Here is a 72089-nt window from a genome sequence, read left to right on the forward strand (position 1 = left end):
GAATTTATCACTGAATTTAATTTAATTATATTGATGTGGTGACAATACTTTTTGTTTTCTGAATGAATGATTGAACAGTGCATATGTCTTTTGATGTTGTTGTTTATGAGTGTTAAAATTGTTGGCTCTTGAAAGAATGATGAACAAAGAGAAATGTTATTGATGATCTGAAAAATCATGAAATTGATTCTTGAAGCAAGAAAAAGCAGTGAAAAAGCAAAAGCTTATTCGAAAAAAAAAAGAAGGAGCAGTAGAAAAAGCCAATAGCCCTTAAAACCAAAAGGCAAGGGTAAAAAGGATCAAGGCTTTGAGCATCAATGGATAGGAGGGCCCAAGGAAATTAAAATCCAGGCCTAAGCGGCTAAATCAAAGCTATCCCTAACCATGTGCTTGTGTCATGAAGGTCCAAGTCAAAAGCTTGAGACTGAGTGGTTAAAGTCGTGATCCAAAGCAAAAGAGTGTGCTTAAGAGCTCTGGACACCACTAACTGGGGACTCTAGCAAAGCTAAGTCACAATCTGAAAAGGTTCACCCAGTTATGTGTCTGTGGCATTTATGTATCCGGTGGTAATACTGGAAAACAAAATGCTTAGGGCCACAGCCAAGACTCAAAAAGTAGCTGTGTTCAAGAATCAACATGCTTAACTAGGAAAGTCAATAACACTATCTAAAATTCTGAGTTCCCAGAGACACCAATCACTCTGAACTACAAAGGAAAAAGTGAGATGCCAAAACTATTCAGAAGCAAAAAGCTACAAGTCCCGCTCATCTAATTAGAATTAATATTCATTGATATTTTAAAATTTATAGTATATTCTCTTCTTTTTATCCTAATTGATTTTCAGTTGCTTGGGAACAAGCAACAATTTAAATTTGGTGTTGTGATGAGCGGATAATTTATACGCTTTTTGGCATTATTTTTAAGTAGTTTTTAGTAAGTTTGAGCTACTTTTAGGGATGTTTTCACTAGTTTTTATGTTAAATTCACATTTCTGGACTTTACTATGAGTTTGTGTATTTTTCTGTGATTTCAGGTAATTTCTGGCTGAAATTGAGGGACTTGAGCAAAACTCTGAAAAAGGCTGACAAAAGGACTGCTGATGCTGTTGGAATCTGACCTCCCTGCACTCGAAATGGATTTTCTGGAGCTACAGTAATATATAATAGTCCATACTTCATTTGGAAATTGACGACGTAACTTGGCGTTGAACGCCAAGTACATGCTGCTGTCTGGAGTTAAACGCCAGAAAAACGTCATGATCCGGAGTTGAACGCCCAAAACACGTCATAACTCGGAGTTCAACTCCAGGAGGAGCCTCAGCTCGTGGATTGATCAAGCTCAGCCCAAACATACACCAAGTGGGCCCCGGAAGTGGATTTATGCATCAATTACCTACTCATGTAAACCCTAGGAGCTAGTTTATTATAAATAGAACATTTAACTATTGTATTAGATGTCTTTTGACCACGTTTGATCATTGGTCTCAGTTTTGTCTTATTCTTCATCTTAGGAGGCCATTGAGCACGTTTAGGGGGGGCTGGCCATTCGGCTATGCCTGAACCTTTTACTTATGTATTTTCAACGGTGGAGTTTCTGCACACCATAGATTAAGGGTGTGGAGCTCTACTGTACCTCAAGTATTAATGCAATTCTATTTTCTTTTATTCAAATCTCTCTTATTCTTATTCCAAGATATTCATTCGTACCCAAGAACATGATGAATGTGATGATTATGTGACGCTCATTATCATTCTCACTTATGAACGCACGTGATTGACAACCACTTCCGTTCTACATGCAACAGAGCTTGAATGTGTATCTCTTAGATTCCCCAACAGAATCTTCGTGGTATAAGCTAGATAGATAGCGGCATTTATGAGGATCCGGAAAGTCTCACCTTGTCTGTGGTATTCCGAGTAGGATCCTGGGAATCCGGAAAGTCTAACCTTGTCTGTGGTATTCCGAGTAGGATTCCGGTAATGAATGACTGTGACGTGCTTCAGACTCGCAAGTGCTGGGCGTTAGTGACAGACGCAAAAGAATCAAGGGATTCTATTCCAGTAGGAGCGGGAACCAACCAGTGATTAGCCGTGCTGTGACAGAGCGCGTGAGCGTAGTTTTCACTGCGAGGATGGGATGTAGCTTTCGGCCAGGTGATGCCTCCAGACGATTAGCCATGCGAGTGACAGCCGCAGAGGACCATTTTCCCGAGAGGATTCAAAGTAGCCATCGTCGAATAGTGAACCCCTATACACAGCTTGCCATGGAAAGGAGTAAGAAGGATTGAGTTGAAGCAGTAGGAAAGCAGGCGTCTGTGAGCCATGTAGTATCTCCATATGCTTATCTGAAATTCCCACCAATGAATCTGCATAAGTATCCCTTTTATTATTCACTTTTATTATGAGATTTTCTAAACTCCATAATTTCATCTGCCTAACTGAGATTTACAAGGTGGCCATAGCTTGCTTCATACCAACAATCTCTGTGGGATCGACCCTTACTCGCGTAAGGTTTATTACTTGGACGACCCAGTACACTTGCTGGTTAGTTGAACGGAGTTGTGTCCACTCGTGCCAATTTCAAATTCCATAAAAGTACAACTTAAAGAATAGTGATCACAATTTCGTCCACCAGAGACCCTTCCTCGACTTCTATTGGAATCATTGCCTCCACTCCGTATGCTAATCGAAATGGTGATTCGTTTGTAGTAGAATGGGGGTTGTTCGATAAGCCCATAGGACTTGTGGAAGTTCCTCGGCCCAAGCCCCCTTTGCTTCTTGCAGTCTCCGCTTCAGCCCGGCCAATATGACTTTGTTGGCCGCTTCGGCTTTTCCATTGGCTTGGGGATGTTCGACGGAGGTGAACAGGTGTTTTATATTCAAGTCGGCCACTAGTTTTCTGAAGCCTGCATCTGTGAATTAGGTGCCATTGTCTGTGGTGATGGAGTATGGGACCCTGAACCTTGTAACGATGTTCCTATATAGGAATTTCCGGCTTCTTTGAGCAGTGGCGTTGGCTAGGGGTTCTGCCTCGATCCATTTTGTGAAATAATCTACCCTTACTATGAGGAATTTTACTTGTCCCGATCCCTATGGAAAGGGTCTGAGAAGATCGAGTCCCCACTTTGCAAATGGCCAGGGTGAGGTTACACTGATGAGTTTTTCCGGCGGGGCGATGTGAAAGTTGGCATGCTTCTGGCATGGTGGACATGTCTTTACAAATTTCGTAGCTTCCTTTCGTAGAGTTGGCCAATAGAATCCCGCCCGGAGTATCTTTTTGGTGAGAGCTTGCGCTCCAAGATGATTGCCGCAAATGCCGCTGTGTACTTCCTCCAAGACTTCCTTTGTTTTGGAGGTCGGTATGCACTTTAACAATGGTATTGAGATCACTCTTTTGTACAAGGTGTTGTTTATGATAGTGTAGTACTGTGCCTCCCTTTTTAACCTCTTTGCCTCTTTTTCATCTGTAGGGAGAGCTTCTGTTTTGAGGTAATTAATTATGGGGGTCATCCATCCTTGATCCTGACCTGTTATGGCTAGGACTTTTTCTTCTCCCGATATTGACGAGTTCTGCAGAATTTCCTGGATGAGGCTTCTATTGTTGCCCCCTGGTTTGGTGCTGGCTAGTTTTGAAAGTGCGTCAGCTCAGGCGTTTTGCTCGCGGGGTATATGGCAGATCCTATATTCCCCGAGTTGTCCGAGCTGTTCCTTGGTTTTATCCAAATACTTTTTCATTGTAGGATCTTTGGCTTGGTAGCTCCCTGTTATTTGTGAGGTAACGACCTGTGAATCACTATAGATGTTGAGTTTTCGAGCTCCAACTTCTCTAGCCAGCTCCAAACCAGCTAATAACGCTTCATATTCCGCCTGGTTGTTTGAGGCCGGGAATCTGAATTTGAGGGAAAGCTCAAGTTGGGTTCCTTGGTTGCTTTCAATTATCACATCTGCACCACTTCCGGTTTTATTTGAGGAGCCGTCCACGTATATATTCCACTCTATGGGGATCTCCGGGGTGTCTGTGAAATCTGCAATGAAGTCGGCTAGGTATTGTGAGTATGAGAGCGTAGGCAAACTTCTCTATTTTCTGGTAGTTCAGCTTTGACCCCTGTAGTGCTTTGCTAATGAAGTAGACGGGTTGTTGCCCACCCTTGTCTTCTCTAATTAGTGCTGAGGCTATTGCCCGGCTTCCTACTGCGAGGTACAATATGAGTGGTTCTCCTTCTCGTGGTCGAGATAGGATAGGTGGCCGTCCCAAGAATTCTTTGAAGTCTAGGAAGGCTTGCTCACATTTCGTTGTCCACTCGAAGTTCTTTCCCTTCCTTAAAGTAGCGTAGAAAGGGAGGGATCTTATCGCTGACCCTGCTAGGAATCTGGACAAGGCCTCCAATCTCCCATTGAGTTGTTGTACCTCTTTGACGCAGGTTGGGCTCTTCATGTTGAGTATGGCCTGGCATTTATCTGGATTTGCCTCGATTCCTCTTTGTGTGAGCATAAAGCCCAAGAACTTACCTGCTTCCACGGCGAAGGTGCATTTAGCCGGGTTAAGTCGCATGTCATGCTTCCGTATGGTGTCGAATACTTGAACCAAGTCAGACAGTAATGTTTCTTCACTTTGTGTCTTTATCAACATGTCATCCACGTAGACCTCCATGATTTTTCTGATGTGGTCTGAGAAGACCTTATTCATTAGCCTCTGATAAGTAGCTCTCGTGTTCTTAAGGCCGAAAGGCATTACGATGTAACAATAGTTTGCTTTGGGTGTTAAAAACGAGGTTTTTTCTTGATCCGGTGGATACATTGGGATCTGGTTGTACCCCGAGTATGCGTCCATAAACAAGAGATACTTATATCCTGATGAGGCATCTACTAGAGCGTCGATGCTTGAGAGTGGATAAGGGTCTTTTGGGCAGGCTTTGTTGATGCCAGTGTAGTCGGTGCACATTCGCCACTTCCCATTGGACTTTCTTACCAAGACGACGTTTACTAGCCATAGTGGGTATTTAACTTCTCTTATGAACCCTGCCTCTAGTAGTGCTTGCACCTGTTCTGCTACAGCCTGAGATCGTTCTGGCCCGAGTTTTCTTCGTCTTTGTTGTACCGGCCGGGATCCCGGATAGACTGTCAACTTGTGGCTCATCAGTTCGGGATCTATGCCTGGCATGTCGGCAGCTTTCCATGCGAAGAGATCAACATTATCTCGTAGGAACTGTATGAGTGATTCCTTTGCATCTCCTTTCAGAATCGTGCCAATATTAGTTGTCTTATCTGAGGTGTCTCCGATCTGAACTTTCTCTACTTCACCTTCAGGCTGTGAACGAAGTTCTTCTCGCCTCTGAACTCCACCAAGTTCGATTGTGTGGAACTCTCCTCCTTCGCCTCTGAGGTTTAGACTTTCGTTATAACAGTGACGCGCTATCTTTTGATATGCTTTTATTGTAGCTATCCCTTCTGCAGTTAGGAATTTCATACATAGATGTGGAGTTGAAACTATTGCGCCGAGTTGGTTTAACATTGTCCGACCTATTAAGGCATTGTAGGCTGAGCTTACGTCGACCACGATGTAGTCTATCTTGAGTGTTCTGGATTGGTTCCCCTTTCTGAAGGTTGTATGTAGTGATACGTATCCCAGTGGTTGTACTGGGGTATCCCCAAGTTCGAATAGTCTGTTCGGGTATGCTCTTAGCTCTTTCTCTTTTAAGCCGAGCTTGTCGAAGGCAGTTTTGAATAAGATGTCGGCGGAGCTTCCTTGGTCAATTAATGTACGGTGGAGGTTGGTGTTTTCCAGTATGATAGTGATGACTATGGGGTCGTCGTGTCCTGAGATGATTCCGGATGCGTCTTCTTTGGTAAACGTGATTGCTGGGATGTCTGGCGCCTCCTTCTTTCCTTCGACATGGTATACTTCTTTAAGGTGTCGCTTGCGAGATGATTTGGAGATTCCTCCTCCCGCAAATCTGTCGTGTATCACGTGGACATGTCTCTCCGGTGTGTGCAAGGTGATCGCTCAGACCGCGACATCTTCATCCCTTCTTCTTTTTCTTGGCTCTTCATCCCGGTTGGCCAAAAACCGATCTAGTTTTCCTTCTCTTACTAATTTTTCTATGACATTTTTCAAGTCGAAGCATTCGTTGGTGGAATGTCCTTGGACTCGATGATACTCACAGTATTCATTCCGATTTCCTCCTCCTCTTTTGCCTTTGAGTGGCCGAGCTGGGGGTATTTTTTCCGTATGGCAGACTTCTTTGTAAACATCTACCAAGGATACCCTAAGAGGGGTGTAGTTATGATATTTTTTTATTTTCTCCCCGGAGCGATCTTCCTTTTTCTTGGATTCTTTATCTTTATCTCGGTAGGTGGAACCGAACCTCGAGGCTTCCCCAAGTCGAGAATTCTCCTCCATGTTGATGTACTTCTGCGCCCGTTCTTGTACTTCGTCCAAGGATGCAGGGTACTTCTTTGATATAGATTGGCTAAACGGTCCTTCTCGTAGGCCATTTATAAGGCCCATAATGGCAGCTTCTGTTGGTAGACTTTGTATGTCCATGCATGTTTTGTTGAATCTTTCCATGTAGTTACGAAGACTCTCCCGATCTCCTTGCTTGATTCCTAGTAGGCTGGGTGTGTGTTTAGCCTTATCTTTTTGTATGGAAAATCTGGCCAGGAACTTTTTGGCCAGGTCATCGAAGCTTGAGATGGACTTTGGAGGTAGGCTGTCGAACCATCTAATGGCTGTCTTGGTAAGAGTTGTTGGAAAGGCCTTGCAGCGAACTGCATCCGAGGCGTCAGTGAGGTATATTCTACTTCTGAAATAGCTGAAATGATGGTTGGGGTCTGAAGTGCCGTCATATAGAGTCATATCCGGATGTTTGAAGTCCTTTGGGATTTTGGTCTTCATAATTTCCCTGGTGAATGGATCTTGATCCTTGCGAGAGCTATCCTCTGGAGTGGATTGAGTAGCTTTAGTTTTGAGATCGGCTTCGAGTTTTAGAAGTTTATCTTCTAATTCTTGGCATCGCCTTATCTCCCGATGCAGATCCTCTTCTATTTCGCATTGATGTTGGGCTTCTTTCTCGAGTTGCTTTAATCGGTCTTGAAGCGCCTCTATCACTCCTGGATTTGATGAATTTTTGTCCCCGTTGGGCTCCAGAGTATCTTTGAGTGTAACATCCGTGTTCTTGTGCGGCGTTCTATCTTCCAAACCTGAATCATGATCGTTGTCATGGTCGTCCGCCATGGTGATAGGATGACTTCCAGGTTCCCCGGTAACGGCGCCAATGTTCCGAGGGTTTACCTGAAACTGTAGGTCGATCTCAGACGAGATCTTCTATGCTGGTCGGAGCCGACATGTCCGGCAGGTGTGTAGCAGCCGGAGCTGGTGTGTCTGACTTGTGGAACTGAGAATGCTGCTGATCCCTTGTCACCGAAGGGTGGGGGTACCTGCAAGGGACTCCGATGCTTAAGTTAGCAAGGGTATTAAACAAGTATTGAGTTGAATTAGAGTATGAGTTATACCTGGGTGCTCCAGTGTATTTATAATGGTGAGATGTAACCTTTTTTAGATAAGATAAGTTAGTTATCTTATCTTATCTTATCTTTTGTCGAGGTCAGCTTATCTTCCATGGAACCACCCTTATCTCTATAGGCTTGGGCTGCCCTTGGATCGGGATCGTATTCCTTGAGTTGGGCCCTTCTTTGGGCTTTCCTGTCGATTTGGACCGACTTCTTTGCGAAGAAGTCAGTCCGCTTGACCTAAAGAGGTCGGTCGCTTTGTCTGTAGAACATCCCGGGTCGGACAACTCGACCCAGGGTATGAACAAGAAGGTTTAAGGTAGAGTTTATTCGATGTTGTGTATGATTTTTTTTACCTAAAGGATTCTATATCTGAGTATTATAACTTTCTATGGATGATAGGGTTTCTTGGGAGCATTAGATGGCAGTTATACAGAGATGACAGTTTTCGAGTCTGAAAAGGCAAGATATTGAACAAGAAAGGGTAAAGTCTACACCAATGTTTTAGGAGTGTGTAACCGGGAGATGGGTTTTGTTTATGTACTCAGTGGATGGGAGGGATTAGCATCTGATTCACGAATACTTCGAGATACAATAACTCGTCGTAATAGTCTTAAGATACCCCACGGTAATTATGCCATCTTTGGATTTAAGCATATACATATAGTTAGAGTTCACGATAGTTAAGCTTACGTTATTTGTATTACTTGTCTATAGGTAATTACTATTTAGTTGATGCTGGTTACACAAATGGTCCGCAGTTTCTAGCACCGTATAGAGGCACTCGATATCATGTTAGAGAGTGGGCCCAAAGAGCACATGCACCTCGCAATTACCAAGAATATTTTAATAGGATTCATTCTTCTGCCAGGAATATTATTGAGCGATGCTTTAGTTTGCTGAAGAAGAGGTGGTCAATCTTAAGAAGTCTTAGCTTTTACCCTCTAAAAACACAAACTCAAATAATTATTGCTTGTTTTTTATTATAAAATTTTATTCAAAAGAGTGTGGATATAGATCTGAAGGAGCAATGTAGCATATTGGATGAATTTATGCCTGATGGAGATGAAGCATAGGACGGAATGATTGATATGGTTGAAAACACGAACGAGTAGACACATTGGCATGACAACATAGCAACTGAGATGTATGAAGAGTGGCGAACAAGTCGTGTGGAGTAGAAATAGCTTAATTTGTGTTGGAGCAGAGTAATGAACATTGTAATCGATTAAGTAGTGTTTGTAGTAGCACCATTTTAATTTGTAAGACTTGTTGTGAAGGGAAACATTATAATAGCAGCCTTTTATTTGTAATAGCAACTAGTTGTTTGTGGTTTAGGGTAAAATATTTGTATTTGCCTACGGTATGATTTGTGGGTTTTGGTTTATTTGTGGTTATTTGTGTTTTTTTTTTTTTGCTGTTTTTTAAATTTTGTTAATTTATATTAATTTCGTTAATTTATTTTAATTTGTTAATTTAGTTTAATTTTGCACAAGATTAATTATCTTAATTTTGGTAGGTGAAAATGGACAACAAACGCATGTAGACTGATGAAGAAACTAATGCTTTTGTTGGCTTCATGGATGAGTTTGTGGTAAATGGTCAGAGGGCTGACTATGGTCAATTCAAACCCGGAACATTTAAAAAACTAACTCTGAAGATGCTGTAGGCCTTTTCCGGGTGTACCTTAACTGCAAAACACTACAAGGATAAGCATAAGCGGTTGACGGAGAAGTATTAGTACGCTGCTGACATGCTTGGATGCATCAAGGACATCTTTGTCAAATTCACAGAAGATTGTTCTTGTGTGTTTTATTATCTGAAGTTGACTGTTGATTGACACTTGTTATGTGGATTTGGCTTAGGGTATTAAGTTTTTCACTATAGGGATAGCTTATTTTGTGAGATGGTTAATATTTTACATAGTTTAACGTACAAAGTTGGCTTAGGGTATACATTTGGCTGTATATTTTGGTATTGCCTTTATCTTGGTCTGTATTGAATAGGTTTTGTTGGCTTAGTACAATATTTTTGGTATTCTAACAACCATGGTCTGTATTTTTGGTATTCTAACTCCCATGGCCATCTAACTAACTTCTCATAAATGATTTAACTAAACTAGATTAACTATTTCACCTATCACAACTAACTTCTCCAGAATCTTCAGCAACGGGTCTTTGATTCATTCTAAGTTGAGGTCTCCCAATATGGAGAAAACACTTGGTCTTATTACGATCTATAACTCAATTAATTGGACATAGTGCTGAGTAAGAAAGGGAAAGCAAAACAGTTAAATGACAAAGCATGAATAGTAGATAAAGTGAGAATACCTTCAAATTTTGAAAGAATATATACTAAGTTATAAATTGAGAAGAATGTCACATACCCATTCCTTTTAAAACATGCTATAAGGTAAATGCACTTGACATGAATCGTGTCTAAACCTAACCCATTTATGCTTAAATCTCTTTTGATCCCTTTCGAGTAAATTAATTAAATTAAAGTACTCACCGGTTGCAATATTATCACAACATAATACAACTTTCTTCAATAATAAAATGCATCATACATGCGAATTTGATTAAAAATAAGTTTATACACATACTGAAACATGTACTCATTTTATTTTATTTTTAATTTACACAATTTGTTGCTTGCCTGTTTTAATTCAAAGGTCAAACTATAACTTAAACAACAATACTATGACCAAGACAATATAGACTACAGAAACAAGTTGAAGGAATGCTAACAGTTTCAGAAACACAACATCAGTATGTAGATTTTTAACTCATTCGATTGACTTCAAATTGGAATTCAGTTGACAAGAGCGATCATCTCCAATTTCAGAATGTTGAATACTAGGACCTGCCTATCTAAACCATCCACATCGTCTTACAGGACAGGCATAATTCTTTCTACCTGAGTTGGCAATGCTATTTGAGACTTGTAATGGTGCTCTTAAACCACACTCACAAAATCGTTTGTCCGTTACTTGTAGAAGCTGTTGTTAACCTGCAGGCTGCTATACATTTAAGAGTAAGCAAAAATAAAAAAATGATCAAGAAATAGTAACACAACACAAGATTCAATCAACTAGTCCAAATAAAATTATTTAATTGCAGATTTCGGATTGAATAGCTAGTCAAAAAAGCGATAAAAAAGTAGTTATACAACACAAGATTCAATCAAAACTGCAACCAACAAATAGTAATACACCACCATATCATACTTAATCTTCTCAATCGGACAAATCAATTTGAGAGAATACATTCCCAATTCAAGATAACACACCAATGTGCACTAATTCTAATAACGAAAAAGAGTGATAATAAGAACATAATTATGATAAATAGTTTTCAAGTCATCTTCTTTATTTTTCTATATAGTAATTATCATAAATAAATTTATAAAATTAACAATTACAAATTCACAAATTAGCAATTAACAAGCACAAATAAGATAAAAAAATTTATAAATTTAACAAATGATGAAATCAACAATCAGCAATCACAAATTCACAAATCTTAAAAACAAGATGACATAGAAATAAGAAATATAAAGTAAATGAGGGCAAATCAGAACTCAACTATCAGAATTTCAGAAATTTTCAACAATTGATGAAGAACAAATCAGCAATTTTAGGCAAATGAGGGCAAATTTCAAATCAGAAAATGAGGGATTTACACATTTTCATCCATATGAGGCCAAATCAGAAATGAGGGTTTCACAAATCAGAAAATGAGGGATTCAAAAATGCTATACGAAATGATCAACTTTGAACTTTACAAAATTAACAAGCAAATAAAGTAAATTGACAAAAGATACTAGGTCTATTGAGAGAGAAAGAACGGAGACCAGAGACACAGTTCCGAGACGGTAGCGATGCAAACCGTGAGCGCGCAAACAACAGCAAATTCACAAACCTTGGGGAGCAACTAGCGCCACGAACGTGAACCGATGGAGAATTGGAGATGCGTCATCATCGTTCGGACCCTTGGAGGTGCTACTGGCGGTGGGTAAGACTAGAGGATTCCTTCACCGAAAAAGAGAGGAGAAAGGGTAGAGGAGAGGATAAAGGGGGTTAGGGTTGCTTGCTGAGAAAAATGAAATTGGATTTAGGGTTAGCGTTGTTAATTAAAATTAAGAGCATTTTTGTAATTTTAAGTTTTTGGTCTCTACTTTTGTTTCAAATCAAACAGGATACTGAGTCTTGTACAGTTCTACATCAAACACAATACTGATACTTATTTATGTCTCAGTCTCTTAGTCTTTGTCTCTCTGTCTCTGTCTCTTGATCTCTGTCTTGCAAACAAACGCTACCTAAGAACCATAACAATTAACAAAATAATTCACTAAACGACCATTAACTAATGCATGTCCTTTTCGATAAAATACACTAAACCCAAACAAATAATCTTATAATTCTCATATTCCCAACAAATTCAAGAAAATCATAACTAAGCTAAATAAAAAATCACCTAAAGCAGAGAATTCTAATAAAAATAAACTCTAATATAAAAGATATTGCAACCCTAAATCTAGATAAGCTAATATTTAAGAATTAAATTAAATTAAACCAAATTAAATTAAATTCTAACATAACATAGTTAATCTAATATTTAAGATTTAAATTAAAAAAACTAAACTAAACTAAACTAAATTAATTTAAAATATAACTAAGCTTCTAGTGTCTTGTTAATCTAATAGTTAATAATTAAATTAAATTTAAATAAATTAAATTAAATTAAATCCTTGCTAAACTTCTATTGTCTAGTTAATCTAACATTTGAAACCTAAACTAAATTAAATTAAACTCCAACAAAATTTGTAACCTAGTTAAACTTCTAACATTTAAAATTTACAAATTCTAACTGAACCTCTGATTACTACTTTAACTACCATTTGGAGTTTAAAAACTCTAATAACACTTATAATAAAATTCTAAGTGACTTAATATCACAAACAATTATTTATTTCTTAAAGAAAATAAATTTCATTCACTAACCTCTTTATGGATGGAACCAGCAATTATATGGTACGTTTTGGGGGTTGGAATTTGGTAAAATATAATTCGAAATAAGTGAATTCGAACTCTATATATAGGTGTATATATATACTAAATCAAATATAATGAATTCAATTTACCACTAGTGAACGTTACTACTAAATCAAATTCAATCAATTCGAATTACTAGGGATATAAACCATGTGCCTAAATCAAGGCACCCAGTTTCGATTTACTATGGGTAGCTCAATTCGAATCTTCAACCATAGTAAATCGGAGCTACTAAATTCGATTTACATATAAACCTGATAATTTAAATTTTATTGATTCGATTTAACACTAGAATGGCTAAATCAAATTTATTTTAACACTAGTAAATTCGATTTATTTAAAAATATCAATCAAGACATGCATGTAATATTTTCTATTTTAGGATATTCATGTAAATTGAATCTCATTTAGTTTGTTTAGATCATTTGTCCCAATATATATGCAAAAAAATGTCACAAAAATGATGTATATAATATTTTTCAAAACAGAAATCTACAGCGTGTGATTTCAATTTCCGATTTTTTTTTCCTGTCAATTTACCAATCTAACCCCCTTATTGCCAACCAAATCTATAATTTTTACCATGCATGTGATGCTTCCATAAATGTCAACAAATTAAATTTATCAATCTTCTTTTCTATACTTCTAGTCATGAGTTTCATGGCACGTACTTTTTAGACTTTAGCATTGTTTCTTAAAAACGTAAAACATTATAACAATATTTTAAAAGTTAGATTCTAAAATGAAATATATAAATTGAAATATACTATATACATTGGTATCAAAATTAAAGTCACTTCTACTAAAGTGGGTTCATCACGAATTTTTTTAAAAGTAATTTTTTATTACATCACTTTCAATTAATAAATATCCTCATGATTTTTTTTCCAATGCGTAATTTTTATTCATTAAAAAAATACAATTTAGTAATTATTTTAAGGTAATAAAAGTCATAGTTTTGTAGTTTAAGGAATTTGTTTTTTAAATGTAACTAGAAAATACGTACCAAAGCACAACTGTACATGATAAGAATAAAGGAAGATAAATTAGCTGAAGAAGTGTGAATTTTCCTTTGATAGCTTTGTAGTTCTGTTAATCTGTTATAACAGATTTTCCCACTCTTTCTATTCTTGTATAACTTGGTTCTGTATTTGACACAAACTATTATCAACGGCAGATTTTAGCCTACACTTGGCAGAAAAAGGTGAAGCATTCACCTCTCACTGCTGACACAAGTAAGTGTGTAGGTGTCCTGTTATTTGATAAATTTTAGTGTGACCATTAGAATATTAGTATATTATTTAATGAGATAAACAAAAAATATTAATTACAATGTTGTCCTTTGTTGAACAAATGGGCATACGGAAGAAAAAAAGAAGGCACTGTATGGGTTGGGCTTGGTTATCTAGCTTTGGACTAGTCCATTGTACATGACCCTAAGAAAGAAAAAAAAGAAGACAAAGTTGTGTTGTGCAATGCCTCATGTCTAAACATGAAACCCGTTTCTCAAACCCTAACACTGGCTAAAGTGGTTGTAATACCTCATCTTCTTCAACGCTTGAATAATTCAGTTGACTTCAGGAGATAGTTTTGAAATTTATTTTTCATTCAGTTGATGGAATTTTTGTTGGAGCTTGGATAGTTGCAGTGGTTACTTTTCTGTATTTTCCCACGGTATTTCCGCTACAATTTGATGGTAAGTATGTTAAGACATCAGTTTTGAATTCTAATGCAGTTTGTTTGTTAGTATGTTGTTGTTTATTAGTGTATTCTTGTTTATTATTTATAATATATCTTTTCGGAGTGTGATTATAGTTTAGAAGTTTTTTCTTTGAAGCATAAAAAAATCATAATACTTTGCGCGTAGATTTTAAATGTAGAATGGTGTTAAACTGTCTTGTGGGTATTTTTCTGAAAATAATGTTAAGAACGTATTTAATCCCTAGTGCAACTGGCAAAAATGTTTTTGAAAAAGCTATTTGATCTTTTCATAATGTAAAATAGGTTGAAGAACTTATCTGATGTCTTCAGTATAACTTGCATGATTTAAATTTTTTTAATAAGCTATTTGATATTCAATACTGATTGAGTATGAATATACTATTGAAAGTATTGAATAAAAAAAATTGTTGGTACTGAAAGCTAGTTTGATGTTATATATAGGCGTGCTTGGATGAGGAAGTAATGGACCATTTCGAGAATTCATTGTTTTGCAAGACGAAGATGTGCGTGCCGACAATGATCCTTTGGCCTGGGAGGACAGTGAGGGTTGTCGTGTTTCGTAAAATTGTCGTATTTTGGAAAATTATGCCGAGGGAGTGCAAGGTGTCGATTGTAATGTCGATGAATTTTTTGGTCACACCTTCTATGACAACTGGGATGAAAGAGCAGTTGACAGTATTGATGAGCTTGGGTATATGAATCTGAAAGAAATAACTGCAGGTGAGGTTAGGTTGTTATATTTTCAGGATCGGCCTGTTGCATTTTCTTTCTACCAATTGTACTCAAAGATGAACGATTTTGCTGTTAGAAAGAATAGGATTAGAAGGAATGTAAAAAATGAGGTGACACAGCAACAATTTGTTTGCTTTAGGGAGGGGTTTAGAAATACAGGGTCTGACAATGATTCCCATCGATACAAACACGAGCCGAAGCCTGAGACTAGATGCGGATGTCTGGCAGAAATGCGTGTTCATGTACATGTTGAAAGCGGTAGATGGATCACTTCGTACTTTCAAGATGAGCACAACAATGACATGCTTAATGATGGATTGACTTTTATGCTTCCCAGGCATAGGAACATGAATGATGCTGCCATCGATCAAATGAATCTAATGCTAAAAGTTGAGATCAAAACACCTCAGATATATTCATCGTTTATGCACACTGCGGGTGGATTCCAAAATACCCTTCCGGAAGAGAGATATGTATAACCAGATAGTGAAGCAACGGAGGGTCATAGGGGGGATGTTGTGTGTTGTTTGAAGTTCTTGGAGTCAATGGCTGAGAAAAACCTAGGAATATTTGTTCGATACCTAGCCGATGAAGAGGGTCGTTTGGTACACCTTTTTTGGTCGGATAGCTGTAGTCAACTAGACTATCATTTGTTTGGGGATGTGTTAGCGTTCGATGTGACTTATTGTAAGAACAGATACATGTGCCCGTTGGTTGTATTTTCTGGGGGTTAATCATCATAACCAAACCATTGTGTTTGTCGCAGTGCTTGTTGCAAATGAGAAGGAGGAGACATACATGGTTGCTACAACAATTTCTTGAGACTATGAAGGGCAAAGCACCAGGTTGTGAAAGGAGCCATGAGAATAGCAATTGTAGTTTGCATCCAAACAACTTTTTCCTCTATCTGCATTTAAGATACATGATTCAATGTTATTACTAAATACACAATGAGCCACTGTAACAAAAGGTTTACAAATATGGAATAGCCCTTACATGTGGAACAAGATTGTTTTAGAATGCAGTAGCCATGGCCATCCAGTTAAGCACCCATACATCAGTTGTCTCACTGGATAAACATGGTATGACTAGGTGAGTGGATTAATGCTAATTACACCATTTAATATGGACAACGGAATTTTGACTAAACTCGGTTGGCATGATGGAAGCCCTTTTGCATCAGATATGCGAAAACACAAAATGCTTGTAGCCTTCTTCCTGAACGCCAGTGGATATTTGGGATGGGATATTATGTGGGACAACACAACCCCCAAATCTCCTATTACACGTTTTCTAATTTTGCTATCATTCTCCCCTATTGATGCATCCAAATGGTACATGCTCTGCTCCCTGAACCCAACTACCATGAGGTCCAACTGCTCTGCTCCCTGAACCCAACTACCATGAGGTACCAGTGGTTGGACTCCTCTATAATCAGGATATAAGCCTACATTGTATGGGGGCTTGTTAAGGGTATGGCCAAAAATGGAAATAAAAATCATGTTAAATTTGAAAAATTTACTCATGGCTCACATATTTCAAGGTCGAGGATGGTCTCATCCATCACTCCTTGTAAGTATCAACCAATTCGGACAAAAGCTTTCCTTCGAAGATGTCAGTCTGCACATGTTACAAAGTAAAAATTTTTATTCAATCAACATAATTTAAATCAGTCAAGAAAACTTTTCTTCGTTGTGGCGTTACCGCAAAGGATGGTGGCAAGTACCAAGCTGTTGGGCCCTCTTTTGTTTGACTCCCCAGTGTTATCCTCAATGCCAAAGCCTCTAGAATCCTCTGGTCTGGAAAATGTCCCGAGATCAGCGTCATCAACTGTTGCCTGGTGACAATTATGTCTTGAAACTTTACAAGCTCCTTCCTATGTCACCAGAACGCTGAATATGAGACTAGTCAACGATGGTCAAAGAAGAAAATCTGAGTCACTGAGTAAATCAACTTTCACTTACACGGGATCCAGATGTAGGTCGAACGCGTATAGTGCAACCTTTTTTTGCACCTTAGTAAGAGTGGGGTCTATTGGCATGAGGAAGTCATTCCCATCCACTGGCTTTGTGGGAACTCCATCAGCGGCATTAATCTGAACCGTGTTCATCAGGCTCCCAAACAATTTCACAGGATGTGAAGGTGATGCCTACGAAGAGCTACCTTGATACCCTGAAGCTCGGTTGGATGTGAATCCCTGTGTCATGTCAACACCGTCACGAACACATACTTTGCTACTCGTTCTCATTGATCCTTTTCTAAATAACATAGGTTGGAGCCCTCTGCCACTCTTCCTATACATCATTGTAGGCCGCCCAACCAAAGGTGCACTCCTTTTGGGGGTTTGAGAAAAACCATAAGCGCCAACGAGACTTTTGCCGAAAAGAAAACTTGAATTGGCTTGAGACGGAAAATGGATACCTTGAGATGAAATTAGACGTGGTGACTCATCATGGGTTGGTAACTTTGCCGTAACTTATGGTTGTGGCAGTGGCCAATCCTGTTTTACCTTCCATACAAAAGAGATAAAGGTAACTGTTCATACCCTGGGTCAAGCTGTCCGACCCGGGATGTTTAGCGACAAGCCAACCGACCTCTTCAGGTCAGACTATTTGACCTCTTCTCAAAGAGCTCGGCCAAATGCCCGACCTCTTCTCAAAGAGCTCGGCCAACTCGCCAAAGGAGCCCAAAGCAGGCCCAAAACGAAGGAACACAGCCCAATCTAAAGGCAGCCAAAGCCCAGAAAGATAAAGGCGGTTCCCTTGAAGATAAGATGACCTCACTTAAAGATAAGATAAAGATAAGATAAGATAACTAACTTATCTTATCCACAGGAGGCCACATCTCACCATTATAAATACACTGGAGCACCCAGATATAACTCATACTCTGATTCTACTCAATACCTGCTTAATACCCTTGCTAACTTAAGCATCGGAGTCCCTTGCAGGTACCCCCCACCCTCCGGGGATGAAAGATCAGCACCACCACCAAGTCCAACAAGTCGGACACACCAGCTCCGGCCGCTGTACGCCTGCCGGACACGTCAGCTCTGACCAACACAGAAGATCTCGTCCGAGATCGACCTACAGTTTCAGGTAACCCTTGGAACATTGGCGCCGTTGCCGGGGAACTTGGAAGTCATCCCATTAACATGGCGGATGACCATGACAACGACCACGATTCAGGTTTGGAAGACAGAACGCCGCATAAAAACGCGGACACGATACTTAAAGATACTCCAGAAACCAACGGAGACAAAAATTCATCAAATCCAGGAGTAATAGAAGCACTTCAAAATCGATTGGAGCAACTTGAGAAAGAAGCCCAACATCGACGTGAAAAAGAGAAAGACCTACAAAGGGAGATAAAGCGACGCCGGGAATTGGAGGACAAACTCCTAAAACTCGAAGCCGATCTCAAAGCCAAAGCTAATCGATCCTCTTATGAGGATAGCTCTTGCAAGGACCAAAATCCATTCACCAAAGAGATCATGAAAGCTAAAGGTCCCAAAGGACTTCAAAGCTCCAGACATGACCCCGTACGACGGCACATCAGATCCAAGCCATCATCTTAGCAATTTCAGAAGTAGGATGTATTTCACGGAGGCCTCAGATGCAATCCGTTATTCTCCATCCAGAAGGACAAAGCCAAACACGCACCGAGCCTATTAGGGATCAAGCAAGGAGATCGAGAGAGCCTTCGCAACAACATGGAAATATTCAACAAAATGTGTATGGGCATACAAAGTCTGCCAACAGAAGCAGCTATCAGAGGCCTCATCAATGGTCTACGAAAAGGACCTTTTAGCCACTCAATATCTAGGAAGCACCCAAACATCTCTAAACAAGGTACAAGAACGAGCAGAAAAATACATCAATATGGAGGAAAACTCTCGACTAGGAGAGATCTCAAAAACCGAACATTCCTACTCCTCTCGGGATATGGATAAAGAGTCCAAGAAAAAAGAAGATCAACATGGAGAGAAGTCTAGAAAATACCACAATTACACCCGCTTCGGGTGTCTGTTGTGGATGTCTACCGAGAAATATGCAACACTGAGAAGATCCCATCAACTCGCCCAATCAAAAACCAAAAGAGGTCGGACGCGTTGAAAGTCCACCTCACACCAAAGAGGTCGGACGAGTTGAAGGTCCACCTCACACCAAAGAGGTCGGACGAGTTGAAGGTCCACCTCACACCAAAGAGGGCAGGAAAAGTTGAAGGTCCACCTCTCACCAAAGAGGTCGGACGCGTTGAAGTTCCACCTCACACCAAAGAGGTCGGACAAGTTGAAGGTCCACCTCACACCAAAGAGGTCGGACAATTTGAAGGTCAACCTCACACCAAAGAGGTTGGACAAGTCGAACGTCTCACACCAAAGAGGTCGAACGAGTTGAACGTCCACCTCACACCCCTGAGAGACATGTTCATGGAAGACTCGCAGGAGGAGGGATCTCTAAATCATCTCGCAAAGGACACCTCAAAGAGGTATATTAAGGAAGGGAAAGAGGTTTGAATAGGACAACGGGGTGCAAACAAGCCTTCCGAGATTTCAAAAGTTCTTGGGGCAACCACCCATTCTTCCCCAACCAAGGGAAAGTGAAAAGCTCATATTATACCTTGTAGTGGGAAGTCGGGCAATAGCCTCATCACTAGTTAAAGAAGACAAAAGTGGGCAACAACCCATCTACTTCATCATCAAGGCTCTACAAAGGGGCCGAACTATACTATCAAAAGATAGAAAAGTTCGCCTACGCCCCCATACTCACCTCTCGATGACTCCACCCATACTTTCAAACTCACAGTATCAGAGTTCGGACCAACCAGCCCATCGAAGGCATCCTACAAGAAAACAGACTTAGCAGGAAGAATTCTACAGTGGGCAGTCAAAATCGATCTTCGACATAAAGCTCAGACAGCCATCAAATCATAGTACTTGGCCGACTTCATTACAGAGTACACTGACACCCCGGGAACTCCTACAAAATGGAAATTCTACGTGGATGACTCTTCAAAAAAAAACCGGGAGTGGTGCAGGTGTAATTATAGAAAAGCGATCAGGGAAGCCAAATCAAGCCAAATGACCAAGCTGAATACGAGGCACTACTGGCTGGTTTAAGGCTAGCTAAGAAGGTAGGAGCTTACCATGTCCAATGATTCACAAGTAGTCACCTCACAAATAGAAGGGAACAACCAAGCTGAGGATCCCACCACAAAAATACCCCAGACAATTCAGGGGACCCTGGACAAAAATAGAAAATAGCTCGGACATTTCGGGGAATATGAAGTCTGACACATACCTCGGGAGCAGAATGCCCGAGCTGATGCATTTTCAAAACTAGCCAACACCAAACCAGGGGGCAATAACAGAAGCCTCATCCAGGCTACATCACAAGACCACAACAAGTCAATCTCAGGGATGTACTCAGGGTTAGCCACAGTAACACGCATTAAAAAACTATGGAATCCAGCCAATTAGACATGCCGTCCGGGATCTTAGTATACATCTCAAAGACATAGGTCAACTATGGGGTTACTACCAAACAACTCGGGCAACAACTCGAACAATAACAGCAAAATATCAGGTGTCAGATACAACAGTAAAAGGGAAACCCCAGGACTCACATGAAGATCCAGGGGCACCCTTTGGAGGCAACAACGGAGCAAAAACCCAAATACAAAGTCAAAGCTTTACATCAAAAAGCATGCCAACTTCCACATTGCCACACCAGAGGAGCTCATTAGTGTAACATCACCTTAGCCGTTCGCAAAAAGGGGACTCGACCTCCTCAGACTATTTCCCCAAGGATTGGGACAAGTCAAAGTTCCTCATTGTAGGGGTGTTCATAAAATGGATTGAGGCAGAGCCCCTAGCTAATACCACTGCTCAAAAAAGTCAGAAATTCTTGTACAGAAACATTATTACAGGCACCAATTCACATCCGTAGAACACCCACAAGCCAATGGACAAGCAGAAGCTGCCAACAAAGTCATACTAGCTAGGTTAAAACAGAGACTACAGGACACAAAGGGAGCTTGGGCTGAAGAGCTCCCACAAGTCCTATGGGCATATCGGACAACTCTACACTTCACCACGGGGGAATCACCCTTCCGATTGATTTACGGAATGGAGGCAATGAAGAGGTCAACTCCCAAATCCAAAGGAAAGAACTTGGCCTACTTCCAAGAGTCTGAGAGAGAGCTCCAATCAAGGAAGAGGCGTTAAAACGTCGAATGGCCTCAAGATACAATCAGAAGGTAGTACAACAAAGCTTTGCCAACAACAACCTCATCCTAATCCGAAATGATATCGGAACAACTCGACCTGGAGAAGGAAAGCTAGCAGCCAACAGGAAAGGACCATACCAAGTTGTTCAGAAGAACTGGGGAAAGGTTGCTACAGACTGTCCGAACTCGAAGGGCAAGAGCTACCAAGGTCATGGCATGCCTACAATCTAAAAAGGGCGCCAGGCCGAGATCCAAAAAGATTTCCCGACCTAGAAAGGTAAGTACTAACATGTACACACTCTTATCTTTATATTATTGTTTAAAAGATTGCAGATTCCCTAAAAAGTTTCCTACCAAGACGCCCGACTATGGCAGGTCGGCAAGGTGAAACACCAAATCACCGCCCGATCACGACAAAGTCGGCAAGATGAAAACCAAAGTCATCGTCCGATTACAAAGCGACAAGTCGGCAAGGTGAAAACCAACTTCACCGCCCGACCAGAATGAAAACTGAATTCATCATTTGATTTCGACAAAGTGAAAACAAAATTCACTGCTATACCAAGACGCATTAATCTGAAATGCAAATTTCACTGCCGGATCACGACAAGGTCGGCGGGGTGAAAACCAAATTCACCGCCCGATCATGATAAAAGTCGGGAAAGATGAAACTAGAATTCATCGCCCGATTTCGACAAGGTCGGCAAAAAAGTGAAAGCAGAGTTCATCGCCCGATTATAAAGCAACAGATCGGCAGAAAGTGAAAAACAATTTCACTGCACGATCACGATAAAGACAACCGTCCGATAAAGGTGAAAACACGATTCACCCAAAGGACGATCTAGAGATGACAACCACTTTCTACAAATCGGCAAAGATGAACACAGAATAATGTAAGAAGTTATCGAAAGTGATCTAAAAAAGAACCTGACGAGGTCTTACGGATCGCTAAAATAATAACTTAAGGACTGGTCGAACGTTAAGAAGTCGAACCAAGTCAACCCAAGTTATAAGTAAACCCTGGAAAGAGGTCTGGCCAACCCTATTAAAGAGGATTACTTTAACTTAGAAGGGCCTGACATAACAAAGTCAGCCCAAAACAAAAAGTTATACAAGTAGTCCCTGAAAGAGATTTGACAAAGATCCAAGAAAGAGGACTACAAAAAATAACTTAAAGGAGACCGACATAACCAAGGCGGACTCCTACCACTAAAAAGTTATCAAAGTAATCCCTGAAAGAGATCTGACAAAGATCCAAGAAAGAGGATTACAAAAATAACTTAGGAAGAGACTGACATAATGAAGTCGGACTCCTACTACCAAAGAGTTATAAAAGTAATCCCTGAAAGAAATCTGACAAAGATCCAAGAAAGAGGATTACAAAAATAACTTAGGAAGAGACCGACATACCGAAGTCGGACTCCTACTACCAAAGAGTTATAAAAGTAATCCCTGAAAGAGACCTGACAAAGGTCCAAGAAAGAGGATTACGAAATAACTTAGAAGAGATCGACATAAAGAAGTCGGTCTCCTACAACAGACAAGTTATAAAAGTAATCACTGAAAGAGACCTGACAAAGGTCCAAGAAACAGGATTAAAAAAATAACTTAGAAGGACTCGACATGAAGAAGTCAGCCCGAGCCAATTAAAGCTACAGCTTGGACCGACAAGAAGAAGTCGGACCAACGAAAGCTGATGCTTGGACCGACAAAAAGAAGTCGGACCAACGAAAGCTACAGCTTGGACCGACAAGAAGAAGTCGGACTAACAAAAACGTGCGCTAAAACGGACATAGCTCCGCCCAAAAAGCCACGGCTCCACGACAAGGCTATCAAAATTGTTCAGACTGACTAAAAAGTATTCTACGAGAATACTAAAAAGTCGTCGAACAAGTTAGCCCCAAGGACCACCTCGACAAAACAGAAAGTGGACGAAACCAGAAGTGATCAAGAGAGGTCGGACAACGAAGTACCAACACTCTGCAAAGATCCACAAAGGGGACAAAAACATCTCGAAACGGCTAGAGGAAGGCCAGAAATGCTTTGCTAAAAAGTACGAAGTCTTGAAAAAAGACACTACTTAAAAGGCAAAAGCACAAATCAAAACGGCGCTATAAAGTCATCCAAACAGACTATAAAAAGGTTTCCCATTAGAATAGTTGTTGGATTATGACTAAAAAGCCCGAGCAATGAAGACAAACAAATCAGAAGAAGGCTGAAAAGACCTCTCAAAGTAAAAAGGGGCAATACCAGACTCGCACAAGGAGAAACTATTCAAAGATCGACCAAAGTCAGGATGCTTGAGCACGACTTCCCCCCGAAGAGATCGAAACTCTGAAAGCACGGTCTCACGGAAAAGTCCGAACTCAAGCAGGGGCAAAGTCATACAGGTCGACGTCAGCTAAAGAAGAGGTGCAAGTATGATCTCAAAAAAGAACAAAGCCATAAAGGTTCGAAAACAACCTAAGGCTCAAATGTGCTCAGCCAAAAGGGATACAACTCCACTCAAAGAAGGCACAATCTCAAACAGGGCTACGAACGTCATCTGAGACTAAAAAACGTTCTACATAAAGAACATTAAAAAAGTCATTGGACAAATCACTAAAAGTCCGGATATCAAGCCGCAAGGACAACTTCGCCAAAGCAGAGGGTTGTCAACACAAACTTAAAGCAAGGCGTGATCCAGAAGGCAAGGGTAGAAAACCCACGCTACCACTCAAAAGAGGTTGGACTATCAAGTACCAAACCTCTAGAAAATCTACAAAGATTGCGAAGCAATGAAGAAATAAGCCAGACAGATGCTTGAGTGCGACTTCCAAAGAGATCGAAGCTTTGAAAAGCATGATCTCATAGAAAGATCGAACTCAAGCAGGGGCACTGTTCATACCCTGGATCAAGCTGTCCGACCCGGGATGTTTAGCGACAAGCCGACCGACCTCTTCAGGTTAGAATATCCGACCTCTTCTCAAAGAGCTCGACCAAATGCCCGACCTCTTCTCAAAGAGCTCAGCCAACTCGCCAAAGGAGCCCAAAGCAGGCCCAAAACGAAGGAACACAGCCCAATCTAAAGGCAGCCAAAGCCCAGAAAGATAAAGGCGGTTCCCTTGAAGATAAGATGACCTCACTTAAAGATAAGATAAAGATAAGATAAGATAACTAACTTATCTTATCCACAGGAGGCCACATCTCACCATTATAAATACATTGGAGCACCCAGATATAACTCATACTCTGATTCTACTCAATACCTGCTTAATACCCTTGCTAACTTAAGCATCGGAGTCCCTTGCAGGTACCCCCACCCTCCGGGGACGAAAGATCAGCACCACCACCAAGTCCAACAAGTCGGACACACCAGCTCCGGCCGCTGTACGCCTGCCGGACACGTCGGCTCCGACCAACACAGAAGATCTCGTCCGAGATCGACCTACAGTTTCAGGTAACCCTCGGAACAGTAACCGACATAGAAATATTATTTTTTAAATAAATTGTTTCATACAAAAAGAGTTGAGTATCTTCAAAACTTTTTCCATCTTTCAACGATCCTGCTACTGCTTATATTAATATTTTTTTGGTAATCCATATTTTAGAATAATAACTTCGTTTTATAATACAAGTCTCTAGAATCCAACAATACAACTGGGCTATTTTTTCTGTAAGTGAGCAATGGATCCAATTTCACAAATTGTGTCCCATTTATAGGCAAAAAAAAATCTGTGTAAACACAAACTTCAACAAAATCTTGAACTATAAACACACCAAAAATTCATCAAAATCCTAACTATTTAAAAAAACAAACTGCCATCATAAAAAAAGGGACTAACAGTCTTTAGGAAAACCACATGTTTGACCAAAAAAAGAAAAGAAAACCACATGCAATGAGGGAATAGTATAAAAAAATAGAGTTCTTTATACCCATACCTGATGACCAAGCATGGAGTGGCTTGGCCAGCCAGTGTCACCATGCGACTGCTTGTTGCTAGCGATATAACCACCTTGGTCGTCATCCTGAATGGAGACGTCAATGGTTCTCTCGAGGTCAACAAAGTTGCTGCAACCTGCGACGAAATGGTTCATCATGGGTGTACTCATTGCTGGCACGTTGTCGGCGACTTTGGAAACGTCATTCTCCGCCTTGGCCTTTTGCTGGCTTCAAATGTTGCATCGTTGACACCCTTGTGAAATGCTGTGTTGTTAAAGTTATGCTTAACAACTGCAACAGTGGAGCATAGCATGGATAGAGTATGGTCACGTTGTTGTTGACGCCCTTCACATGCATCCATCTTCGATGTTAGTACTTCAACAGCGACAGTTACTTCTTTCAGAGTAGAGATAACAATGTCCTTCACTTGAGTCTTATCTTGGGATAAAGACACGAAAATATAAGTCACATTTCAATAAGATTCAATCATGTCATTTGACCCGAGTGTATAGAGATACTTACTTCTTGACAAGGTTGTGTTAACATTTCCCCTTCCGGTATTAGAGGCATGTTTATGGCCACAAGGATCTCTCCTTCTTGAGTGGCCTTGGGGACCTCTCTTTCCTCAGGGGACTCTTCCTCAAATGACATCTCTTTTCTTTTGTGTGTGAATATGTTTGTGTGAGTATATGGTGAGTGCCTCTTTTAATACCTTCTAAAGGGTGAGACTAATCACCAATTTGCCATGCAGGACACAAATTGTCATGATGAGCGGATAATTTATACGCTTTTTGCATTGTTTTTAGTATGCTTTTAGTATGTTTTAGTTAGTTTTTATTATATTTTTATTAGTTTTTATTTAAAATTCACTTTTCTGGACTTTACTATGAGTTTGTGTATTTTTCTGTGATTTCAGGTATTTTCTGTCTGAAATTGAGGGACCTGAGCAAAAATCTGATTCAGAGGCTGAAAAGGGCTATAGATGCTGTTGGATTCTGACCTCCCTACACTCAAAGTGGATTTTCTGGAGCTACAGAAGCCCAATAGGCGCTCTCTCAATTGCGTTGGAAATTAGACATCCAGGGCTTTCCAGCAATATATAATAGTCCATACTTTGCCTGAAATTTGATGGCCCAAATAGGCGTTCCAAGTCAGCTTCAGAATTCCCGGCGTTAAACGCCGGAACTGGCACAAAAGTGGGAGTTAAACGCCCAAACTGGCACAAAAGCTGGCATTTAACTCCAAGAAAAGTCTCTACACATGGAAGCTTCAATGCTCAGCCCAAGCACACACCAAGTGGGCCCGGAAGTGGATTTTTACGTCATTTACTCATTTTTGTAAACCCTAGGCTACTAGTTCTCTATAAATAGGACATTTTGCTATTGTATTTGGAGAATCTTTCAATCTTCGGATCATCTTTTGATCATGTTTTTATGATTGAACCCTCTTTGGGAGGCTGGCCATTCGGCCATGCCTAGACCTTGTTCTTATGTATTTTCAACGGTAGAGTTTCTACACACCATAGATTAAGGTGTGGAGCTCTGCTGTACCTCTTGTATTAATGCAATTACTATTGTTCTTGTATTTAATTCAGCTTATTCTTGTTCTAAGATATCACTTGTTCCTCAATTTGATGAATGTGATGATCCGTGACACTCATCATCATTCTCACCTATGAACGTGTGCCTGACAACCACCTATGTTCTACCTTAGATTGAGTGGATATCTCTTGGATTCCTTAATCAGAATCTTTGTGGTACAAGCTAGAATCCATTGGCGGCCATTCTTGAGAATCCGGAAGGTCTAAACCTTGTCTGTGGTATTCTGAGTATGATTCATGGATTGAATGAATGTGACGAGCTTCAAACTCGCGATTGTGGGGCGTTAGTGATAGACGTAAAAGAATCACTGGATTCTATTCCGACATGATCGAGAACCGACAGATGAATAGCCGTGCTGTGACAGAGTGCGTTGAACATTTTCACTGAGAGGACGAGACTGTAGCCATTGACAACGGTGATGCCCAACATACAGCTTGCCATGGAAAGGAGTAAGAAAGATTGGATGAAGACAGTAGGAAAGCAGAGAGACGGAAGGGACAAAGCATCTCCATACGCTTATCTGAAATTCTCACCAATGAATTACATAAGTATCTCTATCTTTATTTTATGTTTTATTCATCTTTTAATTATCAATCCTCCATAACCATTTGAATCCGCCTGACTGAGATTTACAAGATGACCATAGCTTGCTTCATACCAACAATCTCCGTGGGATCGACCCTTACTCGCATAAGGTTTATTACTTGGACGACCCAGTGCACTTGCTGGTTAGTTGTGCGAAGTTGTGATAAAGAGTTGAGATTGCAATTGAGCGTACCATGTTGATGGCGCCATTGATGATCACAATTTTGTGCACCAAGTTTTTGGCGCCGTTGCCGGGGATTGTTTGAGTTTGGACAACTGACGGTTCATCTTGTTGCTTAGATTAGGTAATTTTATTTTATGTTTAAGCTTTTTACTTTTCACAAGTTTTTCAAAGATACAAAAAAATATTTCTATTTTGTTCTTCAGAGTTTTTAAGAATGGATTCTAGAGTTTCATGATGATTTGTTAAAGTATGGCTGGCTGTGAAGCCATGTCTAATCTTTTGGACCGAGGTTTCAACTTATCATCACAAGAGCTTGTTAATTTCTATCAATTTTGCTGTTGTGAGCAATGATTTGCTAAAGCTTGGCTGGCCATTGGCCATGTCTAGTGTTTTGGACCGGAGCTTTCACTGAAAGCTTGGCTGGCTGTGAAGCCATGTCTAATTCCTGGACCGGAGTCTTAGACTAGCATTGCAATGATTCCTGGAATTCTCATTAAGAATTTTGAACCCTTGTTTTTCTTTTCCACTCAATTTTTGGAAAAGCACAAAAATTTTTTATAAAATCTTAAAATCAAAAATATTTTTATGTTTCTTGTTTGAGTCTAGTGTCTAATTTTAAGTTTGGTGTCAATTACATGTCTTTATTCTTCTAATTTTTGAAAATTACATGCATTATGTTCTTCATTGATCTTCAAGTTGTTCTTGATGATTTTCTTGCTCTGATCTTTAAATTCTCTTGTCTTGAGTGTTTTGTTGTTTCTCATATGCATTCTCAATTTGTTAGTGTCAATAGTATACAAACTTCTAAGTTTGGTGTCTTGCATGCATTATTCATTTGATCTTAGTTTCATTTTGACTATTCCTCATCATTAAAAATTCAAAAAAAAAATTAATTTGTGTCTTTTCAAGTCAATAATACAGAGAATTAAAGATTCAGAACATGCAGCAGAGGAATTACACAGAAAAAGCTGGGCGTTCAAAACGCCCAGTGAAGAAGGAAAACTGGCGTTTAAACGCCAGCCAAGGTACCTGGCTGGGCGTTTAACGCCCAAAAGGGTAGCATTTTGGGCGTTAAATGCCAGAATGGATACCATTCTGGGCGTTTAACGCCAGGATGATACAAGAGGGAAGATTTTATTTTTAATTCAAATTTTTTTTTTCAAGTTTTCATAATTTTTCAAAATCAAATCTTTTTTAAACCATATCTTTTCAATCATATATTTTCAAAATCAATTTCTTTCCATTCTCAAAAATACTTGCCTACAATTAATGATTTGATTCAACATTTCAAGTTTGTTGCCTTTTCTGTTAAGAAAGGTTTAATGTTTGAATCATATCCTTTAAATTTCTTGTTAGCCAAGTCATTAATTTTAGAAATCAAATCTTTTTAAATTGTTTCTCAATCATATATTTTTAAAACCATAACTCTTCAATCATATCTTCTTAATCACATCTTTTTCCAAATAATTTTCAATCTTTTTGATTTCTAATTTCAAAATCTTTTTCAAAAATCACTTTATTTCTTTCTCAACTTTAATTTTCGAAAATCATTCTTCAACTTTTTTTTAAAATTTCTTCAAAATCTTTTAATCTATTTTCGAAAATTCTTCCCCTCTTCTCACATTCTTCTATTTAAGGACTAACACTCCTCCACTATCAACAATTCGAACTCTATTTCTCTTGATAAGTTCGAATTCTTCTTCTTCTACCTCCTCCTTCTATTCTTCTTTTCCTCTGACATCTCAAGGAATCTCTATACTGTGACATAGAGAATTTCATATTTTCTTGTTCTCTTCTCTTTCATATGAGCAGGAGCAAAGACAAAAGCATTCTTGTTGAGGCTGACCCTGAACCTAAAAGGACCTTGAAGCAAAAGCTAAGAGAAGCTAAAGCACTACTCTCTGTAGAGGACCTAACAGAAATCTTCAAACAAGAAGAAGACATGGCAGTCAAAAACAACAACAATGCCAACAATGCAAGGAAGGTGCTGGGTGACTTTACTGCACCTACTCCCGACTTCTATGGGAGAAGTATCTCTATCCCTGCCATTGGAGCAAACAACTTTGAGCTTAAGCCTCAATTAGTTTCTCTAATGCAACAGAATTGCAAGTTTCATGGACTTTCATTGGAAGATCCTCATCAGTTTTTAGCTGAATTCTTGCAAATCTGTGACACTGTCAAGACTAATGGGTTGACCCTGAGGTCTACAGACTTATGCTATTCCCTTTTGCTGTAAGAGACAGAGCTAGGATATGGTTGGACTCACAACCTAAAGAAAGCCTGAACTCTTGGGAAAAGCTAGTCAATGCCTTCTTGGCAAAGTTTTTTCCACCTCAAAAATTGAGTAAGCTTAGAGTGGAAGTCCAAACCTTCAGACAGAAGGAAGGTGAATCCCTCTATGAAGCTTGGGAAAGATACAAACAATTGATCAGAAAGTATCCTTCTGACATGCTTTCTAAATGGAGCATCATAGGTATCTTCTATGATGGTCTGTCTGAAGTGTCCAAGATGTCATTGGACAGCTCTGCAGGAGGATCTCTTCATCTGAAGAAGACGCCTGCAGAAGCTCAAGAACTCATTGAAATGGTTGCAAATAACCAATTCAGGTACACTTCTGAAAGGAATCCTGTGAACAATGGGACGAATCAGAAGAAAGGAGTTCTTGAGATTGATACTCTGAATGCCATATTGGCTCAAAACAAAATATTGACTCAGCAAGTCAATATGATTTCTCAAAGTCTGTCTGGAATGCAAGCTGCACCAGGCAGTACTAAGGACGCTTCATCTGAAGAAGAAGCTTATGATCCTGAAAACCCATCAATAGAAGAGGTAAATTACATGGGAGAACCCTATAGAAACACTTATAATCCTTCATGGAGAAATCATCCAAATCTCTCATGGAAGGATCAACAGAGACCTCAACAAGGTTTCAACAACAATAATGGTGGAAGAAACAGGTTTAGCAATGGCAAGCCTTTTTCATCATCTTCTCAGCAACAGACAGAGAATTCTAAGCAGAGCCACTCTGACTTAGCAACCATGGTCTCTGATCTAATCAAAACCACTCAAAGTTTCATGACTGAAACAATGTCCTCTATTAGAAACTTGGAGGCACAAGTGGGTCAGTTGAGTAAGAAAGTTACTGAACTCCCTCCTAGTACTCTTCCAAGCAATACAGAAGAGAATCCAAAAGGAGAGTGTAAGGCCATCAACATGGCCGAATTTGGAGAGGAGGAAGAGGCAGTGATTGCCACTGAGGAAGACCTTGTCCACTGGCCTCCAATGAGTTCCCTAATGAGGAACCATGGGAATCTGAGGCTCACACTGAGACCATAGAGATTCCATTGGATTTACTTCTGCCATTCATGAGCTCTGATGAGTATTCTTCCTCTGAACAGGACGAAGATGTCACTGAAGAGCAAGTTGCTAAGTACCTCGGAGTAATCATGAAGCTAAATGACGAGTTATTTGGTAATGAGACTTGGAAGGATGAACCCCTTTTGCTCACCAAAGAACTGGATGACTTGGCTAGGCAGAGATTACCTCAAAAGAGACAGGACACTGGAAAGTTCTCAATACCTTGTACATTAGGCACCATGACCTTCGAGAAGGCTCTGTGTGACCTAGGATCAAGTATAAACCTCATGCCTCTCTCTGTAATGGAGAAGCTAGGAATCTTTGAGGTACAAGCTGCAAGAATCTCACTAGAGATGGCAGACAATTCAAGAAAACAAGCTTATGGACTTGTAGAGGATGTTCTGGTAAAAATTAAAGACCATTACATCCCTGCTGATTTCATAGTCCTAGAGACTGGGAAGTGCATGGATGAATCCATCATCCTTGGCAGACCCTTCCTAGCCACAGCAAAGGCTGTGATTGATGTTGACAAAGGAGAATTGATCATTCAAGTGAATGAAGAATCCTTTGTGTTTAAGGCTTAAGGATATCCCTCTGTAACCATGGAGAGGAAGCATGAAGAGCTTCTCTCAAAACAGAGTCAAACAGAGCCCTCACAGTCAAACTCTAAGTTTGGTGTTGGGAGGTTCCAACATTACTCTGAACATTTGTGAGGCTCCATGAGGGCCCACTGTCAAGCTACTGACATTAAAGAAGCGTTTGTTGGGAGGCAACCCAATGTTATATTTATCTATTTTCCATTGTTATTTTATGTTTTCTATAGGTTGATGATCATGTGAAGTCACAAAAACAATTGAAAAAGCAAAAACAGAGTGAAAAACAGAAAGAAAAACAGCACACCCTGGAGGAAAAGCTTGCTGGCGTTTAAACGCCAGTAAGGGCAGTAAATGGGCGTTTAACACCCAGTCTGGCACCATTTTGGGCGTTTAACGCCAGAAAGGGGCACCAAACTGGTGTTTAACGCCAGAAAGGGGCACCAGACTGGTGTTAAACGCCAGAAAAGGGCAGCAGCCCAGCGTTTAATGCCAGGATTGGCAGAAAGGGCATTTTACACGCCACGTGGTGCAGGGATGAGCTATCCTTGACACCTCAGGATCTGTGGACCCCACAGGATCCCCACCTACCCCACTACTCTCTCTCTTCTTCACCCATTCACCAATCACCTCAATACCTCTTCCCCGAAAAAAAACCCCTCACCTATCAAATCCCACCATTCTCTTCACCACTCACATCCATCCTTCATAAAACCCCACCTACCCCACCATCCAAATTCAAACCACTTTCCTTCCCAAACCCACCCATAATGGCCGAACCCTACCCCTCTCTCCACCCCTATATAAACCCTACTTCACTCTTTCATTTTCACACAACCTAAACACTACTTCTCCCCCTCCATCTCCTCTATTTCCTCTTCTTCTACTCTTTTCTTTCCACTTTTGCTCGAGGATGAGCAAACCTTCTAAGTTTGGTGTGGTAAAAGCGTTGCTTTTTATTTTTCCATAACCATTTATGGCACCTAAGGCCGGAGAAACCTCTAGAAAGAGGAAAGGGAAGGCAAAAGCTTCCACCTCCGAGTCATGGAAGATGGAGAGATTCATCTCAAGGGTGCATCAAGACCACTTCTATGAAGTTGTCGCCATGAAGAAGGTGATTCCCGAGGTCCCTTTCAAACTCAAAAAGAGTGAATATCCAAAGATCCGAAATGGGATCCGAAGAAGAGGTTGGGAAGTTCTTACCAACCCCATTCAACAAGTCGGAATCTTAATGGTTCAAGAGTTCTATGCCAATGCATGGATCACCAAGAACCATGATCAAAGTATGAACCCGGACCCAAAGAATTGGCTTACAATGGTTCGAGGGAAATGCTTAGATTTTAGTCCGAAAAATGTAAGGTTGGCATTCAACTTGCCCATGATGCAAGGAGATGAACACCCCTACACTAGAAGGGTCAACTTTGATCAAAGGTTGGACCAAGTCCTCATAGACATTTGTGAAGAGGGCGCTCAATGGAAGAGAGATTCAAAACGGAAGCCGGTTCAACTGAGAAGGCATGACCTCAAGCCCGTGGCTAGGGGATAGTTGGAGTTTATCCAACGCTCAATCATTCCCACTAGCAACCGGTCTGAAGCTACTATAGACCGGTGATGAGCGGATAATTTGTACGCTTTTTGGCATTGTTTTTAGTATGTTTTTAGTATGATCTAGTTAGTTTTTAGTATATTTTTATTAGTTTTTAGTTAAAATTCACTTTTCTGGACTTTACTATGAGTTTGTGTGTTTTTCTGTGATTTCAGGTATTTTCTGGCTGAAATTGAGGGACCTGAGCAAAAATCTGATTCAGAGACTAAAAAGGACTGCAGATGCTGTTGGATTCTGACCTCCCTGCACTCGAAGTGGATTTTCTGGAGCTACAGAAGCCCAATTGGCGCGCTCTCAACGGCGTTGGAAAGTAGACATCCTGGGCTTTCCAGCAATATATAATAGTCCATACTTTTCCCAAGATTTGATGGCCCAAACCTGCGTTCAAAGTCACCCTCAGAAATCCCAGCGTTAAACGCCGGAACTGGCACCAAAATGGGAGTTAAACGCCCAAACTGGCACCAAAGCTGGCGTTTAACTCCAAGAGGAGTCTCTACACGAAAATGCTTCATTGCTCAGCCCAAGCACACACCAAGTGGGCCCGGAAGTGGATTTTTATGTCATTTACTCATCTTTGTACACCCTAGGCTACTAGTTCTCTATAAGTAGGACCTTTTACTATTGTATTGAGATATCTGGGTAGTTATCCTTGTTCTGATGCTATCTTAGATCATTGGGAGGCTGGTCATTCGGCCATGCCTAGACCTTGTTCTTATGTATTTTCAACGGTGGAGTTTCTACACACCATAGATTAAGGTGTGGAGCTCTGCTGTACCTCGAGTATTAATGCAATTACTATTATTCTTCTATTCAATTCCGCTTGTTCTTGTTCTAAGATATCACTTGTTCTTCAACTTGATGAATGTGATGATCCGTGACACTCATCATCATTCTCACCTATGAACGTGTGACTGACAACCACCTCCGTTCTAACTTTGATTGGGTGAATATCTCTTGGATTCTTTAACCGGAATCTTCGTGGTATAGGCTAGAACTGATGGCGGCATTCAAGAGAATCCGGAAGGTCTAACCTTGTCTGTGGTATTCTGAGTAGGATTCAATGATTGAATGACTGTGACGTGCTTCAAACTCCTGAGGGCGGGGCGTTAGTGACAGACGCAAAAGAATCACTGGATTCTATTCCGGCCTGATCGAGAACCGACAGATGAATAGCCGTGCCGTGACAGGGTGCGTTGAACATTTCCACTGAGAGGATGGGAGGTAGCCACTGACAACGGTGAAACCCTTGCTTAAGCTTGCCATGGAAAGGAGTAGGAAGGATTGGATGAAGACAGTAGGAAAGCAGAGAGACGGAAGGGAAGGCATCTTCATACGCTTATCTGAAATTCCTACCAATGAATTACATAAGTATCTCTATCTTTATCTTTATGTTTTATTCGCATATCACCATACCCATTTGAGTTTGCCTGACTAAGATTTACAGGGTGACCATAGCTTGCTTCATACCAACAATCTCTGTGGGATCGACCCTTACTCGCGTAAGGTTTATTACTTGGACGACCCAGTACACTTGCTGGTTAGTTGTGCGAAGTTGTGTTTATGCCATGGTGTTGAATACCAAGTTTTTGGATTCATTACCGGGGATTATTTGAGTTGTGAAAAGTATTGATCACAATTTCATGCACCAAGTTTTTGGCGCCGTTGCCGGGAATTGTTCGAGTATGGACAACTGACGGTTCATCTTGTTGCTTAGATTAGGTATTTTTCTTCAGAGTTCTTAAGAATGAATTCTAGTGTTTCAAGGTGATGTTCTTATCATCACCAAAGCTGATTGATCTTCATCAATTTAGCTCTTGAATGCAATGTTCTGCTGAAGCTTGGCTAGCCATGTCTAATTTCTTTAGACTAAAGCTTTAGACTAACATTGCATGATTCCTGGAATTCTCATTAAGAATTTTGATATCTTTATTTTCTTTTTCCACTTAATTTTCGAAAAAAAAGCACAAAAAAATTTACAAAGTCATAAAATCCAAAAATATTCCTTGTTTGAGTCTAGTGTCTCATGTTAAGTTTGGTGTCAATTGCATGCATTCATTCATGTGTCTTAAGGATCTTCAAATAATTATTGATGATTTCTTACTCTAATCTTTGAATTCTCTTGACTTGAGTGTTTATGTGTCTCATATGCATTCCCATTAGTGTCAGTAGTATACAAACTGCTAAGTTTGGTGTCCTGCATGCATTGATATTTGATTCTTGTTGCATTTTGATTTTTCCTTATTATTAAAAATCCAAAAATATTTTTAATTTGTGTCTTCTCAAGTCAATAATACAGAGAATTGAAGATTCAGAACATACAGTAGAGGAATTACACAGAAAAAGCTGGGCGTTCAAAACGCCCAGTGAAGAAGGACAGACTGGCGTTTAAACGCCAGCCAGGGTACCTGGTTGGGCGTTTAACGCCCAAAAGGGTAGCATTTTGGGCGTTAAACGCCAGAATGTGCACCATTCTGGGCGTTTAACGCCAGGATGGCACAAGAGGGAAGATTCTGTTTTTAATGCAGATTTTTTTTCAGTTTTCAAACTTTTTCAAAATCAAATCTTTTTCAAATCATATCTTTTCAATCAAATCTTTTTCAAAATCAATTTCTCTCTATTTTTAAAAAAATACTTGCTATCAATCAATGATTTGATTCAACATTTCAAGTATGTTGCCTTTTCTATTGAGAAAGGTTTAATGTTTGAATCATATTTTTTCTTGTTAGCCAAGTTTTTAATTTTCAAAATCAAATCTTTTTAAAATGTTTTTCACATCATATCTTCTCAATCACATCTTTTTAAAACTAATCATATCTTCTTAACCACATCTTTTTAAAATAGTTTTCAATCAAATCTTTTTGATTTCTAATTTCAAAATCTTTTTCAAAAATCACTTGACTTCTTTTCCACTTTCATTTTCGAAAATCAATTAGTGTTTTTCAAAAATATTTTTCAAAATCTTTCACTCAATTTTCGAAAATTACTTCCCTTCTTCTCACATCCTTCTATTTATGGACTAACACTATTCCTTAATGCAAAATTCGAATTCCATCTTCTTTGATAAGTTCGAATTTTCTACTTCTGTCTTCTATTTTTCTTTTCCTCTGACACCTCAAGGAATCTCTATACTGTGACATAGAGGATTCCACATTTTCTTGTTCTCTTCTCTTTCTTATGAGCAGGAGCAAGGACAAAAACATTCTTGTTGAGGCTGATCCTGAACCTGAAAGGACCTTGAAGAGAAAGCTAAGAGAAGCCAAAGCACAACTCTCTGTAGAGGACCTAACAGAAATCTTCAAAGAAGAAGAACCCATGGCAGCCGAAAACAACAACAATGCCAACAATGCAAGGAAGGTGCTTGGTGACTTTACTGCACCTACTCCCGACTTTTATGGGAGAAGCATCTCTATCCCTGCCATTGGAGCAAACAACTTTGAGCTTAAGCCTCAATTAGTTTCTCTAATGCAACAGAATTGCAAGTTCCATGGACTTCCATTGGAAGATCCTCATCAGTTTTTAGCTGAATTCTTGCAAATCTGTGACACTGTCAAGACTAATGGGGTTGACCCTGAGGTCTACAGACTTATGCTATTCCCTTTTGCTGTAAGAGACAGAGCTAGGACATGGTTGGACTCTCAACCTAAAGAAAGCCTGGACTCTTGGGAAAAGCTAGTCAATGCCTTCTTGGCAAAGTTCTTTCCACCTCAAAAATTGAGTAAGCTTAGAGTGGAAGTCTAAACCTTCAGACAGAAGGAAGGAGAATCCCTCTATGAAGCTTGGGAAAGATACAAACAATTAATCAGAAAGTGTCCCTCTGACATGCTTTCTGAATGGAGCATCATAGGTATTTTCTATGATGGTCTCTCTGAACTGTCTAAGATATCTTTGGATAGCTCTGCTGGAGGATCTCTTCATCTGAAGAAGACGCCTACAGAAGCTCAAGAGCTAATTGAAATGGTTGCAAATAACCAATTCATGTACACTTCTGAAAGAAATCCTGTGAACAATGGGACTAGTCAGAAGAAAGGAGTTCTTGAGATTGACACTCTGAATGCCATATTGGCTCAGAACAAAATATTGACCCAACAAGTCAATATGATTTCTCAAAGTCTGTCTGGAATACAAAACGCACCAAGCAGTACTAAAGAAGCTTCATCTGAGGAAGAAGCTTATGATCCTGAGAACCCTTCAATGGAAGAGGTGAATTACATGGAGAACCCTATGGGAACACCTATAATCCTTCATGGAGAAATCATCCAAATTTCTCATGGAAGGATCAACAGAGACCTCAACAAGGTTTCAACAATAATAATGGTGGAAGAAACAGGTTTAGCAATAGCAAGCCTTTTCCATCATCTTCTCAGCAACAGACAGAGAGTTCTAAGCAGAATACCTCTGACTTAACAACCATGGTCTCTGATCTAATCAAAACCACTCAAAGTTTCATGACTGAAACAGGGTCCTCCATTAGAAACTTGGAGGCACAAGTGGGTCAGCTGAGCAAGAAAATTACTGAACTCCCTCCTAGTACTCTTCCAAGCAATACAGAAGAAAATCCAAAAGGAGAGTGCAAGGCCATCAACATGGCCGAATTTTGGGAGGAAGGAGAGGCAGTGAACGCCACTGAGGAAGACCTCAATGGACATCCACTGGCCTCCAATGAGTTCCCCAATGAGGAACCATGGGAATCTGAGGCTCAAAATGAGACCATAGAGATTCCATTGGACTTACTTCTGCCATTCATGAGCTCTGATGAGTATTCTTCATCTGAAGAGGATGAGTATGTCACTGAAGAGCAAGTTGCTAAATACCTTCGAGCAATCATGAAGTTAAATGACAAGTTATTTGGAAATGAGACTTGGGAGGATGAAGCCCCTTTGCTCACCAAAGAACTGGATAACTTGTCTAGGCAGAAACTGCCTCAAAAGAGACAGGATCCTGGGAAGTTTTCAATACCTTGTACCATAGGCACCATGACCTTCAAGAAGGCCTTATGTGACTTAGGGTCAAGTGTAAACCTCATGCCTCTCTCTGTAGTGGAGAAGTTAAGGATCCTTGAGGTGCAAGCTGCAAAAATCTCACTAGAGATGGCAGACAATTCAAGAAAACAAGCCTATGGACTTGTAGAGGATGTTCTGGTAAAAGTTGAAGACCATTACATCCCTACTGATTTCATAGTCCTAGAGACTGGGAAGTGCATGGATGAATCCATCATCCTTGGCAGACCCTTCCTGGCCACAGCAAAGGCTGTGATTGATGTTGATAGAGGAGAGTTGATCATTCAAGTGAATGAAGAATCCTTTGTGTTTGAGGCTCAAGGATATCCCTCTGTCACCATGGAGAGTAAGCATGAAGAGCTTCTCTCAAAACAGAGCCAAACAGAGCCCCCACAGTCAAACTCTAAGTTTGGTGTTGGGAGGCCACAACCAAACTCTAAGTTTGGTATTGAACCCCCACATTCAAACTCTAAGTTTGGTGTTGGGAGGTTCCAACATGGCTCTGAGCATTTCTGAGGCTCCATGAGAGTCCTCTGTCAAGCTACTGACATTAAAGAAGCGCTTGTTGGGAGGCAACCCAATGTTATATTTTATCTATTTTCCTTTGTTATTTTATGTTTTTTGTAGGTTGATGATCATGAGAAGTCACAAAATCAATGAAAAAAGCAAAAACAGAATGAAAAATAGAAAGAAAAACAGCACACCCTGGAGGAGAGCGTACTAGCGTTTAAACGCCAGTGAGGCTAGCTGTTGGGCGTTTAACGCCCAGTCTGGCACCATTCTGGGCGTTTAACGCCAGAAAGGGGCACCAGACTGGCGTTAAATGCCAGAAAAGGGCAAGAAGCTGGCGTTAAACGCCAGAAATGGGCACCAGCCCGGCGTTTAACGCCAGAATTGGCACAAAATGAGATTTTGCTTGCCATTTGGTGCAGGGATGACTTTTCCTTGACACTCAGGATCTGTGGACCCCACAGGATCCCCACCTACCCTACCACTCTCTCTCTTCTTCTTCACCCATTCACCAATCACCTCAACACCTCTTCCCCAAAAACCCTTCACCTATCAAATCCCATCTTTCTCTTCACCACTCACATCCATCCTTCATAAAACCCTACCTACTTAACCATTCAAATTCAAAACACTTTCCCTCCCAAACCCACCCTCACATAGCCGAACCATCACCACCCCCCATCCTATATAAACCCATCTTCACTCCTTCATTTTCACACATCCAAACCACCACTTCTCCCCCTTTTTGGCCGAACACAACGCCATTCCCTTCTTCCTCATTTCTTCTTCTTCTACTCTCTTCTTTCTTCTTTTGCTCGAGGACGAGCAAACCTTTTAAGTTTGGTGTGGTAAAAGCATTGCTTTTTGTTTTTCCATAACCATTTATGGCATCCAAGGCCGGAGAAACCTCTAGAAAGAGGAAAGGGAAGGCAAAAGCTTCCACCTCCGAGTCATGGGAGATGGAAAGATTCATCTCAAGGGTGCATCAAGACCACTTCTATGAAGTTGTGGCCTTGAAGAAGGTGATCCCCGAGATCCCTTTCAAACTCAAAAAGGGTCAACTTTGATCAAAGGTTGGACCAAGTCCTCACAGTCATATGTGAAGAGGGCTCCCAATGGAAGAGAGATTCAAGAGGGAAGCCGGTTCAATTGAGAAGGCATGACCTCAAGCCCATCACTAAGAAAAGGATGGAGCAAATCAACACCTCCCTAGGAGAATTGAGTTCCAACATGGGACAACTAAGGGTGGAGTACCAAGAACATTCCATCATCCTCCATGAAATTAGAGAAGATCAAGGAATCATGAGAGAGGAGCAACAAAGGCAAGGAAGAGACATTAAGGAGCTCAAGCACTCCATAAGACCTTCAAGAGGAAGAACAAGCCGCCATCACTAAGGTGGACCCGTTCTTTAATTTCCTTGTTCTTTATTTTTCTGTTTTTTTTGAAAAATTTATGCTTATGTTTGTCCATGTTTGTGTCTTGTGATCATTAGTGTCTTAGTGTCTATGCCTTAAAGTTATGAATGTCCTATGAATCCACCACCTCTCTTAAATGAAAAATGTTTTTATTACAAAAGAACAAGAAGTACAGGATTTCAAATTCATCTTTAAAACTAGCTTAATTATTTTGATGTGGTGACAATACTTTTTGTTTTCTGAATGTATGCTTGAACAGTGCATATGTCTTTTGAATTTGTTGTTCATGAATGTTAAAAATTGTTGGCTCTTGAAAGAATGATGAAAAAGGAGACATGTTACTGAGGATCTGAAAAATCATAAAAATGATTCTTGAAGCAAGAAAAAGCAGTGAATACAAAAAAAAAGAGAAAAAAAAAGGGAGAAAAGAAAACGAAAAAAAAGAGAGAAAAAGAAAGAAATAAAGTTGTGATCCAAGGCAAAAAGAGTGTGCTTAAGAACCCTGGACACCTCTAATTGTGGACTCTAGCAAAGCTGAGTCACAATCTGAAAAGGTTCACCCAATTATGTGTCTGTGGCATGTATGTATCCGGTGGTAATACTGGAAGACAGAGTGCTTTGGGTCACGGCCAAGACTCATGAAGTAGCTGTGTTCAAGAATCATCATACTTAACTAGGAGAATCAATAACACTATCTGGATTCTGAGTTCCTAAAGAAGCCAATCATTCTGAATTTCAAAGGATAGAGTGAGATGCCAAAACTGTTCAGAGGCAAAAAGCTACTAGTCCCGCTCATCTAATTGGAGCTAAGTTTCATTGATAATTTGGAGTCTATAGTATATTCTCTTCTTTTTATCTTATTTTCAGTTGCTTGAGGACAAGCAACAATTTAAGTTTGGTGTTGTGATGAGTGGATAATTTGTACGCTTTTTGGCATTGTTTTTAGTATGTTTTTAGTATGATCTAGTTAGTTTTTAGTATATTTTTATTAGTTTTTAGTTAAAATTCACTTTTCTGGACTTTACTATGAGTTTGTGTGTTTTTCTGTGATTTCAGGTATTTTCTGGCTGAAATTGAGGGACCTGAGCAAAAATCTGATTCAGAGACAAAAAAGGACTGCAGATGCTGTTGGATTCTAACCTCCCTGCACTCGAAGTGGATTTTCTGGAGCTACAGAAGCCCAATTGGCGCGCTCTCAACGGCGTTGAAAAGTAGACATCCTGGGCTTTCCAGCAATATATAATAGTCCATACTTTGCCCAAGATTTGATGGCCCAAACCGGCGTTCAAAGTCACCCTCAGAAATCCCAGCGTTAAACGCCGGAACTGGCACCAAAGCTGGCGTTTAACTCCAAGAGGAGTCTCTACACGAAAATGCTTCATTGCTCAGCCCAAGCACACACCAAGTGGGCCCGGAAGTGGATTTTTATGTCATTTACTCATCTCTGTACACCCTAGGCTACTAGTTCTCTATAAGTAGGACCTTTTACTATTGTATTGAGATATCTGGGTAGTTATCCTTGTTCTGATGCTATCTTAGATCATTGGGAGGCTGACCATTCGGCCATGCCTAGACCTTGTTCTTATGTATTTTCAACGGTGGAGTTTCTACACACCATAGATTAAGGTGTGGAGCTCTGCTGTACCTCGAGTATTAATGCAATTACTATTGTTCTTCTATTCAATTCCGCTTGTTCTTGTTCTAAGATATCACTTGTTCTTCAACTTGATGAATGTGATGATCCGTGACACTCATCATCATTCTCACCTATGAACGTGTGACTGACAACCACCTTCGTTCTAACTTCGATTGGGTGAATATCTCTTGGATTCTTTAACCGGAATCTTCGTGGTATAGGCTAGAACTGATGGCGGCATTCAAGAGAATCCGGAAGGTCTAACCTTGTCTGTGGTATTCTGAGTAGGATTCAATGATTGAATGACTGTGACGTGCTTCAAACTCCTGAGGGCGGGGCGTTAGTGACAGACGCAAAAGAATCACTGGATTCTATTCCGGCCTGATCGAGAACCGACAGATGGATAGCCGTGCCGTGACAGGGTGCGTTGAACATTTCCACTGAGAGGATGGGAGGTAGCCACTGACAACGGTGAAACCCTTGCTTAAGCTTGCCATGGAAAGGAGTAGGAAGGATTGGATGAAGACAGTAGGAAAGCAGAAAGACGGAAGGGAAGGCATCTTCATACGCTTATCTGAAATTCCTACCAATGAATTACATAAGTATCTCTATCTTTATCTTTATGTTTTATTCGCATATCACCATACCCATTTGAGTTTGCCTGACTAAGATTTACAGGGTGACCATAGCTTGCTTCATACCAACAATCTCTGTGGGATCGACCCTTACTCGCGTAAGGTTTATTACTTGGACGACCCAGTACACTTGCTGGTTAGTTGTGCGAAGTTGTGTTTATGCCATGGTGTTGAATACCAAGTTTTTGGATTCATTACCGGGGATTATTTGAGTTGTGAAAAGTATTGATCACAATTTCGTGCACCAACCGGGCTATCATGATTCATAGCATCATGATTGGAGAGGAAGTAGAAGTTCATGAGGTTATATCCCAAGAACTTTATAAGGTGGCGGACAAGTCCTCTACCTTGGCAAGGTTATCCGTCCCTCATCTCATTTGTCACCTCTGTAATTCAATTGGAATTAACATAGAGGGAGACATCCTCATTGATGAGGACAAGCCCATCACTAAGAAAAGGATGGAGCAAACAAGAGATCCCACTCATGGACATGAGGAAATTCGTCATCATGAAATCCCTGAGATGCCTCAAGGGATGCACTTTCCTCCACAAAACTATTGGGAGCAAATCAACACCTCCCTAGGAAAATTGAGTTCCAACATGGGACAACTAAGGGTGGAGCACCAAGAACATTCCATCCTCCTCCATGAAATTAGAGAAGATTAAAGAATCATGAGAGAGGAGCAACAAAGGCAAGGAAGAGATATTGAGGAGCTCAAGCACTCCATAAGATCTTCAAGAGGAAGAACAAGCCGCCATCACTAAGGTGGACCCGTTCTTTAATCTCCTTGTTCTTTATTTTTCTGTTTTTCGAAAATTATGCTCTATGTTTTATTTATGTTTGTGTCTTATGATCATTAGTGTCTTAGTGTCTATGCCTTAAAGTTATGAATGTCCTATGAATCCATCACCTTTCTTAAATAAAAAATGTTCTTAATTGAAACAGAGAAGAATTGCATGAATTTCAAATTTTATAACAGATTAATTATTTTGATGTGGTGGCAATACTTTTGATTTCTGAATGTATGCTTGAACAGTGCATATGTCTTTTGGATTTTTTGTTCATGAATGTTAAAATTGTTGGCTCTTGAAAGAATGATGAAAAAGGAGACGTGTTACTGAGGATCTGAAAAATCATAAAAATGATTTTTGAAGCAAGAAAATGTAGTGAATTAAAAAAAAGAGCAAGCAGAAAAAGCCAATAGCCCTTTAAACCAAAAGGCAAGGATAATAAAAAGGATCCAAGGCTTTGAGCATCAGTGGATAGGAGGGCCTACAGGAATAACATCCTGGCCTAAGCGGCTAAACCAAGCTGTCCCTAACCATGTGCTTGTGGCGTGAAGGTGTCAAGTGAAAACTTGAGACTGAGCGGTTAAAGTCGTGATCCAAAGCAAAAAGAGTGTGCTTAAGAACCCTGGACACCTCTAATTGGGGACTCTAGCAAAGCTGAGTCACAATCTGAAAAGGTTCACCCAGTTATGTGTCTGTGACATGGATGTATCCGGTGGTGATATTGGAAAACAGAGTACTTTAGGCCACGGCCAAGACTCATAAAGTAGCTGTGTTCAAGAATCATCATACTTAACTAGAAGAATCAATAACACTATCCGGATTCTGAGTTCCTATAGAAGCCAATCATTCTGAACTTCAAAGGATAAAGTGAGATGCCAAAACTGTTCATAGGTAAAAAGCTAAAAGCCCCGCTCATCTAATTAATACTGATCTTCATAGATGTTTTTGGAATTCATTGTATATTCTCTTCTTTTTATCCTATTTGATTTTCAATTGCTTGGGGACAAGCAACAATTTAAGTTTGGTGTTGTGATGAGCGGATAATTTATACACTTTTTGGAATTGTTTTTAGTATGCTTTTAGTATGTTTTAGTTAGTTTTTATTATATTTTTATTAGTTTTAATTTAAAATTCACTTTTCTGGACTTTACTATGAGTTTGTGTATTTTTTTATGATTTTAGGTATTTTCTGGCTGAAATTGAGGGACTTGAGCAAAAATCTGATTCAGAGGCTGAAAAGGGCTGCAGGTGCTGTTGGATTCTGACCTCCCTGCACTCAAAGTGAATTTTCTGGAGCTGCAGAAGCCCAATAGGCGCACTCTCAATTGCGTTGGAAATTAGACATCCAGGGCTTTCCAGAAATATATAATAGTCCATACTTTTCCCGAGATTTGATGGCCCAAACAGGCATTCCAAGTCAGCTTCAGAATTCCCGGCGTTAAACGTCGGAACTGGCACAAAAGTGGGAGTTAAACGCCCAAACTGGCACAAAAGCTGGCGTTTAACTCCAAGAAAAGTCTCTACACATGAAAGCTTCAATGCTCAGCCCAAGCACACACCAAGTGGGCCCGGAAGTGGATTTTTACGTCATTTACTCATTTCTATAAACCCTAGGCTACTAGTTCTCTATAAATAGGACATTTTGCTATTGTATTTGGAGAATCTTTCAATCTTCGGATCATCTTTTGATCATGTTTTTATGATTGAACCCTCTTTGGGAGGCTGGCCATTCGGCCATGCCTAGACCTTGTTCTTATGTATTTTCAACGGTAGAGTTTCTACACACCATAGATTAAGGTGTGGAGCTCTACTGTACCTCGAGTATTAATGCAATTACTATTGTTCTTCTATTTAATTCAGCTTATTCTTGTTCTAAGATATCACTTGTTCCTCAATTTGATGAATGTGATGATCCGTGACACTCATCATCATTCTCACCTATGAACGTGTGCCTGACAACCACCTACGTTCTACCTTAGATTGAGTGGATATCTCTTGGATTCCTTAATCAGAATCTTTGTGGTATAAGCTAGAATCCATTGGCGGCCATTCTTGAGAATCCGGAAGGTCTAAACCTTGTCTGTGGTATTCTGAGTATGATTCATGGATTGAATGAATGTGACGAGTTTCAAACTCGCGATTGTGGGGCGTTAGTGATAGACGCAAAAGAATCACTGGATTCTATTCCGACATGATCGAGAACCGACAGATGAATAGCCGTGCTGTGACAGAGTGCGTTGAACATTTTCACTGAGAGGACGAGACTGTAGCCATTGACAACGGTGATGCCCAACATACAGCTTGCCATGGAAAGGAGTAAGAAAGATTGGATGAAGACAGTAGGAAAGCAGAGAGACGGAAGGGACAAAGCATCTCCATAAAAACCCTAATACAAACAAAAGTCTCTGTAAGTTAATTTTCTTCATCAACATGGCACGCAAAATCAACCTAGGGAGACAAATTGCATTTAATGCAAAACATAAAAAAGAAACTAAATGATTCTAGGAACATAGCCCCTCGAAATCTTATTGGGGTCATGAGCTGAATAGCTATCATGAGCAATATGCTAAAGATGCTTCCTAACTTAAACAACGATATTCTCCCTTGGCCAACCACCCGGCTTGTGCTTTACTCACGGACGTCCGCAACTTTGCCACTTCTGAGCCCACATCCTAACTAAGCCACCAATGGCATTAAACGGTCCCCCAACAAGAGAGACAGTTGTGGTGCCTCGAACTATAGCATCCTCAAGGTGCCAAAGTCAAGTAAAAAGATTGAATTATTATCAAACTAAACCGATGAAGATTTTTTTCAGCACATTTCATTAATAAAAAGGTCTTCCTTACCACTCCACTGATGCACAAGTGGTTGAAGGATGGAGCCAAGAAATAACCCAAGCACTAGAGCTATCACTAAATCACATACAAAATGAATCGCGCTTGGTGATGCATGTTGCAAAAAAGTGAGTTTGATATAGCAAAACCAAATGAATTTCTTATTCAAACATATGAATATAACCTTGTATTACAATTGGGGACCCCATTGCCTCTCCTAATTGGCCATCTACCCAGGTCTGGTGGTGTGAAAGCTCGGAGAGGCCCATAGCTCGATGAAGTCATCATTTCATGAAGCTTTCCAAGCTTTGAATAAAAAACAATACAATGTTAATAACCTATTGAAGGCTTGTCAGTCATTTTCAATGTACATGAGAAAGACCCAAACAAAAAAAATTGTTCAATACATGATTTGCATAAATTTTTTCCTTTCAGTCACCATTTTTGGATCCGGGTAGGAGTCCAAGTGGTATACTGTGTTCATGTCATAATCAACCACCATGTAATACCAATGCATGAAAATGTCCTCAATGGGTATGAAAATCTGAAGCCAACATTAATTTAGTAAGAGGGAGGAACCTTCTTCGTACATAAAAAGGAAGGCATACAAATTAAACTCTTTACTAACACGTCTAATGAATCTGCTTGGTTTGACCCAAAAAGGGACATAAGTCTCAGTTAGTTCCTCAGTAGATAGTCCTTTACTAACGTCCTCCTGCAATTTCCAAATTAATACATCAAAGCAGCTGAAATTAACTTCAACATACTAGAACTCTGTTATGGTACTGACTATTGAAGAATATACAAACGCACCACAAAGCTAGGAGGGAGACACAAAAAATGTGGATGCTTCATATGCTATATTGAGCAGGTGTTGCACACGGCCACCATTTCTACAACTCTCCTATCAATAGGACGGCCAGAGACCAGGCTTTGGATATGGCGCCTAGTCAACCTATATTGTACCATCCTCACAATAGTTTCATTGCATGGAAGAAAGACTTGAAATAGTTTAGTTTAAGGTCCTCGTGCAAGAATAGATGGAAAAATGTCAACAGTCAAACAAACGCTTACTCGAGTGGCCGTCGGAAAACAAGTAGTTGAATAGTAGAGTGTCTGACCGATTAAAGTCCATGTCATAGATTGCCTTGAACTTCGTCTTAGGAACCTTAGTTACCTTCTGTACAACAGATCAAGCGGACTAGTGTAACCAAACATGTGACCGATCCAAACTATACATGTTTTAAAATATGTTTAACCAACTGGAAAGGAAACAGAAACTATTCACGATGAAAATTTGCATGATTCAAATTTGCAACAACAGAATACATTTACCCATGATGCACTCAAAGAAGAGCTAGTAGCCCTTGACCGCCTGGAGGGTGCGGATTCATGTTGTCTCACCATCGGCGACTAAAAGAGCCTCCTCCTCTTCACAACTGGCTCCGTAACTAGCCTTGGGGACTTAGCCTCCTCCGAATTAGCAACTACATCTGTAGGACTAGTATGACCAATAATGAGGTCTTCCTGAGCATTGGATGCGGGCACCTTGGTCTCAACTGCGCTTGGATTTGCTACAACACCACACTCCTGGGAGAATATTACATCCATTGAGTCATTTGCATCTTGCACCACAACACCTAATTGGTCTCACATTATTTCCTATCATGTTAAAGATAATCAGATCCTTGTGCATGGAAATCTATGTGGCATCAAGGGTGACTTTAGATGGCACAAAAAGAAATTATAGTATATAAGCAAGTACCAAAAAAATTAAGGTTGCTGAGTGGTTGGGGATCCAAACCATAACTTGGATGACTCCATTTTCTTCACACGTCACACTAACACTTCTCAATACAAAGCAACACTACTTGGATAAAGATAAACCCTAGGCTCATACTTTTGCTTAAATATATAACAAGCACGTAGTAGAAAAAAATGGGCCAAAAGTTATTAAAAAAAAAATCAATCACCAGCTTACTTGCAATCCAACCGGCCAAAAGTGGGTTAGAATAGCTTTTTCCCTTTCCAAACCCTATGACCAATATAGTGTTGCTGCCACCTGACAGTTTATGATACTTTGTCTTCATAACTAGCCAACATAGAACTCCTAATATGCTAATACTAATGCCAAACCATTTCACATTTAACAAGCTCTTGAGAACCAGACAACAAGTTATTAACAACTCTCCTCAACACAATAAAAACAATCAATAGGTCAATAAGTTATTAACACATGAAAAATTATTTATTGCTATAATAGTAGATAAAATGGAACATGTTTGTTTAATAATTAGAACAGTCGTATAGTATATATTTTACAAGATTGATTAATATCAAAAAGAATATAAATGTTGTACATATAATCAATGATAATTAGCTTAACTTGAAAACATACCATGCATGCCTTTTCTTTCTTTATATATATAAGTAACAATTACAAGGAATAGAACACAAATCAACTAATTTAAGTTACTGAAATTGGCCCTAAAATTTGAAGCAAAGGCCTCTAGACTAAGTGTGTATTTGGATTACAGTTGATAAATGAAAGTTTGCATAAAATTGATTTTGTAAACTTGATTTTGATGAAAAGTAAGTTTGTATTAAAGTGATTTTTGTTTGGTCATTGATGAGCGGATAATTTATACGCTTTTTGGCATTGTTTTTAGGTAGTTTTTAATAGGTTCTAGTTACTTTTAGGGATATTTTCATTAGTTTTTATGCTAAATTTACATTTTTGGACTTTACTATGAGTTTGTGTATTTTTCTGTGATTTCAGGTATTTTCTGGCTGAAATTGAGGGACCTGAGCAAAACTCTGATAGGAGGCTGACAAAGGACTGCTGATGCTGTTGGAATCTGACCTCCCTGCACTCGAAATGGATTTTCTGGAGCTAAAGAACTCCAAATGGCGCACTCTCAACGGCGTTGGAAAGTAGACATTCAGAGCTTTCAAGTAATATATAATAGTTTATACTTTATTCGTGATTAGATGATGTAAATTGGCACTCAACACCAGTTCGATGTTGCTTTCTGGAGTCAAACGCCAGAAACACGTCACAAACCGGAGTTGAACGCCCACGACACGTTACAACTTGGCGTTCAACTCCAACAGAAGTCTCAGCTCTTGGATAGATCAAGCTCAGCCCAAACATACACCAAGTGGGCCCTAGAAGTGGATTTATGCATCAATTACTTACTCCTGTAAACCCTAGTAGCTAGTCTAGTATAAATAGGACTTTTCACTATTGTATTTTCATCTTTGATCATTTTATTCAATCTTGGGACGTTTAGTTCTCAGATCATGGGGGTTGGTCATTCGTCCATGCCTGGACCTTTCACTTATGTATTTTCAACGGTGGAGTTTCTACACACCATAGATTAAGGGTGTAGAGCTCTGCTGTACCTCAAGTTTCAATGCAATTACTATTATTTTCTATCCAATTCGATTTATTCTTGTTCTAAGATATTCGTTGCACTTCAACTTGATGAATGTGATGATCTGTGACACTCATCATCATTCTCACCTATGAACGCGCATGATTGACAACCACTTCCGTTCTACCTTAGACCAGGCGCATATCTCTTGGATTCCTTTATCAGAATCTTCGTGGTATAAGCTAGAATTGATGGCGGCATTCATGGGAATCTGGAAAGTCTAACCTTGTCTGTGGTATTCCGAGTAGGATTCTGGGATTGAATGACTGTAACGAGCTTCAAACTCCTGACGGGTGGGCGTTAGTGACAGACGCAAAAGAATCACGGGATTCTATTCCAACCTGATTAAGAACCAACAGATGATTAGCCGTGCTGTGACAGAGCATTTGGACCATTTTCACTGAGAGGATGGGATGTAGCCATTGACAACGGTGATGCCCTACATACAGCTTGCCATGGAAAGGAGTAAGAAGGATTGGATGAAAGCAGTAGGAGAGCAGAGATTCAACAAGGACAAGCATCTCCATATGCTTATCTGAAATTCTCACCATTAATTTACATAAGTATTTCTATCCTTTATTATTTAAGCAAGTATCTCTTTATATTTCCAATAACCAATTATTATTTGCCTGAATAAGATTTACAAGATGACCATAGCTTGCTTCATACCAACAATCTCCGTGGGATCGACCCTTACTCACGTAAGGTATTACTTGGACGACCCAGTGCACTTGCTGGTCAGTTGTGCGGAGTTGTGACTAAGTGTAATTCACGTGTGAGAGCTACCAAGTCATTGGAGCCATTGTTGATGATCACAATTTCGTCCACCAAGTTTTTGGCAACGTTGCCGGGGATTGTTCGAGTATGGACAACTGACGGTTCATCTTGTTGCTCAGATTAGGTAATTTTCTTTTTATTTTCTTTTCAAAAACTTTCAAAAAATTTTTTTTTGTTTTTTTTAAAATATAATTTTCGAAAAAAAATAATAAAAATACAAAAAAAATCATAAAATCATAAAAATAAAAAATATTTTGTGTTTCTTGTTTGAGTCTTGAGTCAACTTTTAAGTTTGGTGTCAATTGCATGCTTTAAAAATTTTTCTTGCATTTTTCGAAAATTCATGCATTCATGGTGTTCTTCATGATCTTCAAGTTGTTCTTGACAAGTCTTCTTGTTTGATCTTGATGTTTTCTTGTTTTGTGTTGTTTGTTGTTTTTCATATGCATTTTTCGTTTGTTAAGAGTCCATGCATTAAAGATTTCTAAGTTTGATGTCTTACATATTTTCTTTGCATCAAAAATTTTTCAAAATTATGTTCTTGATGTTCATCATGATCTTCAAAGTGTTCTTGGTGTTCATCTTGACATTCATAGTGTTCTTGCATGCATCATGAGTTTTGATTCATAATTTTCATGTTGTGAGTCATTTTTATATTTTTCTCTCTCATCATCAAAAATTCAAAAAATCAAAAAAATATCTTTTCCTTATTTCTCTCCAAATTTTCGAAATTTTGGGTTGACTTGGTCAAAAAATTTTAAAAATTAGTTGTTTCTTACAAGTCAAGTCAAACTTTCAATTTTAAAAATCTTATCTTTTCAAAATCTTTTTCAAAAATCAATTCTTTTTCATTTTTTATTTATTTTCAAATTTTCTATTTTAAGTTTTTCAAAAAAAAATCTTTTTCTTAATTTTATCTTTATTTTCGAAAATTATGCTAACAAGTAATGTGATTGATTCAAAAATTTGAAGTTTGTTATTTTCTTGTTAAGAAAGGTTCGATCTTTGAATTCTAGAATCTTATCTTTTAGTTCTTGTTAGTCAAGTAATCAATTTTAATTTTAAAAATTAAATCTTTTTAATCATATCTTTTTATCATATCTTTTTTTTTTAATTTTATCTTTTTCAAAAATTTGATTTCAAAATATCTTACCTAACTTCTTATCTTCTTATCTTTTCAAATTTGACTTTAATATCTTTTTCAACTAACTATTTGACTTTTTTTTGTTTCTTATCTTTTTCAAAACCACCTAACTACTTCTCTCTCTCTAATTTTTGAAAATATCTCATCCTTTTTCAAGAATCCTTTTTAATTAATTAATTGTTTTAAATTTTAATTTTAATTATATCTTATCTTTAATTTTCGAAAATCACTAACTACTTTTTCAAAATTCTCTATCTCTCCTCTTATTCTATTTATTTATTTATTTACTAACACTTCTCTTCACCTCTCTTCATCTCCAATCATTGCCTCTATCCTCACCATTGTGATTTGATTCTCCACTTTTATTCCTTTCTTCTTCTACTAACAATAAGGAACCTCTTTACTGTGACATAGAGGATTCCTCTTTCTTTTCTTGTTCTCTTCTTCCCTATATGAGCAGCAACAAGGAAAAAGGTATTCTTGTTGAAGCTGATCCTGAACCTGAAAGGACTCTAAAGAGGAAACTAAGAGAAGCTAAATTACAACAATCCAGAGACAACCTTTCTGAAATTTTCGAACAAGAGAAGGAGATGGCAGCCGAACCCAACAACAATAATGCAAAGAGAATGCTAGGTGATTTCACTAAACCAACGTCCGAATTTGATGGAAGAAGCATCTCCATTTCGGCCATTGGAGCAAACAATTTTGAGCTGAAACCTCAATTAGTTGCTCTAATGCAACAGAACTGCAACTTTCATGGACTTCCATCTGAAGATCCTTACCAGTTTTTAACTGAGTTCTTGCAAATTTGTGAGACTGTAAAGACGAATGGAGTAGATCCTGAAGTCTACAGGCTCATGCTTTTCCCTTTTGCTGAAAGAGACAGAGCTAGAACATGGTTGGACTCACAACCTAAAGATAGACTGGACTCCTGGGATAAGCTGGTCACGGCCTTCTTGGATAAATTCTTTCCTCCTCAAAATTTGAGCAAGCTTAGAGTGGATGTTCAGACCTTCAAGCAAAAAGATGGTGAATCCCTCTATGAAGCTTGGGAAAGATACAAGCAGATGACCAAAAAGTGTCCTTCTGACATGTTTCCAGAATGGACCATATTAGACATATTCTATTATGGTCTGTCTGAGTTCTCTAAAATGTCACTGGACCATTCTGCAGGTGGATCCATTCACTTAAAGAAAATGCCTGCAGAAGCTCAAGAACTTATTGACATGGTTGCAAATAACCAATTCATGTACACTTCTGAGAGGAATTCCGTGAATAATGGGACGCCTCAGAGGAAGGGAGTTCTTGAAATTGATGCTCTGAACACCATATTGGCTCAGAACAAAGTGTTGACTCAGCAAATTAACATGATTTCTCAAAGTCTGAATGGATGGCAAAATGCATCCAACAGTACTAAAGAGGCAGCTTCTGAAGAAGCTTATGATCCTGAGAACCCTGCAATAGCAGAGGTAAATTACATGGGTGAACCTTATGGAAACACCTATAATTCATCATGGAGAAATCATCCAAATTTCTCATGGAAGGATCAACAAAAGCCTCAACAAGGCTTCAATAATGGTGGAAGAAACAGGCTCAGGAATAACAAGCCTTTTCCATCATCTTCTCAGCAACAGACAGAAAATTCTGAGCAGAGCCCCTCTAATTTAGCAAATTTAGTCTCTGATCTGTCTAAGGCCACTCTAAGTTTCATGAGCGAAACAAGGTCCTCTATCAGAAATTTGGAGGCAGGCCAGCTGAGTAAGAAAGTAACTGAAACTCCTCCCAGTACTCTCCCAAGCAATACAGAAGAAAATCCAAGAGGAGAGTGCAAGGCCATTGATGTAATCAATATGGCCGAATGCACAAGGGAGGAGAAGGACAAAAATCCTAGTGAGGAAGACCTCCTGGGACGTCTCTCAAGCAAGAACGAGTTCCCCATTGAGGACCTAAAGGAATCTGAGGCTCATATAGAGACCATAGAGATTCCATTAAATCTCCTTCTGCCATTCATGAGCTCTGAAGATTATTCTTCCTCTGAAGAGGATGAAGATGTAACTGAAGAGCAAGTTGCTCAATATCTAGGAGCCATCATGAAGCTGAATGCCAAGTTATTTGGTGATGAGACTTGGGAAGGTGAACCTCCCTTGCTCATTAGTGAACTTGATACATGGGTTCAGCAAACTCTATCTCAAAAGAAACAAGATCCTGGTAAATTCTTAATACCCTGTACCATAGGCACCATGACCTTTAACAAGGCTCTCTGTGACCTGGGGTCAGGCATAAATCTTATGCCACTCTCTGTAATGGAGAAACTGGGGATCCTTGGGGTGCAGCTTGCCTTATTCTCAATACAATTAGCAGACAAGTCAGTAAGACAAGCTTATGGATTAGTAGAGGACGTGTTAGTAAAGGTTGAAGGCCTTTACATCCCTGCTGATTTCATAATCTTAGACACTAGGAAGGAAGAGGATGAATGCATCATCCTTGGAAGACCTTTCCTAGCCACAGCAGGTGCTGTGATTGATGTTAACAGAAGGAGAATTAGTCCTTCAATTGAATAGGGACTACCTTGTGTTTAAGGCACAGGGCTATCCTTTTGTAACAAGGGAGAGTAAGCATGCAGAGCTTCTCTCAATACAGAGTCAAACAGAGCCCCCACAATCAAACTCTAAGTTTGGTGTTGGGAGGCCACAACCAAACTCTAAGTTTGGTGTTGAACCCCCATATCCAAACTCTAAGTTTGGTGTTGGGAGTCCACAACATTGACCTGATCACCTTTGTGGCTCCATGAGAGCCCACTGTCAAGCTATTGACATTAAAGAAGCGCTTGTTGGGAGGCAACCCAATTTTTATTTATCTAATTTTATTTTTATTTTATTGTTATTTTTTGTTTTAGTAGGTTCATGATCATGAGGAGTCACAAAAAAAATATATTAAAATTAAAAACAGAATCAAAAACAGCAGAAGAAAAATCACACCCTGGAGGAAGGACTTACTGGCGTTTAAACGCCAGTAAGGTGCATCTGGCTGGCGTTCAACGCCAGAATAGAGCATGAATCTGGCGCTGAACGCCAGAAACAAGCAACATCCTGGCGTTTAGACGCCAGGAATATGCCCTAAGGAAAGCTGGCGCTTAACGCCAGTAACAAGCATGGAACTGGCGTTCAACGCTAGAAACATGCTACACATGGGCGTTAAACGCCCAGAACGTGCATCACTTCGGCGTTTAAACGCAAGAATGGTATGCTAAGGCATTTTACATGCCTAATTGGTGCAGGGATGTAAATCCTTGACACCTCAGGATCTTTGGACCCCACAGGATCATCTCAGGATTTGTGGACCCCACAGGATCCCCACCTAACATATTCCCACCTTACCTCCTAATCCTATAACACACTTTCCCAAAAACCATTCACCAATCACCTCAATCTCTCTTCCCAATTACCCCCTTCACCACTCATATCCATCCACTCTTCCCCATAAACCCCACCTACCTTCAAAAATTCAAAAATCTTTTCTACCCAAACCCACCCTAAATGGCAGAACCTACCCTCTCTGCCCTCCCTATATATACCCCTCCATTCTACTTCATTTTCATACAACACAACCCCCTCTTCTATACCTTGGCCGAAACCTACACCTCTCCTTTTCCTCCATCTTTTCTTCTTCTTCTTCTTCTCTTCTTTCTTCTCTTGCTCGAGGCCGAGCAATATTTTAAGTTTGGTATGGTAAAAGCATAAGCTTTTTGTTTTTTCATAACCATTGATGGCACCCAAGGCCGGAGAATCCTCTAGAAAAGGGAAAGGGAAGACAAAAGCTTCCACCTCCGAGTCATGGGAGATGGAAAGATTCATCTCCAAAGCCCATCAAAACCACTTCTATGATGTTGTGGCCAAGAAGAAGGTGATCCCTGAGGTCCCTTTCAAGCTCAAGAAAAATGAGTATTTGAAGATCCGACATGAGATCCAAAGAAGAGGTTGGGAAGTTCTAACCAACCCCATTCAACAAGTCAGAATTTTAATGGTTCAAGAGTTCTATGCCAATGCATAGATCACTAGGAACCATGATCAAAGTATGAACCCGAGTCCAAAGAATTATCTTACAATGGTTCAGGGGAAATACTTAGATTTTAGTCCGGAAAATGTGAGGTTGGCATTCAACTTGCCCATGGTGCAAGGAGATGAACGCCCCTACACTAGAAGGGTCAACTTTAATCAAAGGTTGGACCAAGTACTTATGGACATATGTGTGGAAGGAGCTCAATGGAAAAGAGACTCCAAAGGCAAGCCGGTTCAACTAAGAAGACTGGACCTCAAGCCTGTGGCTAGAGGATGGTTGGAGTTCATTCAATGCTCCATCATCCCCACTAGCAATCGATCTGAAGTTACTGTGGATCGGGCCATCATGATTGGAGAGGAAGTAGAAGTTCATGAAGTCATCTCCCATGAATTCTACAAAATAGCCGATAAGTCCTCTACTTTGGCAAGGCTAGCTTTTCCTCATCTTATTTTCCATCTATGTTACTCAGCTGGAGTTATCATAGAAGGAGACATCCACATTGAGGAGGACAAGCCCATCACTAAGAAAAGGATGGAGCAAACAAGAGACCCGACTCATGGAACCCAAGAGACGCATGAGGAAGCTCATCACCAAGAAATCCCGGAGATGTTTCAAGGGATGTACTTTCCTCCCAACAACTATTGGGAACAACTCAACACTTCCTTAGAAAATTTGAGTTACAATGTGGAACAATTAAGGGTGGAACATCAAGAGCACTCCATCATTCTCCATGAAATAAGAGAAGATCAAAGAGCAATGAGGGAGGAGCAACAAAGGCAAGGAAGGGACATAGAAGAGCTTAAAGACATCATTGGTCCTTCAAAAAGAAGACGCCACTAAGGTGGACTCATTCCTTGTTCTTATTTCTCTGTTTTTTGATTTTTATGCTTCATGTCTATTTATGTTTTGTGTCTCTACTTCATGATCATTAGTGTTGTGTAACTATGTCTTAAAGCTATAAATAATTCCATAACTCCTTCACCTCTCTTAAATGAAAAATGTTTCTAATTCAAAAAAACAAGAAGTACATGAGTTTCGAAATTATCCTTGAATTTAGTTTAATTATATTGATGAGGTGACAATACTCTTTGTTTTCTGAATGAATGCTTGAATAGTGCATTGGTGCACGAAATTGCAATCACACTTTGCAATCCTGCACAACTAACCAGCAAGTGCACTGGATCGTCCAAGTAATACCTTACGTGAGTAAGGGTCGATCCCACGGAGATTGTCGGCTTGAAGCAAGCTATGGTTACCTTGTAACTCTTAGTCAGGATATCAAAGATTATCAGGATTGATTGTAAAAAGCAAAAGAGCATAAAACAGGTACTTGAATTGCAGTGATGAGAATAGGTTGAGGTTTTGGAGATGCTCTGTCTTCTGAACCTCTGATTTCCTACTGTCTTCTTCTTCAAACACGCAAGGCTCCTTCCATGGCAAGCTGTATGCAAGGGTTTCACCGTTGTCAGTGGCTACCTCCCATCCTCTCAGTGGAAATGTTCAACGCACCCTGTCACGGCACGACTATCCATCTGTCGGTTCTCAATCAGGCCGGAATAGAATCCAGTGATTCTTTTGCGTCTGTCACTAATGCCCAGCCCTCAGGAGTTTGAAGCTCGTCACAGTCATTCAATCATTGAATCCTACTCAGAATACCACAGACAAGGTTTAGACCTTCCGGATTCTCTTGAATGCCGCCATCAGTTCTAGCTTATACCACGAAGATTCTGATTAAAGAATCCAAGAGATATCTACTTAATCTAAGGTAGAACAGAGGTGGTTGTCAGGCACACATTCATAGTTGAGAATGATGATGAGTGTCACGGATCATCACATTCATCCGGTTTAAGAACAAGTAATATCTTAGAATGGAAGCAAGCATGATTGAATGGAAAACAGTAGTAATTGCATTAATCCATCAAGACACAGCAGAGCTCCTCACCCCCAACCATGGGGTTTAGAGACTCATGCCGTAGAAGGTACACAAAGAAACGTGTAAAGTGTCATGAGGTACAGATACAATGTCAAAAGATCCTATTAATAGTGAACTAGTAACCTAGGGTATACAGAAATGAGTAAATGACATAAAAATCCACTTCCGGGCCCACATGGTGTGTGCTTGGGCTGAGCATTGAAGCATTTTCGTGTAGAGACTCTTTCTGGAGTTAAACGCCAGCTTTGGTGCCAGTTCCGGCGTTTAACGCTGGAAATTCTGAGGGTGACTTTGAACGCCGGTTTGGGCCATCAAATCTTGGGAAAAGTATGGACTATCATATATTGCTGGAAAGCCCAGGATGTCTACTTTCCAACGCCGTTGGGAAAAGTATGGACTATCATATCTTGGGCTTCTGTAGCTCCATAAAATCAACTTCGAGTGCAGGGAGGTCAGAATCCAACAGCATCTGCAGTCCTTTTCAGTCTCTGAATCAGATTTTTGCTCAGGTCCCTCAATTTCAGCCAGAAAATACCTGAAATCACAGAAAAACACACAAACTCATAGTAAAGTCCATAAAAGTGAATTTTAACTAAAAACTAACAAAAATATATTAAAAACCAACTAGATCATACTAAAAACATACTAAAAACAGTGCCAAAAAGCGTACAAATTATCCGCTCATCACAACACCAAACTTAAATTATTGCTTGTCCCCAAGCAACTGAAAATCAATTAGGATAAAAAGAAGAGAATATACTATAGACTCCAAAATATCAAGGAAACTCAGCTCCAATTAGATGAGCGGGACTAGTAGCTTTTTGCTTCCGAACAGTTTTGGCACCTCACTCTATCCTTTGAAGTTCAGAATGATTGGCATCTATAGGAACTCAGAACTCAGATAGTGTTATTGATTCTCCTAGTTAAGTATAATGATTCTTGAACATAGCTATGTCATGAGTCTTGGCTGTGGCCCAAAGCACTCTGTCATCCAGTATTACCACCGGATACATACATGCCACAGACACATACTTGGGTGAACCTTTTCAGATTATGACCCAGCTTTGCTAGAGTCCCCAATTAGAGGTGTCCAGGGTTCTTAAGCACACTCTTTTTGCCTTGGATCACAACTTTATTTCCTTCTTTTTCTTCTATTTCTTCTCCTTTTTTTTCATTTTTTTTTGTATTCACTGCTTTTTCTTGCTTCAAGAATCACTTTGATGATTTTTCAGATCCTCAATAATAGTTCTCTTTTTCCATCATTCTTTCAAGAGCCAACAATTTTAACATTCTCAAAACAACAAATTCAAAAGACATATGCACTGTTCAAGCATTCATTCGGAAAACAAAAAAGTATTGTCACCACATCAAACTAATTCAACTGGTTTCAAGGATAAATTCGAAATCCTGTACTTCTTGTTCTTTTGTGATTAAAGCATTTTTCATTTAAGAGAGGTGATGGATTCATAAGACATTCATAGCTTTAAGGCATAGACACTAAGATACTAATGATCATGTAATAAGACACAAACATGGATAAACATAAGCATAAAGATTCGAAAAATAGAAAATAAAGAATAAGGAGATTAAAGAACGGGTCCACCTTAGTGATGGCGGCTTGTTCTTCCTCTTGAAGATCTTATGGAGTGCTTGAGCTCCTCAATGTCTCTTCCTTGCCTTTGTTGCTCCTCTCTCATGATTCTATGATCTTCTTTAATTTCATGGAGGAGGACGGAATGTTCTTGGTGCTCCACCCTTAGTTGTCCCATGTTGGAACTCAATTCTCCTAGGGAGGTGTTGATTTTCTCCCAATAGTTTTGTGGAGGAAAGTGCATCCCTTGAGATGAATCTCTCCATCTCCCATGGCTCGGAGGTGGAAGCTTTTGCCTTCCCCTTCCTCCTTCTAGAGGTTTCTCCGGCCTTAGGTGCCATAAATGGTTATGGAGAAACAAAAAGCAACGCTTTTACCACACCAAACTTAGAAGGTTTTCTCGTCCTCGAGCAAAAGAAGAAAGAAGAGAGAGTGGTGGGGTAGGTGGGGATCCTGTGGGGTCCACAGATCCTGAGGTGTCAAGGATAATTTATCCCTGCACCAAGTGGCAAGCAAAAATGCTCCTCCTGCCAATCCTGGCGTTAAACGCCGGGCTGGTGCCCATTTCTGGCGTTTAACGCCAGCTTGGTGCCCATTCCTGGCGTTTAACGCCAGTCTGGTGCCCTTTTCTGGCGTTAAACGCCCAGAATGGTGCCAGACTGGGCGTTAAACGCCCATTTGCTGCCCTTACTGGCGTTTAAACGCCAGCAAGTTTTCCTCCAGGGTGCTGTTTTTCTTTCTATTTTTCTTTCTGTTTTTGCTTTTTCAATTGATTTTTGTGACTTCTCATGATCATCAACCTATAGAAAACATAAAATAACAAAGGAAAATAGATAAAATATAACATTGGGTTGCCTCCCAACAAGCGCTTCTTTAATGTCAGTAGCTTGACAGTGGGCCCTCATGGAGCCTCACGGATGCTCAGAGCAATGTTGGAACCTCCCAACACCAAACTTAGAGTTTGGTTGTGACCTCCCAACACCAAACTTAGAGTTTGACTGTGGGGGCTCTGTTTGACTCTGTTTTGAGAGAAGCTCTTCATGCTTCCTCTCCATGGTTACAGAAGGAGAACCTTGAGTCTTATAGTTTGCACTGTCTGCAAGCCACGGAGCTTCCTGAATAGCAAACAACTGCTCATCCGGGAAGGTTTCAGAGATCTTAGTAGGAGGGAGGGATGCTCCTGCTACTGGTTCTATCCGGGACAGGTGATCAGCTACTTGATTCTCTATCCCTTTTTTGTCTCTTATTTCTATATCAAACTCTTGCAGAAGCAACACCCATCTTATGGGCCTGGGTTTTGAATCCTGCTTTGTGAGTAGATATTTAAGAGCAGCATGGTCAGTGTACACAATCACTTTTGATCCTACTAAATAAGATCTGAACTTGTCAATGGCATAAACCACTGCAAGTAGCTCCTTTTCTGTGGTTGTGTAGTTCTTCTGTGAATCATTTAGAATACGGCTGCCATAATAAATGACGTGCAGAAGCTTCACATGCCTTTGTCCCAGTACTGCACCAATGGCATGGTCACTGGCATCACACATTAGTTCAAATGGTAATGTCCAGTCTGATGCAGAATGACTGGTGCTGTGACCAGCTTAGCTTTCAGAGTCTCAAACGCCTGTAGACACTCATTATCAAAAATAAATGGAGTGTCAGCAGCTAGCAGATTACTCAGAGGTTTGGCAATTTTTGAAAAATCCTTTATAAACCTTCTGTAGAATCCTGCATGCCCCAGAAAGCTTCTGATTGCCTTAACATTCGTAGGTGGTGGTAATTTTTCAATTACTTCAACTTTAGCTTGATCCACCTCTATTCCTTTGTTTGAAATTTTATGCCCAAGGACAATTCCTTCAGTCACCATAAAGTGACATTTTTCCCAGTTTAAAACTAGGTTGGTCTCTTGGCATCTTTTCAGAACAAGTGCTAGATGGTTAAGGCAGGAGCTGAATGAGTCTCCAAATACCGAAAAGTCATCCATGAAGACTTCCAGAAATTTCTCTACCATATCTGAGAAGATAGAGAGCATGCACCTCTGAAAGGTTGCAGGTGCATTGCACAGACCAAAAGGCATCCTTCTGTAGGCAAATACTCCAGAAGGACATGTAAATGCTGTTTTCTCTTGGTCCTGAGGATCTACTGCAATTTGGTTGTAACCTGAGTAGCCGTCCAAAAAGCAATAGTATTCATGACCTGCTAGTCTCTCTAGCATCTGGTCTATGAATAGTAAAGGAAAATGATCCTTTCTGGTGACTGTATTGAGCCTTCTGTAGTCAATACACATGTGCCACCCTGTAACTGTTCTTGTAGGAACAAGTTCATTCTTTTCATTATGAACCACTGTCATGCCTCCCTTCTTAGGGACAACGTGGACAGGGCTCACCCAGGGGCTATCAGAAATAGGATAAATAATCCCAGCCTCTAGTAACTTAGTAACCTCTTTCTGCACTACCTTCTTCATGGCTGGATTTAGCCGCCTTTGTGGTTGAACCACTGGCTTAGCATCATCCTCCAATAGGATCTTATGCATGCATCTTGCTGGGCTAATGCCCTTAAGATCACTTATGGACCACCCAAGAGCTGTCTTGTGTGTCCTTAGCACTTGAATTAGTGCTTCCTCTTCCTGTGGATTTAAAGCAGAGCTTATAATCACTGGAAAAGTGTCACTCTCTCCCAGAAATGCATACTTCAGGGATGGTGGTAGTGGTTTGAGCTCGAGTTTAGGAGGCTTATCTTCTTCTTGAGGAATTTTCAGAATTTCTTTTATTTCCTTTAGTTCCTCCAGATTAGGCTGAACATCTTTAAAGATGTCATCCAGCTCTGATTCAAGACTTTCAGTCATATTGACCTCCTCCACCAAAGAGTCAATAATATCAGTGCTCATGCAGTCATTTGATGTGTCTGGATGCTGCATAGCTTTGACAACATTCAACTTGAACTCATCCTCATTGACCCTCAGGGTTAATTCCCCTTTTTGGACGTCAATGAGGGTCCGTCCAGTTGCTAGGAAAGGTCTTCCTAGAATGAGAGTTGCACTCTTGTGCTCCTCTATTTCCAGCACTACAAAGTCAGTGGGAAAGGCAAATGGCCCAATGATGAGCGGATAATTTATACGCTTTTTGGCATTGTTTTTATATAGTTTTTAGTAAGTTTGAGCTACTTTTAGGGATGTTTTCATTAGTTTTTATGTTAAATTCACATTTCTGGACTTTACTATGAGTTTGTGTGTTTTTCTGTGATTTCAGGTAAATTCTGGCTGAAATTGAGGGATTTGAGCAAAACTCTGAAGAAGGCTGACAAAAGGACTGCTGATGCTGTTGAAATCTGACCTCCCTGCACTCGAAATGGATTTTCTGGAGCTACATAACTCCAATTGGCGCGCTCTCAACGGCGTTGGAAAGTAGACATCCAGGGCTTTCCAGCAATATATAATAGTCCATACTTTATTCGAAGATTGACGACGTAACTTGGCGTTGAACGCCAAGTTCATGCTGCTGTCTAGAGTTAAACGCCAGAAAAGCGTCATGATCCGGAGTTGAACGCCCAAAACACGTCATAACTCGAAGTTCAACTCCAAGAGAAGCCTTAGCTCGTGGATTGATTAAACTCAGCCCAAGCATACACCAAGTGGGCCCCGGAAGTGAATTTATGCATCAATTACTTACTCATGTAAACCCTAGGAGCTAGTTTATTATAAATAGAACATTTATCTATTGTATTAGACATCTTTTGACAGTATAATCTCTTGAATATTCGGTCACTTGATCATGGAGAGGGCTGGCCATTCGGCCATGCCTGAAACTTTTGCTTATGTATTTTCAACGGTGGAGTTTCTGCACACCATAGATTAAGGGTGTGGAGCTCTGCTGTACCTCAAGTATTAATGCAATTCCATTGTCTTTTATTCAAATCTCTCTTATTCTTATTCCAAGATATTCATTCGTACCCAAGAACATGATGAATGTGATGATAAGTAACCCTCATTATCATTCTCACTTATGAACGCACGTGATTGACAACCACTTCCGTTCTACATGCAACAGAGCTTGAATGTGTATCTCTTAGATTCCCCAACAGAATCTTCGTGGTATAAGCTAGATAGATGGCGGCATTTATGAGGATCCGGAAAGTCTCACCTTGTCTGTGGTATTCCGAGTAGGATCCTGGGAATCCGGAAAGTCTCACCTTGTCTGTGGTATTCCGAGTAGGATCCTGGGAATCCGGAAAGTCTCACCTTGTCTGTGGTATTCCGAGTAGGATTCCGGTAATGAATGACTGTGATGTACTTCAAACTTGCAAGTGCTGGGCGTTAGTGACAGACGCAAAAGAATCAAGGGATTCTATTCCAGTAGGTGCAGGAACCAACCAGTGATTAGCCGTGCTGTGACAGAGTGCGTGAGCGTAGTTTTCACTGCGAGGATGGGATGTAGCCATCAACCATGGGTGATGCCTCCAGACGATTAGCCGTGCGAGTGACAGCCGCATAGGATCATTTTCCCGAGAGGATTGAAAGTAGCCACCGCTGATGGTGAACCCCTATACACAGCTTGCCATGGAAAGGAGTAAAAAAAGATTGAGTTGAAGCAGGGGAAGAGCAGGCGTCCTTGAGCCACACAGTATCTCCATTCGCTTATCTGAAATTCCCACCAATGAATCTGCATGAGTATTCTATCCCTTTTATTATTTATTTTCTTATTTCTATTTTCGAAACCATAAACCAATTTTAATCTGCCTAACTGAGATTTACAAGGTGACCATAGCTTGCTTCATACCAACAATCTCTGTGGGATCGACCCTTACTCACGTAAGGTTTATTACTTGGACGACCCAGTACACTTGCTGGTTAGTTGAACGGAGTTGTGAATTCAAATAAAGACAATTATTGAATAAATCCATACAAGTACAAAGAATAGTGATCACAATTTCGTCCACCAAGTTTTTGGCGCCGTTGCCGGGGATTGTTCGAGTATGGACAACTGACGGTTCATCTTGTTCCTCAGATTAGGTAATTTTCTTTTCAAAAATCTTTTTCAAAAAAATTTTTCTTTTATTTTTCGTTTTTCCAAAATTATTTTCGAAAAAAAAAATAATAAAAATACAAAAAATTAGAAAATCATAAAAATCAAAAATATTTTGTGTTTCTAGTTTGAGTCTTGAGTCAATTTTTAAGTTTGGTGTCAATTGCATGCTTTTAAAAATTTTTCTTGCAATTTTCGAAAATCTCATGCATTCATAGTGTTCTTCATGATCTTCAAGTTGTTCTTGACAAGTCTTCTTGTTTGATCTTGATGATTTCTTGTTTTGTGTCTTTTGTTGTTTTTCATGTGCATCTTTGCATTCATATTTTTCATGCATTAAAGATTTCTAAGTTTGGTGTCCTGCATGTTTTCTTTGCATCAAAAATTTTTCAAAAATATGTTCTTGATGTTCATCATGATCTTCAAAGTGTTCTTGGTGTTCATCTTGACATTCATAGCATTCTTGCATGCATCTTGTGTCTTGATCCAAAATTTTCATGTTTTGGGTCATTTTTGTGTTTTTCTTTAAAAAATTCAAAAATCAAAAAAATATCTTTTCCTTATTTCCCTCCAAAATTTCGAAATTTTGGGTTGACTTGGTCAAAAATTTTTAAAATTAGTTGTTTCTTACAAGTCAAGTCAAAATTTCAATTTTAAAAATCTTATCTTTTCAAAATCTTTTTCAAAAATCATATCTTTTTCATTTTTTTATAAATTTCGAAAATTTCAAAAATCTTTTTCAAAATATTTTCAAAATCTTTTTCTTATCTTTATATCAAATTTTCGAAAATTAGCTAACAATTAATGTGATTGGTTCAAAAATTTGAAGTTTGTTACTTTCTTGTTAAGAAAGGTTCAATCTTTAAGTTCTAGAATCTTATCTTGTAGTTTCTTGTTAGTTGAGTCTTTTTAAAAATTAAATCTTTTTCAAAATAACTTTTTATTAAAATTTTTATCTTATCTTTTTATCTTTTATCTTATCTTTTTCAAAAATTTTATCTTTTTCAAAATTTGATTTCAAAATATCTTATCTAACTTCTTATCTTCTTATCTTTTTCAAAATTTGATTTCAAATCTTTTTCAATCAACTAACTAACTTTTTGTTTATTTCTTATCTTTTTCAAAACCAACTAACTACCTATCCCTCTCTAATTTTCGAAAATTCTCCCTCTCTTTTTCAAAAATTCTTTTTGTTTTAAATTTTAATTTTAAATATATTTTGTCTTTGATTTTCGAAAATTACTAACCCCTTTTTTCAAAATTTATTTTCGAAATTTCTCTTCCCTTCTCTTATTCTATTTAATTAATTAATTACTAAACACTTCTCTTCACCTCTCTTCATCTAAGAATCCAAACTTCTTATATCCCTTGTATTTGGATTCTTCACCCCTTTCTTCTTCTACTAACATAAAGGAATCTCTATACAGTGACATAGAGGATTCCTCTTTCTTTTCTTGTTTTCTTCTCTTTCATATGAGCAGGAACAGGGAAAAAGGCACTCTTGTTGAAATTGATCCAGAACCTGAAAGGACTCTGAAGAGAAAATTAAGAGAAGCTAAATTACAACAATCCAGAAATAACCTTTCAGAAATTTTCGAACAGGAGAAGGAGATGGCAGCCGAAAATAATATTAATAATAATGCAAGGAGAATGCTTGGTGACTTCACAAAGCCAACGTCCAAGTTTGATGGAAGAAGCATCTCCATTCCTGCCATTGGAGCCAATAACTTTGAGCTTAAGCCTCAACTAGTTGCTTTAATGCAACAAAACTGCAAGTTTTATGGGCTTCCCTCTGAAGATCCCTATCAGTTTTTAACTGAGTTCTTGCAGATCTGTGAGACTGTAAAGACAAATGGAGTTGATCCTGAAGTCTACAGACTCATGCTTTTCCCTTTTGCTGTAAGAGACAGAGCTAGAATATGGTTGGATTCACAACCTAAGGATAGCCTGGACTCCTGGGATAAGCTGGTCACTGCCTTTTTGGATAAATTCTTTCCTCCTCAAAAGCTGAGCAAGTTGAGAGTGGATGTTCAAACCTTCAAACAAAAAGATGGTGAATCCCTCTATGAAGCTTGGGAAAGATACAAGCAGCTGACCAAAAGATGTCCATCTGACATGTTTTCAGAATGGACCCTATTAGATATATTCTATTATGGTCTCTCTGAATTTTCGAAAATGTCATTGGACCATTCTGCAGGTGGATCTATTCACCTGAAGAAAACGCCTGAAGAGGCTCAAGAACTCATTGACATGGTTGAAAACAACCAGTTCATGTACACCTCTGAGAGGAATTTCGTGAATAATGGGATACCTCAGAAGAAAGGAGTTCTTGAAATTGATGCTCTAAATGCCATATTGGCTCATAACAAAATGTTGACTCAACAGGTCAACATAATCTCTCAAAATCTGAATGGATTGCAACATGCATCCAACAGTACTAGAGAGGTAGCTTCTGAAGAAGCTTATGATCCTGAAAACCCTGCCATGGCAGAGGTTAATTACATGGGTGAACCATATGGAAACACCTATAACCCATCATGGAGAAATCACCCAAATTTCTCCTGGAAGGATCAACAAAAGCCTCAACAAGGCTTTAACAATGGTGGACGCAACAGGCTGAGCAATAGCAAGCCATATCCATCATCTTCTCAGCAACAGACAGAAAATTCTGAACAAAACACTTCTAATTTAGCCAATATAGTCTCTGATCTGTCAAAGGCCACTTTCAGTTTCATGAATGAAACAAGATCCTCCATCAGAAATCTGGAGGCACAAGTGGGCCAGCTGAGTAAGAAAGTCATTGAAACTCCTCCCAGTATTCTCCCAAGCAATACAGAAGAGAATCCAAAAGGAGAGTGCAAGGCCATTGATTTACTCAAAGTGGCCGAATGCACTAGGGAGGAGGAGGACGAAAATCCCAGTGAGGAAGACCTCCTGGGATGTCCTTCAAGCAAGAAGGAGTTTCCTATTAAGGATCCAAAGGAATCTGAGGCTCATACAGAGACCATAGAGATTCCATTAAATCTCCTTCTGCCATTCATGAGCTCTGAAGATTATTCTTCCTCTGAAGAGGATGAAGATGTGACTGGAGAGCAAATTGCTCAATACTTAGAAGCTATCATGAAGCTGAATGCCAAGTTGTTTGGTAATGAGACTTGGGAAAGTGAACCTCCCTTGCTCATTAGTGAACTAGATACTTGGATTCAGAAAACTCTACCTCAAAAGAAACAAGATCCTGGCAAGTTCTCAATACCTTGTACCATTGGCACCATGAGCTTTGAAAAAGCTCTATGTGATCTGGGGTCAGGGATAAATCTTATGCCACTCTCTGTAATGGAGAAGCTAGGAATCATTGAGGTACAACCTACCTTGTTCTCATTACAATTGGCAGATAAGTCATTGAGACAAGCTTATGGAATAGTAGGGGACGTACTAGTAAAGGTTGAAGGCCTTTACATCCCTGCTAACTTCATAATCCTAGACACTAGGAAGGAAGATGATGAATGCATCATCCTAGGAAGACCTTTCCTAGCCACAGCAGGAGCTGTGATAGATGTCAACAGAGGAGAATTAGTCCTTCAATTGAACGGGGACTACCTTGTGTTTAAGGCACATGGCCATCCCTCTGTGACAAAAGAGAATAAGCAGGAAGAGCTTCTCTCAGTTCAGAGTCAAGAAGAGCCCACACAGTCAAACTCTAAGTTTGGTGTTTTGAGGCCACAACCAAACTCTAAGTTTGGTGTTAAGACCCCATATCCAAACTCTAAGTTTGGTGTTGGGACTACACACTAACATTGACCTGATCACCTTGTGGCTCCATGAGAGCCACTGTCAAGCTATTGACATTAAAGAAGCGCTTGTTGGGAGGCAACCCAATTTTATTTATCTAATTTTATTTTATTTTGTTTCTTTGTTATTTTTGTGTTTAATTAGGTACATGATCATGAGGAGTCACGAAAAAATCAAAAAAATTAAAAACAGAGTCAAAAACAGAAGAAAAAAATTTTTTCACCCTGGAGGTAGCGCAGACTGGCGTTCAACGCCAGTAAGATACATCTGGCTGGCATTCAACGCCAGAACAGAGCACTATTCTGGCGCTGAACGCCAGAAACAAGCAACATCCTGGCGCTGAACGCCAGGAATGTGCCTGGAGGAGACAAGCTGGCGCTGAACGCCAGCAACAAGCATGAAACTGGCGTTCAACGCCAGAAACATGCATTACATGGGCGTTGAACGCTGGTGGACGAAATTGTGATCACTTGTTCTTTGTTTATAAAGGATGTATACTCTGAGGACATTGTTTATTTTCTTCACAACTCCGTTCAACTAACCAGCAAGTGTACTGGGTCGTCCAAGTAATAAACCTTACGTGAGTAAGGGTCGAATCCACAGAGATTGTTGGTATGAAGCAAGCTATGGTCACCTTGCAAATCTCAGTTAGGCAGATTAAAATAGTTTTATGGGTTTTCGAAAATATAAATAATGAAAGGGATAAAGATACTTATGCAGATTCATTGGTGGGAATTTCAGATAAGCGGATGGAGATGCTGTAGAGCTCTTGGACGCCTGCTCTCCTACTCCTTCTACTCAATCCTTCTTACTCCTTTCCATGGCAAGCTTTGTATAGGGGTTCACCATCAACTGTGGCTACTTTCATTCCTCACGGGGAAATATCCTGTGCGGCTGTCACTCGCACAGCTAACCAGTCTGGAGGCATCACCCATGGCTGATGGCTACATCCCATCCTCGCAGTGAAAACTATGCTAACGCACTCTGTCACAGTACGGCTAATCACCGGTTGGTTCCCACTCCTACTGGAATAGAATCCCTCTTTTGCGTCTGTCACTGACGCCCAGCAGGTTAAAGTTTGAAGCACGTCACGGTCATTCATTACCGGAATCCTACTCGGAACACCACAGACAAGGTTGGACTTTCCGGATTCCCAGGATCCTACTCGGAATACCACAGACAAGGTGAGACTTTCCGGACCCTCATAAATGCCGCCAACTATCTAACTTATACCACGAAGATTCTGTTGGGGAATCTAAGAGATACACATTCAAGCTCGGTTGCATGTAGAACGGAAGTGGTTGTCAATCACGCGCGTTCATAAGTGAGAATGATGATGAGGGTAATTTGACTCATCACATTCATCATGTTCTTGGGTACGAATGAATATCTTGGAATAAGAATAAGAGAGATTTGAATAAAAGAAGATAGAATTGCATTAATACTTGAGGTACAGCAGAGCTCCACACCCTTAATCTATGGTGTGCAGAAACTCCACCGTTGAAAATACATAAGTAAAAGGTTCAGGCATGGCCGAATGGCCAGCCCTCTCCATGATCAAGTGACCGAATGATAAAAGACTTAAAGTGGTCAAAAGATGTCTAATACAATAGATAAATGTCCTATATATACTAGACTAGCTTCTAGGGTTTACATGAGTAAGTAATTGATGCATAAATCCACTTCCGGGGCCCACTTGGTGTGTGCTTGGGCTGAGCTTGATGAATTCACGTGTAGAGGCATTTCTTGGCGTCAAACTTCAGGTTATGACGTGTTTTGGGCGTTCAACTCCGGATCATGACGTTTTTCTGGCGTTTAACTCCAGACAGCAGCGTGTACTTGGCGTTCAACGTCAAGTTACGTCGTCATTCTTCGAATAAAGTATGGACTATTATATATTGCTGGAAAGCCCGGGATGTCTACTTTCCAACGCCGTTGAGAGCGCGCCAATTGGAGTTCTGTAGCTCCAGAAAATCCATTTCGAGTGCAGGGAGGTCAGAATCCAACAGCATCAGCAGTCCTTTTGTCAGCCTTCTTCAGAGTTTTGCTCAAATCCCTCAATTTCAGTCAGAATTTACCTGAAATCACAGAAAAACACACAAACTCATAGTAAAGTCCAGAAATGTGAATTTAACATAAAAACTAATGAAAACATCCCTAAAAGTAGCTTAAACTTACTAAAAACTATATGAAAACAATGCCAAAAAGCGTATAAATTATCCGCTCATCACAACACCAAACTTAAATTGTTGCTTGTCCCCAAGCAACTGAAAATCAAATAAGATAAAAAGAAGAGAATATACTATAAAGTCCAAAATATCAATGAATATTAATTTAATTAGATGAGCGGGGCTTGTAGCTTTTTGCTTCTGAACAGTTTTGGCATCTCACTTTTTCCTTTGAAGTTTAGAGTGATTGGCTTCTCTAGGAACTTAGAATTTCAGATAGTGTTATTGACTTTCCTAGTTAGGCATGTTGATTCTTGAACACAGCTACTTTATGAGTCTTGGCTGTGGCCCTAAGCACTTTGTCTTCCAGTATTACCACCGGATACACAAATGCCACAGACACATAACTGGGTGAACCTTTTCAGATTGTGACTCAGCTTTGCTAAAGTCCCCAGTTAGTGGTGTCCAGAGCTCTTAAGCACACTCTTTAGCTTTGGATCACGACTTTAACCATTCAGTCTCAAGCTTTTCACTTGGACCTTCATGACACAAGCACATGGTTAGGGACAGCTTGATTTAGCCGCTTAGGCCTGGATTTTATTTCCTTGGGCCCTCCTATCCATTAATGCTCAAAGCCTTGGATCTTTGCTAAAATTTTCGCCACTTCTTTTTTTTTTTTTCACTGCTTTTTCTTGCTTCAAGAATCAATTTCATGATGTTTTTCAGATCATCAATAACATTTCTCTTTGTTCATCATTCTTTCAAGAACCAACAATTTTAACACTCATAAACAACAAGATCAAAAATATGCACTGTTCATTCATTCATTCAGAAAACAAAATTTATTGCCACCACATCAATATAATTAAATTAAATTCACTAATAATTTCGAAAATTATGTACTTCTTGTTCTTTTGAATTAAAACATTTTTCTTTTAAGAGAGGTGAAAGACTAATGGATTTTATTCATAGCTTTAAGGCATGGTTACACACTAATGATCATGAAGTAGAAACACAAAAACATAGACAAACATAATACTTAAAAACAGAAAACAGAAAGAAAATAAAGAACAAGGAATGAATCCACCTCTAGTGGCGTCTTCTTCTTGAAGGACCAATGATGTTCTTCAACTCTTCTATGTCCCTTCCTTGCCTTTGTTGCTCCTCCCTCATAGCTCTTTGATCTTCTCTTATTTCTTGAAGAGTGAGGGCGTGTTCATGGTGTTCCACCCTTAGTTGTTCCACGTTTTGGCTCAAGTCTTCTAAGGAGGTACTGAGTTGCTCCCAATAGTTGTTGGGAGGAAAGTGCATTCCATGAGGCATTTGTTGATGAACTTCCTCATGTTCTCCTTGGGGGCCATGAGGGACTTCCCTTGTTTGCTCCATCCTTTTCTTGGTGATGGGCTTGTCTTCTTCAATGGAGACATCTCCATCTATGATAACTCCAGCTGAGTAGCATAAATGGCATATGAGGTGGGGGAAGGCTAGCCGTGCCATGTATGAAGGCTTGTCAGCTATTTTGTAGAGTTCATTGGCTATGACTTCATGAACCTCTACTTCCTCTCCAATCATGATGCTATGGATCATGATTGCCCGATCTACAGTAACTTCAGATCGGTTGCTTGTAGGGATGATGGATCTTTGGATGAACTCCAACCATCCTCTAGCTACAGGCTTGAGGTCCAGTCTTCTTAGTTGGACTGGTTTGCCTTTGGAGTCTACTCTCCATTGGGCGCCTTCCACACAAATGTCCATTAGGACTTGGTCCAACCTTTGATTGAAGTTGACCCTCCTTGTGTAGGGGCGTTCATCACCTTGCATCATGGGTAGATGAAACGCCAACCTCACATTTTCCGGACTGAAATCTAAGTATTTCCCCCGAACCATTGTGAGATAGTTCTTTGGATTCGGGTTCATACTTTGATCATGGTTCCTTGTGATCCATGCATTGGCATAGAACTCTTGAACCATCAATAATCCGACTTGTTGCATGGGGTTGGTTATGACTTCCCACCCTCTTCTTTGGATCTCATGTCGGATTTCCGGATACTCATTCTTTTTGAGCTTGAAGGGGACCTCAGGGATCACCCTCTTCTTTGCCACAACATCATAGAAGTGGTCTTGGTGGCTCTTGGAGATGAATCTCTCCTTTTTTTCCATGATTCGGAAGTGGAAGCTTTTGCCTTCCCTTTTCCTTTTCTTGAGGAAACTCCGGTCTTGGGTGCCATTGATGGTGAATGAAAAATAAAAAGCTAG

At 39.8% G+C, this 72089-nt stretch overlaps 3 non-coding genes across 3 annotated transcripts; all 3 read right to left on the reverse strand.

Moving 5' to 3' along the window:
* Positions 1–36814: 36814 nt before the first annotated feature.
* Positions 36815–36922, reverse strand: LOC112700171 (small nucleolar RNA R71). Its single transcript, XR_003153087.1, has one exon. It is a non-coding gene; the product is annotated as a small nucleolar RNA R71 (small nucleolar RNA).
* A 15342-nt stretch (positions 36923–52264) lies between these two features.
* On the reverse strand, positions 52265–52368 carry LOC112700467 (small nucleolar RNA R71). Its single transcript, XR_003153374.1, has one exon. It is a non-coding gene; the product is annotated as a small nucleolar RNA R71 (small nucleolar RNA).
* Positions 52369–65889: 13521 nt separating this feature from the next.
* LOC112700405 (small nucleolar RNA R71) lies at positions 65890–65993 on the reverse strand. Its single transcript, XR_003153312.1, has one exon. It is a non-coding gene; the product is annotated as a small nucleolar RNA R71 (small nucleolar RNA).
* Positions 65994–72089: the final 6096 nt, after the last annotated feature.

The sequence above is a fragment of the Arachis hypogaea genome, chromosome 6, assembly GCF_003086295.3.
Source record: "Arachis hypogaea cultivar Tifrunner chromosome 6, arahy.Tifrunner.gnm2.J5K5, whole genome shotgun sequence".
NCBI classification, from domain to species: domain Eukaryota; kingdom Viridiplantae; phylum Streptophyta; class Magnoliopsida; order Fabales; family Fabaceae; genus Arachis; species Arachis hypogaea.